At 40.4% G+C, this 72,089-nt stretch overlaps 5 protein-coding genes across 5 annotated transcripts in view; 2 read left to right on the forward strand and 3 right to left on the reverse strand.

Moving 5' to 3' along the window:
• The window catches only part of LOC111226131 (transcription regulator protein BACH2-like), a 14,464-nt gene extending 7,984 nt beyond the window's left edge, over window positions 1-6,480 (forward strand). The window contains exons 3-4 of the mRNA XM_022751230.1: window positions 4,035-4,241; window positions 5,934-6,480. Coding sequence (XP_022606951.1) covers window positions 4,035-4,241; window positions 5,934-6,371 — 645 coding nt within the window. The 3' untranslated portion in view covers window positions 6,372-6,480. The remainder of the gene's footprint in view (window positions 1-4,034; window positions 4,242-5,933) is intronic.
• Window positions 6,481-13,156: 6,676 nt separating this feature from the next.
• Window positions 13,157-26,147, reverse strand: LOC111225313 (gap junction alpha-10 protein-like). Its single transcript, XM_022750100.1, has 3 exons — window positions 26,071-26,147; window positions 16,630-18,099; window positions 13,157-13,659 (listed from the first exon to the last, which is right to left on the reverse strand). The coding sequence occupies exons 2-3, from the start codon at window positions 18,058-18,060 to the stop codon at window positions 13,621-13,623; spliced, it is 1,470 nt and encodes a 489-aa protein (XP_022605821.1). The 5' UTR covers window positions 18,061-18,099; window positions 26,071-26,147; the 3' UTR covers window positions 13,157-13,620.
• LOC111225311 (protein NLRC3-like) lies at window positions 26,095-38,214 on the reverse strand. Its single transcript, XM_022750098.1, has 12 exons — window positions 38,188-38,214; window positions 37,150-37,271; window positions 36,952-37,044; window positions 36,749-36,862; window positions 35,857-35,929; window positions 35,467-35,695; window positions 33,500-35,300; window positions 33,212-33,385; window positions 31,959-32,132; window positions 27,427-27,473; window positions 26,622-27,262; window positions 26,095-26,180 (listed from the first exon to the last, which is right to left on the reverse strand). The coding sequence occupies exons 2-11, from the start codon at window positions 37,236-37,238 to the stop codon at window positions 26,712-26,714; spliced, it is 3,345 nt and encodes a 1,114-aa protein (XP_022605819.1). The 5' UTR covers window positions 37,239-37,271; window positions 38,188-38,214; the 3' UTR covers window positions 26,095-26,180; window positions 26,622-26,711.
• Window positions 38,215-47,756: 9,542 nt separating this feature from the next.
• On the reverse strand, window positions 47,757-54,841 carry LOC111226132 (NACHT, LRR and PYD domains-containing protein 12-like). Its single transcript, XM_022751231.1, is given in 8 exon segments — window positions 47,757-48,451; window positions 48,623-48,669; window positions 49,998-50,171; window positions 50,907-51,080; window positions 51,221-52,799; window positions 52,802-53,005; window positions 54,293-54,349; window positions 54,604-54,841. Coding segments are annotated over 8 exon segments (3,018 nt in total). The 3' UTR covers window positions 47,757-47,906.
• A 15,302-nt stretch (window positions 54,842-70,143) lies between these two features.
• The window catches only part of LOC111226134 (protein NLRC3-like), a 4,918-nt gene continuing 2,972 nt past the window's right edge, over window positions 70,144-72,089 (forward strand). The window contains exons 1-2 of the mRNA XM_022751233.1: window positions 70,144-70,168; window positions 70,446-70,467. Coding sequence (XP_022606954.1) covers window positions 70,144-70,168; window positions 70,446-70,467 — 47 coding nt within the window. The remainder of the gene's footprint in view (window positions 70,169-70,445; window positions 70,468-72,089) is intronic.

The following is a 72,089-nucleotide window of genomic DNA, read 5'->3' on the forward strand; positions in this document are numbered from 1 at the left end:
TCCACCATCTGCTGTTCCTGACCCCAGATCTGACCGCTCCAATTAGGCCAGCCTGTTAAAACCCCCTCTCCACTCAACTTTGCATTTTGGAGTTTTTCCTTCTTTTCCTTCTTATTTAATTATTATTTAAGTAGTAGTGAGTATTTACAACATTAGTATTGTGGGGATGAATATTTCTTGAATATTTCCTGAAATAAGCCGATCCCTGCTGGGAGATTTGGTCATTGCAACAAGAGGAACAACTGAGTTAATTAAAAGATACACAGTTTAAACAAACCACCAAAACAAAAATCAAACAAAGAAATCAAATAGACTAATTTATATAAAATAATTTATAGACTTTAACATGCAGCTGAGATTTTGATGAAAGTGCCATAGAAAGACAAAGGCACTTATCTGTTAAAAGCCTGGGATGCTTTTTGTAATGCTAACACAACAACATGTATTATTATCATAGTCGTCTGACATGTAAAACAAAGTCGGAGTTTGTACAGATCATAGACTGTAAATACAGATGGACGTAGCCTCTTTGACATCACCCACACACCCGCGGTTTTGAAGCTCAGAGTTAGCCGCACCACAGTCGCCATCTTGGCAGTGTCTGACTCCGCCCGTAACTCCCAGCTAATCCAAAAATGGTCAAAGAGGTGGGGCGTGTGTGGAGCAGACTTTGGTGCATGCTGGTCATTCAAGAGGCCACACCCTCAATTATACATAACTTTAAATGTTAATAAAATGTAAACAGGTGAGTTATATAAACAGTTGATGTGAAGGAGGAAATTAGCTCTAGAGACCCAAATTGTTTTTGTAACAGAGTGTAAATGTGTAAAGTTGGACATTTTAACATGGGAGTCTATGGGGATTGACTCACTGTTGGAGCCAGACTCTAGTGGTCAGTAGATGAACTGCAGGTTTTGGCTCCATTTTTCAGATGCTTGATACTGATGTCACTCCGTGCTCTTTATTTTAACTGTAATGTGGGCTGGGATTCTGCAGAAAAGGGGCAATTCAGATTTTCCTCACAGCTGATTGGTTAGGAATTTGAGAGAAAGAAACTACGCTGTGACAGTTACCAAGACAACAGGACTCACTTTAAACCCGAGGCTAACTAATCCTTCTTCATTAGTCAGGCACCTGATTCCCTTGACACTGTTAATAATATTGAATTACAATTGATGTGTTGTCTATTAAGAGATAATAAAAGCACAAACTACTGCTCCTGGCTCAAGCCTTCTTCAACTGCTGCGGATTATTATGCCAGCAAGTGTTGACATGTGTCATTGTGTTAGGTTGGTAGAGATAGTAGAGTTAGCTGTGATGGGAATAGTTCAACACATTGGATGATGTCAGTGCTGAACTATTCCCACATCATCTCCTCACAGTTTAACCCCTGTGGCTGTAACACAGTTACTGTGATTATTGTCTTTGTCTGTCTCGTAGACTGATCTCAGGACTCATGCGGTTACATCACGTGGCTCTAATCCTCCTCTGCAGGTTCACACTTTCTGATAATCCTGCAGTTATTACATTTAACAACAGTCTTTATTTACATGTAGTGTATTACAGTCATTCTTTTGGCTAAATGTTGATGTTGAACATGTTAGACAAGTTCTCGTTCTAACACCATGAAGTGATGGAGCGAGCGTCTCCGAGGATACACACACTGTTAAAAATGGAAACCAGAACACCAGAGAGAGACAGAGATTGGTCGAGGGATTTATGACCATCCACGGCTCACTTTGTCATTCCAACCTTATTATGTGACTGCTGAGAGTCATGGAGCTATATATAGATGTCTATAGAGTAAAGGACAGGCAGCACCTAAACACACACACACCACACACACACACACAACACACACACACTCTCTTATCCCTTTACTCTTTGAATGATGTCATTGCTGTATACTGGCAGCTCTGTGCTGAACGCTGCTGGTATGATGAAAACAGCTTGGATCTGCTGTAGCAGACTGTTCTGATGCAATCTAACATGGAGGGAACACGGAGTAAGAACGGTCAACACACAGTGTTCACTCAGCATTGCTCTCATACAGAAAATCAACAAGAACATTTAAAAAGTAAGAATTTAGTTTCAGGGGCCACAGCTACACGGTGGATACACACCCAGTGCAAGTAAGCAGGATGACAAAGAAAGGCTCAAACAAATCAGCTAATTGGACTACATTAATGGAGTTATAGAAAATTATTTACAAATCAGCTATTTGGAGTACATTAATGGAGTTATACAAAATTATTTAAAATACCAATAAATACTTACATAAGTAAATGCATAAAATAGGAAAAAAACAGATATAAGAATAATACATAACCCATTAAAGACATCTAAATGCAGACACATTATACACACATAACAGAGAAATAACAAGTAAGAAAGAAATTGTTACATGTTTCAGGTTTTGGACTAAAATTAGCTCCAGACTGAAACAAAGAGCTCGTCCTGTTTTCTCTTTGTGTCAGAGCTGCTGGGATCAGTCAGCTGCTCAACACTGACACCTGGTGGATGGTACACCACATGTCTCTCCAGCAGGCAGCTGGGCACTGATGTTGAATAATACTCCTTACTGAATAGGAAGAGTTCAAATCCTTAATTAAAAAAACAATTAAAACAGCTCCATTACAAGTGCTTTATTAATCCTCCCTAAGTAAAAGCTTATGTATTTATATCACATCACATAATGACTTCATGATGGAACTAGATATTGCACTTTCAATATAGTTGTAGTGCTTCTTCTTGCTGTATTGATACATAATGTTATATTTACAACAAAGAGTCCTCTTATCTCTGATTAGTCTTCAGTTGCAATGTATCTTTAGGATTATAATTAACACATTGTCAGCTTTGATTCAAAGCATTGAATGAAATATTCATTTCATGAGAACCATGCCGAGGTGATGATAGCACTCTGCTCGGCCCAGGCAATATACTCAAAATGTAAGATCTCATCACAGTCCAACCCAATTATCTCAGTATATGATATAATGACAGCATCAGGGGGTGGGTTTTATTTGTCACATGCCAAGGTTCAATGTACAGCAAGCACAGCAGTGAAATGGGGGTTTGACTCAGCAGCAGGGCAGACTGCGCAAGACTGCAAGACAGCAAAACTGCAAAACTGCAAAAAAAAAAAAAAAAAAATATATATATATATATGTATATATATATTCAACAATTTCCCGTAGGGGATTAATTAAGTATATCTGATTCTGATACTGATATATATATATAGATATATAATTGACATTATGAAAAATATTTAATATGGTGGGAAATAGCACTCACTTGCCAGTGTTGTGGAGTAGTGAACTACATGTAATTAATCTAGTAGTTTAACTACATCTTGCAGTAAATTGCTGGTAGTTCAACTACATTCAAATGTGATTCAAGAAGTTAAATCGCTTTTTTGCCATTTTTCAAATGATTTGGGGTCAAAAAAGGAATAATTTTTTATTTTATCATTGCCTCTCTACTGTAACTGAACCATTGACCAGCCTGCCCCCTTTTCCTTTCGTCCTGACTCCTGTAAAGCAGCGTCCAGGCAATGCATTTATCAGGCAAGACACCACCACACACTTCACCTTTGTGTAGTTTGTGTGTCACCATGCTCAAAACCAGTTATTCTGTACAAATCCAGACCTGACATTCCAGCGCTTCCCCATGAACAGTGGGGTATTTTTATTTTTTTGGTTTATGTATGTATGTTTTTGATCATTTCGTATCACATGTACATTGTCAATGTGATCATTTTGAAGAACTACTTTTTGTAAGTAGCTTTAGTTAAATAAACTAGATTCCTCCATAGTGGAACTTCAGTGGAACATAAACTCTTGATTCTTCATGTTGCTTTTATTGTGAAAGTTCATTCTTCACCTTAAAAACAGAGGTGTGACAAAATAATCTTGATACTATCTAGCTTTCAACCAGGTCTCTTAGTCTGAATGAGTTTGTTCGGTTGTCAGGGAGATGGTTCAGCCGCCATCACGTGACATGACTGTGAATCTTTGTGGTCCTTACAGGTAAAGCTGCCCTTCCCCGTGGACCAGATCACCAACCTGCCGCGCAATGACTTCCAGATCCTCATCAAGATGCACAAGCTGAGCTCAGAGCAGCTGGAGTTCATCCACGACGTTCGCCGTCGCAGCAAGAACCGCATCGCCGCACAGCGGTGCCGCAAGAGGAAGCTGGACTGCATCCAGAACTTAGAGGGCGAGATCCGCAAACTGGTGCGATCACACACACACACACACACACACACACACACACACACACACACACACACACACACACACTTTCAGTGGGCGCTTTTAGGTGATGTAGCACCCTCTGGTAGCCATACTGGGTAACTGCAGTTCCTTATCCTCACAATAACTGATTGATATTAACCAGTTCGCCATCACTGTGTTGAAGGGAAACGTCACAAAATTATTATTATTATATAGTATTAAGGATTTCCCCACAGATTTCTCTCAGTTAAAGGGTGATTACAGTTATTTATTATTATTTCCTGGTTCTGTGATAATTTCTTTCAGTTACAATAAGATGATGAGAAAATGAAGGTGAACAGTAAGATGATTACACAAGCTGTCTGTTGTTAACATCCATCACAGTTTACAAGCCCACGTCCTGCTTCAAGTGATTTCCTGTGACATGAGGACGTATTAGATAATGTGGCTAAACAGCTGTAGTCATTGTGTTGTCATCATGTTCCCAGAGTACTGTCTTATCATACCCCCAAAAAAACTGAACAACACGATGTAAACTCTCATTCCCTTTAAAAACAATCCATAGCAGCAGTTTTGGATCTGATGGTCCATAAGAAAAAGGATTGAAACGACCATTATCTGCCATTGCTGTGGTAGGCTACATCCACACTACTATGTTTTAGTTTTAAATTTGTCTCTCTTCCTGAGTTTACTCCTGCTGTTCACAGTACTTCAGAGTTTTTGAGCCATGAAAATAGAGACTCTGGGGGTTGTGTTGTACTCTGGATGGACAGAAACTGNATACTTCAGAGTTTTTGAGCCATGAAAATAGAGACTTTCAGAAATGCTGCTGGACCCACTTTATTTTGAAAACTCTGGGGGTTGTGTTGTACTCTGGATGGACAGAAACTGAGATGATGACGTAGACACCTATATGTTCTGTATGTCAACGCTACAACTGTCTGTTACTGGTTCATAGTATTTTCTGCAACTAATTGCAACTAACTGCAGAGTAGACAATCTGCTTCCTTTTTACACTGGCTTGCACATGCCCAGTGTACTTGAATGGTCATGTGATATGTGTTTTAAGGTGTGTTAGTATGGATGGAGATTATTGCTTATATGGAACTAAAAAGCTTGTCTTTTGTTTTAAAACGCCGTTATAAAAATGTTAAGGTTTTGGAAAAAAAACAAACATTGTATTGGTTATGGTCAGGGAAAGATGAGAGTTTAGGTTCAAATCCAAACTGCAACTAATTACAAAGGTCAGGGTTCCTTTGTTGTTATTGTTAGAAGAAGAAATACTGAGTCTGAGATTAAGGAACAATTACAGTCTCCAGAAACTACGAACTACAGTATTCAGCCAGGAGTCAAAGTTCACACAGCCTCTAGAGGTTGCTTGTTAAATGTTCAGACAATATTAACGTAGTGGACTGTGTTGGTGGGGGTCTGTTGATTCAGGTACCAGTGAGACAGGAAATAAATCCAGGAAATCCAGTTTGATTATCAGATCCATGAGTTTGAAATCACTGCACAGATATTTCTAAAAGTTTGAGGAAGGATTTTATTGCGTCAACACTGTGGCTTCATGTTGGTCTGAACACATTTGGCTCTTGAACAAATGACAGATGCTGTTGTTTCTCTGGTGCTCACAGATGAGTGTCCAGTGTTTTCACCATGTTGACCCAATGAAACTTTGTCTTATGAACACAGATGTGTGAGAAGGAGAAGCTGCTGAGCGAGCGCAACCAGCTGAAGGTTTGTATGTCGGAGCTGTGGCAGAACCTCTCCTTCCTCTCCCAGCAAGTGTGCAGGGAGGTGCAGGGCAGCCAGCCGCCTCCCGTCTCCGCCAGCATCGACCTCACATCCATACCGCCGTCGCCTTCCTCCGACGACATCTCGTCCCAGCCCAGGTCGCCGGTGTCACAGCAAAGTGAGGCTGCGTGTCTGTCTGATGTGGGTCTCAGCCAGGGGAGGGGGGGCAGGCAGTGTAGGGTGGAGGTGTCGGATGTGGGGCAGCAGAACGCGGAGTGTCCACTGGTGCGTGGATCCACTGAGGAAACATGTAGCCCCACTGTAACAGTGGATTTCTGTCAGGAAATGACTAAGAAATGCACGACGGATGAACAGAAGAGACAGGACTGTCCTTAGAGTCAGTGGTGAACGGTTTGGTCTACGACACACTCGTCTTGTCTATACCTTGATATTTGAAGTATTTTTTTCTTTTTTTTTGTAAAGGATGACACAAGCGTTATCTTATCAGCAATACTGTTCAACAGATATTTTTTGGACTGGTATAAAACAGAAGCACTGGCAGCTTTCTCTCTCCCTCTCTATCATCCTGACTTCTTCCTGTCAACTTCCCCAGCTCTCTCGTGCATCACGGGAGGTTAAACTCAGGAATTCCACAGAATGTTCAGTAATGTCCCTGTTCACATGTACACGCACTTTACTTTAGAGTCCTGTCCAAGCTGGATAATTACTTTGGTACGTACGGTTTATTTGCAGTTTTAATTATCGACACCTGTCACGTCTGGTTGACCAAAGGAATAGTTCAAGATTTTATTTGCTTTCTCTCTGAGAGTGAGATGAAAAAGATTGATACCAACCTCAAATCTGTGAAGTTCAGACCTGAACTCAGAACATGGTTAGCTTAGGTTGGTATAATGACTGGAAGCAGCTAACAGCAGCTAGCCACGTGAACATGCCTGTAGATTTAAGGCAGACATATATCATATATACATTGTGTGTTGTGTTTATTTAACCCAAACATGAATAGAAATGTAATAGTTTGTGCTGGAACCTCAGTATTCCTCAACACAGATAGGTTTCTCCAGCCATGCAGCACTAAGCTACCAGACACAGTCCAGGTTTTAGTTTTGGGCTCAAACTTGCAGCCTCACCTTCACAATAATGCAGTATTCACACAGTGTTAGCAGAACTGGAAGAACGTTTGTTTTCAGATGTTTCATGATTCCAAGATGTTAGCCCAAATGTTAGCCTTACTAGCTTAAATTAGCTACTTTTGTTGTGTCCCATGTTTGTTGTGATTTGTCAACTTGTGAAACCACATCCACACTGTGCACAGCTCCTTTACGTCAGCTACATTGATTGTATTAGTGTTAATTGAATTGAATTTACAGTAGATGTAACTTGCCGCCATTTTGCTTAGGTCTTTGGTTAAACAAAGGAGACACAACATGTTCCTTTGTCAGATTTAGAGGTGTTGTTAGCTAGCTGTTTCCCCTGCTTCCATTCTTAATGCTAAGCTAGGCTAACCACATCCTGACTCCATCTCTGTATTCAACACACATCCTCTCACCAGACTGTAATACATTTCCCAAAATGTTGGACTAACCCTTTAAATTATTCAGTACATTGAACAACATCAAACAACTCACTTGTGATATGACTTCATATCTCATCTCAAATGATCCGGTAATTGTTGAGTGACACAGGACTTTAAAGTAAAATGTTACCAAAGGTATGTATTTGTAAAAAAAATTACATTAGATGAAAATGCTCAATGAATTCTCATTATGCAAAGTTTCATTTGAAAAACTTCACTTTTACTTTTTCTCGTACTCAGACGGACGTTTCTACACATTTCTCTTCTGCCTTTTTTCATATCTGTGATTAGAGAGAACATTACAGAACTGAAGCACTGCCCAGCGCCTCCAAGAGGTCACGCCTGGCACTGAACCTGAGCGAGCCTGTCCAGACACATTAAAGGACAGTACCAGTGCCAGTTTACATTTCTGCCCACCATTTTCCAAAGCATGCTGCAAGTGGTTCATCAAGTTACAGACGAGAATCTCCGAACAAGGAAGTGGAAGGTTCCTGGAGGAACTATGTCATTTGGTCATTGCGATAGTGAAAATGGAGACTTTCTTTTAATTTAATTTAATTTTGTTTTATTTTGTTTTAATTGATTTTATCAATTCTTTATCAAAGAAAACAAAAACTTTTGTCTGCCTGTGCAGTTGTAAAATTACAGATACAATTCAACAAATATAGAGAATCAATTTGATTTATGTGATTATGTTTACACTGATTTCCAGACATTTTCCATTCATTACGATTTTAATAGATCTATCAAGGAAATATCTCTGGAAATTAAAACTTCAGTCAATCTATGTTAAAAAGTAGTAATAAATAACTGGGTATTTGCTATGTGCACTGTCTTAGAACATTGTCTCTATTTCCACACTATTACCAAATTACATGTTCCTCTCCATATAATGTCCTTGGAAATTATATTTTCTTTTTTCTGTTTTATATTCTTTTTTTTATAGGAACCACAGGTTGAAACTTCAAACAGAAGGTTGACTTAAAAAGTTGACACATTGGGACATAAAAACTAAAACAGTGAATGAATTAAATGAATATCAGAAAGAACAAGTGTGAAATAAAGAAATATACCTAGTTGATTTACAGAGGCTTCAGAAAGTAGACAGACCCCATCGTCTTGCACTTTATTGTGTTTTTGAGATTTTGAGATTTTATTTCAGATCGATAAAATTACCATTCTTGCATAAGTCTACACTCACTAACCCATAATGACTCTTTGCGGAGTCCAGACAAACTGAGGAACCAGGTGAGAAGAACCTTGGTCAGGGAGGAGACCAAGAGCCCAGCAGCAGGGACAGGGGGAGTGGTCAGATCATCATCATGAAGGATGAATGAAGCCAAATACAGAGAGTTCCTTGAAGCACCAAACCACAGACTTGAGATTGACCAAAAAGTCCAGATTTAAACCCCACAGAACATCTGTGGAGGGAGATCAACTTGCCAGATCCAGGTGTTCAGAGCTTGTAGAGACTGACGCTGTACCTGCTGCTGAAGGGGGTTCTACAAAGAACTGGATCAAGGGTCTGAAGACCTATTGACTAAATGAGAGATTTCAATTCTTGATTTTTAATTAATTACCAAATATGTCTAAAAACAAAGTGTGCAAACAATCTGAATACCTTCTGAGGCCACTGTATATATTATATATTATCATATGGTGAAATGAATGGAAACCAACACCTGCCTGGAAGGTAGAAAACAGACTCAGAAATCTACTGTTGTTATGCTTTGGAAATGGATGGTGGCAATGTAAAGTAAATATGATCCATTTTAAATGGGCTGAATTTTAAACATGCTGGTTTGGTCATTTAAACAAATCATAAGTGCTCTTTGTCACCCATTTATTTATTGTCTTAAAAGTAGTAAGAATTTAGTGTTTATACTTATGGCAATCATGTATTTAGCTACACTGTCCTTGTATTATAGAGAAGACAAACATCCCTACTGAAAGTATTTGGTATAGTATGTTGGTGTGAGACACCCACCTTTTCAAATTCACAAATCATATGTAAATCTGTTCAAACACAAAGCAACATGATCAGCTCCTACGTATGAATCAGCCTCCCTGATCCTGTGCTGTATGAAGTTCAGAGCTCCAAACAAACACACTGGCACGTTATTGATTTAGGGAGATGCCAAATTCATATGCTGTTGAAAAGTCGATAGTGAGGCACGTGGCAGGGGTGAGTGCTGCCGCTGCCGCCACCCTGCCCAGCGCTCTGCTGCACCGTCAGCGCGCGTCAGGCTGGAGCACAGGGTGATCAAACTGGAATTTGAAACTGCAGTTGACAATATTTCATTGCACTTGATTTTTCAAAAAGTAAAAAAAAAAGAAAATTGGTTGATGACCCTTTAAATACAGAGCTGCTATTTCCCTGTGTGGTTTTTGTAAATGGATCAGTAGATAGTGGCAGCTTGACTGTGCTGGTCTCATGATAAACACAGGACACTGTTAGCCAATGATAATCTAATTAGAATGTACTAAATGCTCAGAGTACACTGAAGAACACTGCTCAGCTGATTTTCATACACTTTAATTTCTTAATGTGAACTTGTTAATTTATTTATTTGGGCTCTTGTTTGGGGTTGGTGTTTGGGATGGGTGGGGGGCGAGGGGGGAGGGGTTGTAGAGGAAATTGCATAGATGTAAAATGTAGGTCGCTACCCTTTCTTAGAATGAACTTGTTGATGGTTGTATTTTGTTATTGTTGACAACTTCATGAAAAAAATAAGTCTTGATTTACAAGTCACACGTACTTAAGTTGTAATATTTTAACTTAAAGGGGAGTGAGTGTGTTTACAATTTTGTGTATTACCTGTTCTTCTTGTTTTGTAAAGATATAATTAAGATCTGAGAATTAATTTGAATAGACGAGCTGATGAAGCTGTTTTTTTTTATATACATAAGTTAAAAGTGTTGATGACTTTGGGAGAAAAATAGGAATCTGACAAGTGCAGCTACAATTTCTTGCCTTAGAGGTTACAGAGGCCAAACTATCCAGTAAAGGAACAAAGGATTTTATTCAACAGGAAGTACACTGGGCATGGCCCTCTGACCCCGGCTGTTAGAGCAACAGTTTATTTCTGACTTTTTGTTTCACAAAGTACATGTCTGCTTATGGAAATCTGGAGACCCAAGGTGGTCAATATTAAATAAATAAATGAAATGTTATGAAATATATAAATAATAATATCAGTATATAATCAGGCAAAATATGTAATATAACCATGAAACTATCCGACAATTACACAGAATTTTAGAACTTTTTGAAAAAAAACAAAACAAATTACATTGTATTATTTTACTTTCATGGCTACATCATATATTTTTTATATATTTATTTATTTATTTTACTATTGGCCACTGTGGGTCTCCATATGGGGTATATCATAAAAGAGGACCAACTGTTTAAAAGATAAATTAAATGTATTTGTTGTAATTAATTAGTTGCATTTCTGTAATTAAGCTAAAAAAAAAAAGAAGCTACCCTTGAGTAAACATCAAAATATCAAAATGAGGCATCACATCATTTTGTAGCTTTTAATCCGTTCTACACAAAACATTATGGAGGACCAGGGGTGTCACAGGAAAAGTAAAGCATTTCCTTAATTTCATATTTTAACAGGCATTAAAAATGGGAATCGCTAAAAGAAGATGATAGAATTTGCAAAACTTTCAACAAGCATTTTAAAAATGCTACTTTTACTTTTCCTGTGACATCACTGTTCCTCCATAAAATAGCAACAACAACAAAAAACGTCAACTGATGAAAATGTGATATCAGAACATCCATTTGCTGTTGTTTTCTTGTGCTTTGTGCAGAACACAACACAGGAAAAAGTGCCACGAAATGATTCTGTGCCTCATTTTGACTTAAACACGTTCCCTCCCTGTTCTCTTCATGTTATGATGCAAATGAAACACATGCTCTTTTTCTAACGGAACGCTGCACGTCAGAGATGTGGAAAAAGAAAGAGAAGTCGGCCTACAAAAAGGACGCTGCACAATATTCCTCATTAATGGGACGAATGGACCAAAGATGTCAAATTTGAGGATACATTTTTTGAACAAAGTCTGACATTGATACTGAAATTATGATCTTTTTCTTCTTCCTTATACACACAACAGCAACTTTATCTGTGTCTAGCAGTATTAGTTGGCTAGTTAGCATGGAGCATGTGTAGCACCAGTGCAATTTTAAATTCAAAATGGTGTTAATAGAATTTAAAGGCTTGTTTTAGTCCGACGTCTGCAAATTCAATACACTTTTTTATCGCTGCTGATCAGTCTTTAAAGCACACTCTGGACCTCTGATGTTCAGATGGTTTCATTTCATCTCAGTACAACAATCAACCCGGACACTTGAACCTTGCTTTAGTCGGGAAACAGAGTGACGTTATTGTTGTGTGGCAGTGCAATGCAGAATGCAACTGCATCACCATGCCACAAAAACAAAACTCTGACCATGTTCACAGTAACACCAGCAGGTTTTCAGTCTCTGTGAGTTGATTAGCAGACTCATTAAGCTGTGTGGACGACATTCAAAAACCGTCAGCAGCAGTAATGTAAGTACTGAAAAAAAAAAACACTGGTATGGTCCTTTAATTGCATTTTGGAAGTGATGTGTTTGGTTAGTGTCATATTGTATTTGTAACAGGTTGTTGTGTGCACCATGTGTTCAAACCAGGTGATGCCTTCAGTTGATTGGAGGAAAATCCTGCACTCTTGAGCCACTGTAGATTATGACTGAGAACCAGGCTGTCTACACTGTATGCTGCTATCATCAGATTAGCCGTGTCAACAAACTTGGGACTGACCTGCTCGTCTAGTCGACTGATCAGAGATTCTTCAATAGGATGTTTTAGTTTCCAACTTTCTAACATCTCTGAATGCAGCGTTGATCTCGGTCCAACGGTCATGGTTTAAAGTTTGAGCAGTGGTCATCAGGGAGGGGATGTTATCACCTTGGAATCAAATGCCTTCAATTTGCATTTACACAACATGGCAGCATCTGAAAAAGGAAGCACTTATTTAATCCAATCTGTTTACAGAAATTGTCAGGGCCACTTCTCACATCTCAGATTGTGATTGAGTTTTTTTTTTTTTTCTTTTTTGAACCTCTGTTGAACAGACTCTTAACACTTATCTACCTGGATGATTCAGTATACCTCTTTTTATGGGTAAGGACTGTATGATAGACATGTAGAAAGTTTCTGTGGCGTTGTTTCTAACTTTTTACAGTGGTTACGTCATTGTATTTGTAGATTTTGGTGAGCCATTTTTCATGTGTTCTTTTTTTGAGTACCTGCAACATGACTGTTATATGCAGATTCAGCATTTTTGATTTCCTTTTTTTAACTTTGAATGTTCAAATGACCTGTTTTCTTTAGATTTTCTTTGTAAATATTGTGCAACATGTCATGTTTTGTTCATTTGATATGAAAAATTAAAGAAAAAAAACAGCATTTTGTCGAGGCAATTTTTGTTGAAATAAAACAAAAAGCATGAGAAGTCTCTGGTTTGGTGTTGGTGTGTGGATTCTGATGAAAGATCATGTTGAAAAAAAATTGTTGCTGTTTTGTTAAGAAGCATTTAATCTGAATATAATATAAAGTATCATTGAAATGACTGTATATAAATGACTATACAGAGATACACACATGTTCTAATCAAGTCTTTGACTTAGAAAATGTACTTTAAATTAACAAAGTCCATGTTACACAAGCAAACAGACGTGACGAGAACGCTCTCTAATCCAGTGTTGTCTCTGCAAAATCTTAATAATTCAGCCAACACATGGAACAACATCCACATTGTTTAAAAAGTTACAATCCCTTGGTATTTGTAGCCACATGGAGGCGCTCTAAGGTGCTTCAAATCCGCAACAAACTGGACTTTGGCTGTCTCATCATGGCCGACTATTTGTCTGGTTTTGGCCCCATGTGACTTGAGCAATGGATCAATGTTGATGGATGGATCACTGATACAGCTTCTCCCCTGCTGGTGTCCCAGCTGTGCTCTCATGGACATGATGTTAGCCCCGTCTCTTCACTTCTTCATGATGGAGGAGATATCCAGAAACATACTCTGAGAAAGACAAGAACACATTAAACACACATTGTATACCTGGAATTCATGAAGTAAGCATCTTTCACTATTTGTCCAATGTCACTGCTCCATTAGTTACCTAACACTCATCATTTCTGTGACCCTAAAGGTGTACGTTCACATGAGGGAACAACATGAAGAAGTAGAATGGCACCCAGTAGAGCGCAAACCTTTGCCAAGCCCAAACCTTTTCTTATCTGGATACAGACTATTATCCTGATCTAAACTAAATTGTACAAAGTCAGAGATCTCAACACAATAAATATGTATATACATCAAGATCAAAACATGATTTGTCGCAATGTCAAGGAAAGTAATTCCTAAAACATTCCTGGATCTGCCCTGTGATTCGGATCCACACCAAAATTTTAACGGGTTCCTTCCTGGCCCATGTCCCATTCCTCCACCAAGTTTGGTGCAAATAGGTTCTCTATTTTTATCATAATCCTGCCATAAACAAGCAAACAAAGAAGCGGACAGACACAGGTGAAATAATAACCTCCTTGGTGTTGGTAATGATGAATAAATCCTTTATTGGTGATCTTACATGAGTGGTTGAGGCTTCAATGTGTGTTGAGTGTAGCTAAATTTGGATTATTGGCAAACACTGCACAGCAACAGGTATTGCTATTTATGTAGCATCAGAATTATCACACACATATGAACACTGGCCAGAGGTCATCAAACACACTACAAGTCTCAGTCGTGGTGACTACATTACTACTAAAACGCAACACTTTTTAACATATGCTGTTGTTCGTTGTGTCAGAAGTTTCATTTGGATCTTAACCGACCGCTCCATGATCTCGTCTGTTTTCTGCATTTTATAGTTAATAGGCTGCTAACTGGAAATTTTGCACAATCCCAGGGCAGGCTAACTGTTAGCTTCACCCAAATTTAATTTCAAATGTCACGCTGATCATTTCTGACGTGAATCATAAAACATAAACTGTAAACTGTCGTAGCGACATGAGTAGTCAGAGACGCCAAAGATGTTTGAATTTACATACAATATGAGTTGATTTAATATTGAAAACAACACATATACACTACTTGTTAGAAGGCTTTGGGGTCACTCACAGACGGTTTGAGAAACACTGAATTTAAAACATAATATTTTAGCTAATTTCCCCTCTCTATGATGGGCTGTTTTAGATGTATGATGTAACTGATGACATGTGAAGCCTCTGTTTCCGTCTGTACCATGCGACTGCTTTTGATGACAGTTCAAATCATGGAGCAACATTTTACTGTGTGTATAAGACCTCAGAGAGACATTATGCATTTTCATTATTTCTACTTCTGTAACACTGACTGACAGTTTGCGTACGAGTGGCTTGGTCGTATCTGTGATGGATCCACGAAGGAAAAGAAAAGACTTTGATCTTATGTCTCCCAATAACTGGACGGCTCGAGGATCCACTGTAATAATAGGTTGGACTGGAGTTTCTGTGTATCCGAGTTGATGTTCCAAAATCATTTCCCATTATACACTGACTGCTCAGTTTTCACACTTCAGTTAAGGGGAAAGGGTGATCAGGCTTTGTGGTAGCTGCCCCAAAACTTTGGAACAGTTTACCTCTTTCAATTAAGCGTTCCACCTCCGTCAACATTTTTAAGACTAAACTTAAAACCCATGTTTTCTTTGGCTTTTGAGTGTCCCGAAGGTTTTATCTTTATCTTTTATCCCGTATGTTTTTATTTTAAGCTGTTTTCTGTCTGTCTCAGACTATGGCATAGTTGATTATGTCGTGTGTTTTTGTTGTATATTATTGTACAGCACTTTTGTTTAAATGTGCTTCATAATTGAACTTGATTTGATTTGAAAACAGATATTGAATCTAACTGATATTAATGATAGAAGATATTTGATGCCTAGAAAATATGTTGATTGTCTCCACAGTAATTACTATAAAGGTCTGCTTTGAATAAACATTTTCCCTTATGCTGTTTGTATTTGCCTGTTTCACATTGTGGCCAGTAGATGTTGCTCTTTTAACATGAAGCATCAAGAGATTAAACTTTTCTCAAACAACTGCTGGAACAATTCAGTGCTTCACGAAGCTTCGTCTCACTGTCCTTAACATCCATTCATTTCAAGTTTATGGAAGAACGCAATGTGCAGATATGTGAATTATATAATCATAATAATGATTTTTTGAAAGTATAAAACTAAACCTGAAAGCCATGTCGGCTGACATGTGTCATGAAGAAAAGTCATTTGTCAGAGCAGCTGTATTTGCAGACTAATTGATTTATTAACAGAACATAACGTTAGTGTTTAGGCAACATTTTAACATTTAAAGGTAACACAACGTTGTTTCAGATTTCCAAATCTCCACTGTCTATGATGTCCTTTACACACATGCATTAAACGTTGAACTGATACTGTATGTTCAATGCTATATTCTGTTTATTCCATTACATAACAATTTGAGAATGAATTAATAATTAATGTGCACATTTTATTAATTTGAGAACACGATTTCAGCTCTGTATCTATCTGTGTTTATGAAAGAGTAGTTATGATCTGTAAAATGTATATAATATAGAGTCTAATTGTGCATTTAATATATTTTTAATAATTCAAATTATGCTTAAATGTCCTATGACCGTCATGTTAAATGAATAATAAAAACTAGTTTCATTTTTTTGTATTTAACTTAGATCATGTCTTATAATTTACCTATTTCTTGGTTATAATATTTATTTGATTTCATGAACTTATAATAAAATTATTATCTGGGAAACTTTTTGTTTGACTTCTTCAATAACCCACCAACAGATGCTCCATGTTTTAAAGATATATGATATACAGTATATGATAAAGATTATTATGACAGATGAAACGATAGACGAGCTTCATAACTGAACAGTAAATGTCTGCCAACCCTCTAGATGAATGTGGAATGTGATTCAGATACAAAACAATCTCTTCTCTTTACTTGCCATTGACATCCTTCGGCCTCCGGCAGGCGGCATCATGGGCATGTCTCCCTGCAGGGATCCTAGCTCGTCCGACTCCTCTGAGGTATGGAAGGAAGGGCTCGTGGAGCGACTAAAGGAGGACAAGCTCTCAGAGGGTGGCCTGATCATGAAACTGGTCTTTCTGGGGTTAGGGACCAGGGCCTCGCTCCCCATTGACTCCCTTCGCTCGTCCTCATCGAGGTCTGTGATAGCACTTGGCCTGAAGGTGCTACTGGGCAGCAGGGCGTCCAAATGGCTGGGGTGAGGGTGTTCTCCTTCGTGGGTGTCCTCAAGATGGCTGGCTGAACTTTCCTCTGCGTTGGACACAGCTGAGGCCCAGGGCGGATGGTGGGCCACCGTGGCTGCGTGGCCATCTTCATGGGTTTGGGCAGCTTGCATTGCACAGTTCTGGTCAGACCTGGGTGGCATCCTAGGTTGGGGGCAGATATAGCTGGTCTGACTGTGTACCAGATGAGCCAAGCTGTTGTGTCTTGAGGCGTCCTGGTTGGCTTTGAGCCCAGTGTTGTAATGAGGAGGCTTCATGTCCGCCTCTGGAATCACTTTGAAGGTCTGAGTCAAAGGCCCGTTGTGAGGTGATAAATTGCTCATTACACAGAGATGTGGTAAGGACGCCTTCTTCCTGTTCTTGTAAATCACACTGTCGTCTTCTGTGTACCTCTCTCCGTACAGCGTCTGTTTGATTTTCCTGATGCCCAGGTGAGATATTTCCAGGACGTTGAGGAAAAGTGACACACCAGCGATGGCGATCATGAAGACCATGAAAATGGTCTTCTCTGTTGGCCTGGAGATGTAACAGTCTACACTGTTGGGGCAAGGCAGCCTCTCACACTTATAGAGTGGCTCCAGTTGGATACCATAGAGTATATACTGGCCCAGGATGAAGCAGACCTCCACCAGGGAGCGTGTCAGGATATGGATGATATAGGTTCTCAACAGAGAGCCTCTGAGAGGCGCCTTCTTCACCCTCCTCTGCTCGTCCAGCTTCCTCAGCTCCCTCTCCATGCGCTTATGTTCATCCAACGCCAACTCCACCTCGTCCAGCTCCTCCTTCAACTGGGCCCGTCTGCGGTGGCGCTCCTTCTCCAGCGATCGGATGCAGTAGAGGGCGTGGCCCATGTAGACCAGTGAGGGCGCGGACACAAAAATGACCTGCAAGACCCAGAAGCGAATGAGGGAGATGGGGAAGGCACGGTCGTAGCAAACTGCCTTGCAGCCTGGCTGGTCGGTGTTGCAAACAAACTCAGACTGCTCGTCATCCCACACGTCTTCAGCGGCCGCTCCCAGGATCAGCATGCGGAAGATGAAGAGTATGGTAAGCCAGATCTTGCCCACGATGGTGGAATGAATGTGGACCTCTTCTAGGATGCTGCCCAGCAGGTTCCAGTCACCCATGGTCAGCTTCTCACCACTTCACTGCCACATGTCCTCAAACTGTGGAGACACAGCATGCATGGAAAGATTATGAGAACACAGGCCCCTGGGCATAGACAGGTTAAAGGACTTTCACCGCTCGTATATAGGACCCCCAGGCTGAAAGAGACATGAAATGACTACAAACAACGCAAAGACACTCTCTGACTTTATGGTCATTTTGTGTCTTTTAACTGCGCTCTTTGACTTTCAGACAAGAACTAGAGACCACCTTGTGATTGGATCACAACTGCTGTGACATGTTGATGTCCATGTTGGTGGACATCCCATGAGTACTCATTAGTCAGGGTTAGGGTTAGTAGTCATTACTCATTGGCCAGATTACATCCATCTTTGAACTCAGCCTTCAATTTGATTACACACCTGTTAACTTTTGTGACTTATCTTGCAGGTTGTGTTGACAACATTTGTCCACAAACCTATCTCACTGGTAATCCCTTCTACAGTAGGTGTCTCCAGGACCACGTTTTGCCATGATGAGACATGATGAAAACAACACCAGCCCTGCTGTCACAGCTGGTCTTCGACACCATTGCAGTTAGCTTGACCTGGTTTGGATTCCTTCAGTGTCAGTGCTTCAGCAGGTTTTTACCAGCAGCTGAATTATCCACAGAGGTTTCCTCCTCTCCATAACAAACACACCAGGGGATTAAAACCAGTGAAAACACTGAGTAAAACTGTTTTCATGTTAAAAAAATCATCCCTGATTGGCTGTGAGCTGAACTGCTGTTAATGTTTACTCAGCTCTTTTGTCTGATAACTTCAGATCCAGACATCCGATGACTAAAATCCTTCATCTGGTTCAAATATATAGATAAAACCATCCAAGATCTAAAATTGTTGAACTTCTGTCAGACAAACACAACACTGACACATGATCATAGAGGATATGATGTCATTGACAAGCGACCAATGAAATACAAGAGAACTGTTGAAAACTAGCTGTTTTTAGACATTTTAATGTGGAAAAGAAAAAGATTATAACTTTATATAAATCCCCAGTTAACCTTTACAGAATAATGTATAATGAAAACAATCAAACTGACAATGTGTCTTTATACTGACTGACCTCTCTACACAGTCTGTGGCTGTCACTCTCAATCCCATTGCTTCCTATGGAAGATGTAAATCTTGCACCAAACTTGGTGGAGGGATGGGACATGGACCAGCGAACAACCCATTAAATTCTGGGGTAGATCTGGGTCATCTACTCTGAATTTGAGTTTTTTTCCTCTGAAGTCTGGTGTATGTTGTTTGACATTGAACCTGGAGGAGGTCTGTGGTCTCTGAGGACCTTTCTGGTTGGGGACTGTTTTAAGGGGGGATTAATCCACATTTGGTGCTGTAGTGAGTATCTCTGGCAGTAAGACAGGGGTATGTGGGATCGAGTCAAAACAAACTAGAGCTTGTCACATCAGGTGTGGCAGGCAACATGTAGATATCTGAACAAATATTGCCCTAAGACAGAAAATAAAGAATTTGAAATGTGATCTGAGAAAAATGAAGAGAAAATGGAACAAAGCAGTTTGATTTAAATACAGGGCTTAGGCTTTACTATACATCAGTATATCACAGCGGCTGCTGTCATAGAACATCATTACTCAGTCAATGGTGCACCTTCAGAAGTCACCTCTGGATGACATCATCACTACAGTCTAGGGCTTAAAGACACCTGTTTGAAAAGAAGATGACTCAACTCCAGTGATTTCATCATGTCACTGATGAAACTGAACCCCAGCTGGTCTTTTTCAAGGCCTTCTATCACTGGAGCTTATGTGTGGTCATCCTATTTTCAAATATGTCACTGCCATGACGGCACTGAATTTCTGGTGTGTGTTCACTGGACAAAATAAAACCAATTCATCTGGAATCATTTCAATCTTTTTACAATCACAAATAAAAGAAAATAAAACATTTACACTTACTATTGAGTCTGTCTGAGAAAACTATTCTACCAGAGTGATTCCTGGACCAGTGTGTTGCACAGCATGACATAACACCAAATGACTCCACTCAGTGAAGTAACCATTTGTCAGTATCACTTACATATCACTGGTATGGGTTCCCTCTTTGCCTCTTGATGCACTTCATCATGTTCAGATAAGCATCCTATGATTTGACAGTGTCTGTAGAGCTACCCCATGGAGGTGTCTGGAGGTCCTCTTGTGCCGGTCCCAAACTCCGGTCCACATCCCTTTGCTCCCCTCCGCCTTTGTTTCTCTGTGTATCTGTGTTGTGTGTGCTGTGGCAGCAGCAGCCTGTGTGTTGCGAGTGCTCTCCCGTGTTACATGCAGAGTTCACAGGATGTGAGCATCGATCGCCTCCCGACGGGACAATGCCCCCCCACCACCCTCCCCTCTCCCACGCCAGCGGTGCCAACTCCAACCAGTGCCATCAATATCACCCTCTCTAACAGAGCGAGGTGATGTTTGTTTATGGCTGGTTTTTCACATAGGTCCGGATCCTGGGGCCCTCAACATAAAGATGTTACTGAGCCAGCGGGGAGGCCTTCATGTTTGAGTTCAGCTCAGTTCACCAATCTAATGTGGATAATGTGGCTTCATTTAACCTGTCGTCTTGCACACAGCTGTTAAACTGATGGGTTGGGGATATTCATGCATGCATGACTGGCTGGCATCCCTGCTGTGTACATTCAATACAGCAAAGTATGAACAAGGACATGGTAAAAGTCTTCATGTGAAAAAAAACTCAGTGGTTTGGCATCATTTGTATTTTTATTATGAATAGAAATTGTGAAAAAGCAACAAATAATTTAATGAACTTTAATGAACCTTTTCTGCTTTTTAATTTCCCAGACGTTCAACATTGGTAAATACACTGAGAGACTGAGATGTGAAGATTGACATCAATCTCAGAGACTGTCCTGTAAAACACGAGCTTATAGGTCGTCTGTGCAGCAGGTTATTATGATAGCCTATAGATACGTTTTGTTGCTAGGCGACATCTAGTGGTCATAGTAATTACGACAGGAGCAAAGGGAAAAGTGCGTTGACGTCGTCTAAAGAAAGACAAAGTCCAGGTCAGGAGGAGGTTGTGGTGGATGGATGAATATGACACAGGAGAGTCGTGTTTGATTCCCATGTGAAACCAGCTATTGTTTCTATTATCCATGACTTTTCAACAAAGTTAACTATGTTGTTATTTTTGTAACCATGACAACAAAGATTGTCTAATGTTAAGGAAGTACTTATTTTAACCAAAATCCTAATCCTAAACCTAACCAAGCTATGAATGTTATTATAGCACCTATGGCGATGAAGGTAGCTACACCGCTCCCGGTAGAGTCTGTGTGTTTAATATTATAACCATGACAACCAAGGTTTGGTACACCTATTGCAGTAGGGGCGCTTAATTCAGGAGACACTCCAATGGGTCGTATCAGAGGGTTGAAAAAAACTACCTGATTGGTTGTTCTGGTTGGAGGAGCTGTTGCAATCTCATGTGTGTATGTTAGGTACCAAGATGGAGTCAGGACATTGTTAGACATTGTCAGACAGCATCTACTAACATCTCTGAAGCTCATTATTTGTCAGGCTGTCGAGCTGTGTCTTAATAAATAACAAAGGATGGGTTTAGAAATGGATAAAACTCTAGAGGCTGTATTACTGACAAAAATCAACTGAACAACAGAGAAGAAAAAAATAAAGATGAAGAGCAAGAGGAAACAAATCTTTAATTTGCCTGATTTTGAAAGTATTCTAGGAAAGATCCCCACACCTTCAGGAACTTTTTGTTTGAGTAATGAACTGAATAGTGGATCATTTAGAGGCTTAGACAGGACAGCCACTGAGCATGGGTTCAAAGTTAAAATAGAGGTTTGGAAAACATCTCATCCAGTATTTTCCCAGGCTAGGACAGTCAGGAACAATGGGAATAAGGGAGGCTTCGCCTCTTTTATATTTGTTGCAACAAGGTTTCACATCTGGATAAATATGAGAAAGTTGGGCTTTGGACACATGGGCCCTATGTACAACTTTTAACCGTGACAATGACTCAAGATTTTAAGAAGAGATTTTCAAATCTAAATTTGAATGAAACCTTTTAAAATTATGATTTTTAAATGTTATTAAAGTCCCACAACCATAATATAACACCATGGCGAACATGTTAGCAACTATAAACACAGTCCTTCTGTTTTAAATGTCTTCACACTGCTAGAGCTTGGGTCATTTTCCATACACTTTGCTGCAGTACAGACATTCAGGTTCAGTTATGTGTGTGATACTGAGTAGTTTAGATTAGAGTACACTGCTGTTTGTCAAAAACAATGACATGACACAGGCGTGTGTTTTTAGCATATTGAATGCTGACCCTATCCTGCTCAGGGAGGCCCATGTGCCCCCTCCCTCAGTCCAGAGTAAAGCAATAGCACATATTACTGGCTTGATTTGAGAGCCCTGGTGCTTGGCTGCATAAAATGACCAGCTGTGCCTAGAGGGCCTTTAATTAGGTTTCCATCGCGCTCTGACAGAGTCAATGTAGCATTGATTTGATTTTCCCTCCAGAAGCTGCTGCTGTGGTCGCTGAGGCCAAATGCCAGATGTCACACCAGGATCATTGGGTTACACAACCAACGGCTGCTTCATCAGAAGCTCCGCCCGACAAACTGACTGACAGCTGAGCAGCGAGGGCGGAACTTTGTCCGATCTGTCTGTTTGTTGTTGAACACTGGGCTTAAACTCACCCACGTGTTGGTCTTCATATCTTTGTGAGGACTCTGAATGCACTTAGTAACCCCAACTTATAAAGAACCTAATTCAAGTATTGTAGCTGCCATTTTAAGGAATTCATACTTCACTAATTCAGAGGTTAAATTACTTATTACTTATTGTTGTTACTTATCTATTTATTTAACAGCTAGTTACCACTTGGAAATTTGGATTTCACATGCAAAATGAATTATATAAAACTTCCTGACTGTACAGAATTATTGGGTTTTAAAAGTAAAGTTTTTAATTTAATTGCAATTAGCTCCATCTCAACAACTTTACCACAAAAATGCTTCTTACAAAGTAATGCATCAGTAAGCTAGTGATCCAATGACTGTAATCTACTAATAAAACTGCTTTTGGTATTTTGCCTTTATTTGACAGCAGACAATTTAGAGAGAAGCAGAAAACAGGATGAGACAGCGGGGGAGGACATGTAACAAAGATCCTCGGCCACAATCAAACAGTAGATATTTTAGTTACAGTCCAGACTGCAGGTGTTCAGGGACAGTTATGGACAGTTGCACTGTTTTTTGTTGTTCAGGCTCATTCAGCATATTTAATGTGAAATAAAATAAAATGGAGACAAGAATAAATTGCCAAATCCCAGCTTTAACATACAATACCTGAAGTTTAGGGGTTCAAGAATAAGTGAACAAATACAAATGAAGTAAAAAGCAGCTCAGTCAGACTGAGATCAGGTGACTGACCCTGACATTGTCCTGCTCAATGATGAAACATCGTCCAGTGAGTTTTGATGCATTTGACTGAATCGGAGCCACAGACTGCTCCTGTATACTTCTGTATTTATCCTCTTACTTCCATCAGCAGTGAAAGCATCAATAAATGAGAGTGTGCCAGTTCCATTGGCAGCCATCCATGCTCGAGCCATAACAGACCCACCATGTTTGATAGATGAGGTGGAGGCTTTGGGTCATGAACTGTCTGTTTTTCTCCACACTTTCCTCTTCCCATCATTTTGACAGAGGCTGATTTTTGTTTCATCACTCCACAGAACTATGCTCCAGTACTACCAGTCTCTTTCTGTATATTTTTGCAAACTGGTCTTTCTGTTTTTGAGGTTTACCACGAGTTTGTATCTTGTGGTGAGTTTATGGTCATCAAGTCTCTTGATTGATGACATGAAATGTCCACCAACATCCTAGAGAGTGTTCTTGTTTTACTGCGCAGTCATAAAGGGGTTTCTCACCATGCAAATTATTTTTCAGCCAAGACTTGTCGGTCGACCAGGTCACTTCCTGTGAACACTTGCTTTATTAAAATGTACTGTTGATTTTTGCAAACCAAACTCATCATAATCCCCTTAAATTGAATGGTCACCTCTTTGCTCCTCATACTGAAAGACAACTCCATATCATTCTAGATGGCAATTCTCAACTTTCAATCAACTCTGAGTTGCGTGTGAGCTCTTGTGTTTGCTTATGTTGAAATGAGTCACAGCTGCTCAATTAAAAAATAGTAGCCGGGTGTTCAGTTATTTTTAAACCTTTGCAACTTCTGTACAATGTATTAAAAGGACTATATCACCCTCCTGTCAAGCTGAATGTGCAGAGAACCAATGTAACTGTCCAAATGCTTCCGGTCTGGACTATATGTAGAATGCACCTTAATCATTAGGCTGTAAAGGTAACCCTATATTTTTGTTTTCAATACTAAAAGTATATTTTTCTAATAATACTTTTGGTACCAAGTAGAAAAAAGGAAAGATTTTGAATAAAAATAAACAACTATGAGGTACAAAAAAACAACTCTTACCGCACTACCGGATGGCAAACTGTAAAACAGATAGAAAGGTTCATTTTGCCAAAAAAATATGATTGTTCATATTCATTGTTATGGGACCTCTAGCAGCCATTTAATTATGACGAGAGCAAAGGAGGAAGTCAGGATTGTGATTTGACTATTAAACAATAGAGGAAAATCAATAACTAGATTTAGCTTTAGCTTTATCTACGGCTAGCCACAGCTATCTCACAAACTAGGTTTCACTTGATATATTCATCTGATCATAAGTCCGACAGTTCACAGATTTACAAAACCAGAATGCAGTAACTACAGCCAAGGTGCAGATACTACGATTTGGCTTGGCTTTTGGTAGTTACTGCAAATTTAACAAGCTATTTTAATGAAAAACACTTCATGAACCATTTCTATGGCATTATGGCTTTATATGATAAAACAGATGTGGTATCTGTGGTATCAACATTCTGTTGACAGTTGACTTATTGGTTCTTTGTCTCTTATTTCCTGTTTTATTTTGAAGTTTCTTACCTTGTGTGTCTGGATGTTTTGTTGAGTTTTGTAGACTGGATTTTCTGAGTTTTGTTTTATTGACCCTTTTACATCATCTGTCCTTTTTGTTTATGAAATTACCTTTTTTCATCACCTTTGTGTTGATGTACATTTGGGTCCTTTAATCCTTAAAATATACCAGTTCAATCATCAGTCCAACACCCACAAACTTCAGTCTGTGCATTCACATGTAGTACACTGAATACATAGTATACTCACTGGTGTAGGTTGTCCTAAATCAAACACTGCTGTTGTGCACTCACTGAAAATGAGGATTGCAACATGTGACTGCGATTGCTGCTCACCTGACAGCTGCTTTGCTCACTTGACTTGCAAATGAACGTTTTACTTTCCTGTGTGTGCCCCCTGTGTCATCCTCACTGTCAAGTTTGAAAATACGTTGGTGGTCCAACCCCTTTGGCTATGAAGCCAAGATGGCGACCGTTGAGGGTTTTAAGTGTCCATCGTGTAAGGGCTCTGGCTGAGTGGCTAAGGCACCAAACTGAGACAAAATCCAGATATGCAGTCCAGGTGTATTTATTTAGCAGTGACAACTGACATTCCCATGCAGAAATATGTACAGTGCAGGCCTGGCCAAAAATAAAAATATATATAAAAAAAGAGAAAAGAAAAAACAAGAAAAACTTGCCTCTGCACTGCATTGCCCCTTTTACTCTGGGCCCTTGCAGTTTCATTTTGCTGGCTTGTCTCTGTTTCAGGTATAATGATAATTGACTCACCAGGATATCCAGCCTCCTCCTTTATATCAGCTGGGTCCTACTAAGTGACATTAATTATTATCTATTAATCAATTTTCCCACAGGAGATTAACACCTGATCAACACATGTACTCTAAAGTTACAAAACATACTGAAACAAATTTGTAAATAAATATTCATTTCAAGGCAATTACAATAGCACTACTTACTATAAAACACATCAACACCCCTCCAGCTCTACCATACTTGGTCACTTCCCCTGGAAACCCCTGTTCATAAGCCAGTGGCAGCCTCCTGTGTGGCTTTGGCAGTTCCAGGTCTAAACAGAGAGGCATAAGTACAGCAGAGACCAAACAGGTGATTAACAATTGATTTCCCTTAATTTAACATTTTAAACAATAAATAAAAAGTGTATCTTTATCTTATTTTAAAATATATAGTGTGTGCTTTTATACTGACTACGCTTGTACTACACACTTCCTGACAGGAACTGGATCATTGGTTACCCATAACACCCTTTACTGTGTAGTTTTGCAGAGAGGATTATGTGTATTTTTGCAGAATCAGAATTTCCTCTTAAAGGTATAGTTCAGGTTATTTGATGTGGGGCTGTGTGAGGTACTCATGAATAGTGGGTACATTTCCCACAGGAGATCCTGGGCAACCCTATGTCAAATAAACATGTTTGGGTGTCATCAAGGTAATGCAATATGTGACAAAGTGCTGTCCCATTCCTATTTACACCATTTGCAGTCCTCACCTTATCACGTACCAGGTGACATCAAGGATTCATGGCTTAGGCCTTAGGTGGGACATTGGGATTTTGGGATTGAGCTCCTCTCTACTACACTCAACACAGACACACTGAGGAATCAGAAGACCAAAACCAGACTCCAAACCCAGGATACAGAGGTTCAGTGAATGTGGTGTTGTAGGTGTGGAGGTGGATCTGTGAGTCAGAGGAGACTCTGCAGAAGGACAGAGTGCCAGCAGGACAGTCCACATACACTGCTGCTCTGTCAGAGACAGAGGAGGAGGAGGAGGAGGAGGAGGAGGGTATGGCTGTTTGTACATTATTGTGCCAGACAGAATAATCATGCTCATCAGAGCAGTAAAGACTGAAGGACTGATCATTCCTTCCAAACACACAGTCTTTACGTTTTCCCCTCCTGCTGATTCCTCTGTAACTCACTGATATATAAACATCTCCTCTCCACTCGACCTCCCAGTAACAGCGACCAGTCAGACCAGTTGTACACAGTAACTGAGGCCAGTGGTCAAATCTGTCTGGATGATCAGGATACGGCTGCTTCTCTGTCATATATGTCACCTTCCTGTTGTTGTCAGACAGTTCGAGCTTTGCGTTCACTGTGTTTAAGTTGAATGTGAGTTCACAGGAATCTAATGGAGAGAAGTAGACAACTGCAGTTGTTGATCTATCTGATAAGTTATTGAAAGTTTGATGATGACACATGACATCAGTGATCTGAATGAGTGATGTGACAGTTTGAAGGTGGTTGAATGTGCTGCTTTGTTTTAATGAATCAAATCAAAAACACACTTACACTTCCTCAGGCCTGGTGTCAACCATTGGACTCCATCAGGTTCCAACCTGAAAGGAGGAGGGAGGTCAGACCAGCACATTCTCTTTCAGCATGCAGACATGGACATTACATGGCTTTTAAACACAGATTGTTTTATTATTCTGTTCAAACGTAGTCTTGTATGTATGGATTTAAGTTCACCACAAAGATGAAGGAGGGAACTGGAGTCTTTATCTTGTAATTATACGGAGCAGAGAGGCAACATGGAGAAAATATTTCATCATGTGTTCTTCATTTGATATCAGTTCTGATGTGAGACACACACTTTCAGTCTCTTGCTCTAAAGCTGCACAAACAAATGTCACAGTAAATAAAATGAAGACACAAAGTGGCTCCTGAATGAAAACTATACAGTAGCTGTAGGTTCACTAGACTTCCTCTGTTCACAGGACAATGAGTGAACCTAAACACACACACACACACACACACACACACACACACACACACACACACACACAGACTCACACACACACACACACACACACACACACTTGCAGAGACCGTGGGAGTCATTTGGCAGGAACAAGAAGTATAGCTGGGTGTCATCTACATAACAGAGAAGCCATGCGAGTAGATAATCGGATCCAAGGACGTGGTGTATTTGCAAAGAGAATGGTAGTACCAACTCTTGGGGCACCGCTGTGTGGAGGGGATGGGATAAAGATGTTTGTCCTTGTCATGAGACACTGAAAGAGCACCCAGTGAGATAGGATTCAAACCAGAAATAAAAAAAAGCGCTTTGCCCGGAGATGCGATGGTTCACTGTATCAAAGACTGCTGTAAAGGCTGCTGATAGGTCCAACAAGAACAGAACCAAGGACTGAGTTGCAGCTCAAGCTGCCCTTTGGACTTCAGTCACAGACAACAGAGCTGTCAAGGAGATTCTTCTGTAATAATAATTCTGTGTCCTGCTTAAAAACCATCCTTTCTATACACTTAGATAAGAATGGAAGTAGTGAGACTATTGAGCAGGATCAAGTGGGGGCTTTTTGAGCAGAAGAGTTACTTGAGCATGTTTGAATACAGTTGGAAATGTTCCCAAAGCCAGTGAAGCATTTATTACATTTGTGACTGCTGATACAATGGAGGGAGATGTGGTTTGTGGGAATGGGGTCCAATGAACATGTAGTAGGACGGCTACTGGACAGACGTTTTGACACATTGTTCTCAGTGAGAGAGTTGAATGAGGAGAAAGATGTGTTCTTGGCCTGAGGAGGCCGGGATGGACATGTGGTTGGACAACTACATGTTACACGTTTTGGAGCCTTAGATTCAGCTGGAGAGCTGAGTAAGGAGGGTAGTGAGGTACTGACCAGAAGAGGCCGACAAGGACATGAGAAAAATGTGGAGTGCCCTTAACGGGTGGAGACCGGTTGTCACTGAGAAGTTCAGGGAGTTGTGAGAGGTGAGCACTGAGGAAAAGTGGGTGGGAGACAAGTTGTGGCAGAATGAAACCAGAGGTGGTGGGATGGATGGAAGATCTGGGAGAAAAATAGCGAAGCAATTGAAATAGTGGTCAGAGATGTGCAGAGGTGTGACTGTTCTGCAGTTCCATTGTTAGGAGACAACATTTGAGTGAATGAGCATTTGTTGGAAGTTAGACTACATGTTAACCAGTCACTTCTGAGCCATTTCCAATTTCTGCTGCTCTGCTGCTGCTTAAATCCTGATTTTATAACAATGAAGTTGTCTGACAAATTCACTAAACACAAAAATTCAAGACAAAAGCTGTGCTGTGATTTCAGCGGTATTTACTTTTAAATTATCACTCAGAAAGAAAGTTAGAAGTAACAGAATATCTAATATCTTACACCTTATATTGCCTCACACACAGTGCACTGCCTACATGTGCACCTCATTCACATCTATATCCGCTGCAGTGTGAACTGTGTGCAGTGCTGGCGACTCTTTGGAAAGCAGCTAAGGTTTGTCCAAAAAGCTGCGAGATATGTTATGTGTTTTTTTAAAAAGGGGTGAAGGCGTCTAAAAGTCACTATATCTAGAAAGGAAGTTGCTAATGAGGCAACACTGTCTGAGACACGGCTTCTGACACAAGAAACAAGGTGGACAGAGGGGGACGGGTGGACCAGCCTTGTGAGATATGTGATTGGGCCAGCCTGGTATCTCTATAGAAAATGAACCAATGGCTGGGCCTGTTATATGGGTCTGTTGTTGCTGATTTTTTTCCCCGCTGTAGCAATCTTTGTCTGCTATGCCAGATTAATGGTCTAGCCCTGTGTGTGTGTGCACATGTGTGTGTGTGTATGTATTTGTGTCAGGGTTTCTGCAGGCTCCCCAATTTAAATCTAAGACTTTTTAAGGTTCTGTAACAAGATTTTAAACAATAATATAGCAGCAAACAACTATTTTCTATATTAAGATAAAGTGGAGTAATGGTGGCCTGAGCAGAGAACTAAGTCACAGAGTGCCTCTGTGTGTGTTGTAATCTGACTTTCTCTGGTCTTTGTTTTGGTAGCCAGGACAGTGTTGCGTGCATGTAAGTGCATGTTAAACTGTTGGTCTGACCCACGTTCATAAACACACAGGCACGGCCCACAGGTGAGATGGCACGATGAGTGCAGTAAGAGGCGTTCAAGTGAACGACCCTCTAGAATTTCCTCCACTGAAGAAACCACATTTTCATCTAAAAAGGCCTCAGACAAAAAAAAGAGATGAGACCAGAGCACAAGTGGACTGAACTGGACATGATGACTCAAATCCTGGTCAGCTGGTGGACCTTCAAAACATCCAAAAAGTTTTAAAAGTTTTTACCAGCTCCATAAGTGTCATTCATCTGGCTGGTCCGAATGGATAAGTCAAAGACTTTATTTCTTTCCCAGTCCAACCATGGAGCCAATACTAGTCTGCTGAAGGGTCCAGCTTGATTCTGAACTGCTTTTTCTTCTCCTGCATGTGTCAATATCTGGATGGTTCATAATGCTACATGCCTGTTTTCATTAGTGACGGTTACAGTAGACATGATGATAGCTAACTTGCTAATACCTATATTATGAACGTGTTGGGCAAATGTTGCTATCGCTAGCTGACTAACTGTCAGCATTGCTGTGGAGCATATCACAGCAATTCTAGTGTGGGCTAACGGTTGTGGCTGGATTGATTTTAGTTGGCTCTAGTGTTTCCAGAGTAACTTTATTCAGTTGAACGTCTTGTTGTGTGTTTAGTGGCCACTTTCATTGGGCTTCATATCACCTTGCTGACTGAGAATGTGAAGGGAAGGGGGAGTTGTGGTGAACGGAGGTCAGAGGTGTGGCCAATGAAGCATTAGGTTTGGTCTGTTTCTGGTCAGTGATAATTGTTTACAAAACCTTCAAGACCTTTTTTAAACCACTTACAATAAAATTTGAGTGTGAAAGTATGAATGTATTATGGAAAGCCAGCAGGGATGAAATGACCTAGAATTATTTATTATCATTATTATAGTATCACATTTGTTTTCAATACTTCCCAGCAATATGTGCCGATAATTCCTTATGGTAAACTCCATTCAATTAAAAAGGAATCAGGTCAAAGTCCAAAAGAAGCCAGAGAAACTGTAGAGCAAAGTGAAAGAGGCTCAACTCAACATACATGGACTCAGAGAGGAAGTCTGTCAGCCTACAGCTGCTGTATAGTTTTCATTAAGGAGAGACTCTGTGGCTTCATATGATTTGGTTTAAGATTTGTTTGGGCAGTGAGAGACCTTTAAGCGTGAGAGTCTGAAAACAGGTGTTTCATGACAAAAACATTAAATCAAAAATTATTAATTAATATTAATATTAATATATTAATTAATTATTAAATTGTTAACAACAGTGAGTTTTTTTCTGCTTGAAAAAATGTATGTCATAGCTATGATTTACTATCTCCTAAATAAAAAAGCTCTCATAACGACAAGATCAAGATCTCAGACAGGTTGATGTGATTATTGATTATCAGGGATACGATGGTGCAACCTGATTTATTTCTCTTTTATTTCCTCCTTGGTTGGAGACACTGAGAGATTAATGTTTCTGAGCAGTAGGGATGGTATTATTATTGTTGGTGTGTTATTATTAGTGTATCAACACTGAACAGGTCTCTACAGTCTCTGGGATTGTTCTGGTGAAAACACTCTGAGAGCTCAAAGTGACTCTGTTTGTTCAGGGGCAGTTAAACCAGCTGCAGCTGAAAGGTTTCCAAGCTGCTTTGTGCTGATACAACCTGAAATAAAGTCTGATAAAAACATGTATAGAGGCAATAAATATGAAATTCCAGCTCAGGTGACAGAATACACCTGACAACACCTGGTTTCATAACTGTGAGCTCTTTTCTCCTAAATATGACACAGTGAGTCATAATGAGACACTGAAGTTATCATTAGGAAAAAAATCTTCTTTTGTTGATACTGAAGTCAAAACACTTCTGTAGAGATCTGTCATGAGCTGTGACAGAGAAAAGGTTTCAGCTCTTCCTCTATCAGACAGTGTCCGTAGTTGCAGCAGACCTCTCCATACCTGAGAGTGTCCAGTCTCCAGTCTGAATCCTCCAGTCCAGCAGACAGCAGCTTCACCCCTGAGTCTCCTGGATGATTGTAGCTCAGGTCCAGCTCTCTCAGATGGGAGGGGTTGGCACTCAGAGCTGAGGCGAGAGAAGCACAGCCGTCCTCTGTGACCAGACAACCTGACAGACTGTAAAAACACAAAACAACACACACAAACCCTCTGTCAACACTTGGTGGTATGTTTTTTTTTAGTGTGTTTATTCTTTTGTTTGTGGTTGTGGTCTAGTTCGGTTCAGGTTGAACGTATTTAAATTAACAATTTTACCTTAAACATAATCGATGGAAATTGAAGAATTGAACAACTAAAGCAAAACCAAAAAAAATGATGAATAATTTTCATGTAAAGTAATTCTCTGAATCTAGACAGTATTGCCAAAGTGAGTTACACAGTTAGCGGTTTATTCACTAATGTAAATCAGATTTTAAATGATCATCAGCTAAAGAAGATGATGTACATGAGGTGTGGAGTTAAAAAAAAAAATTGATAAATAATAATGGAGGTCATGAAAATGCATGTGATTTGATGAATTTAAAGCCCTTTTAGGTATGATGAAAACGGATTCATGTTGTCATTTTTCCAGTCTTGAATTCATCATTCACAACACAAAATCCATTTGTCATTTCAGAGAAGCGACCTCAAGGGTTGAATTAAGCCCCCCCCAAATCCTTTGCTCTCTGCAAAAAAAATTATTTTGCCTCCTTATTACCTGCCACTGAAGGGCAAGCAAGGGCTGAGTAAAGCAGTGTGCTGCGCACAGCTCTACCAAGAAGCGTAACGGCACAAATCACAACATTAGACATATTTTATATTAGGCTTATATGAGGAGTGTGTGTAAATCTGTGCATACAAATCTGTGTGTACAAATTCAGGTAATAATGCATCTTTAAAATAACAGTAAAATTCTGCGCTACTGACTTCAGACCAGAGTGAAAGTGTATTTACTTCTTAATAATGTGGGTATTGGATGGGAAAATGACAAATGCATCTATCTGATGCAGCAGGGCCCTGTGTCTCTGATGCGAATAGGTGGTTGATATGGGGATAGACTGTAGAAAGGAATAAACATAAATAAAGCTTCCCCAGTTTTCTACTCTACCCAGACTCTGTTTCCTCTCTTGTTGTAGGTATTAAATATCGATACATTTTGCCAGTTTAGCTACCCAGATGTTTACAATTATATTTCCTAGTTTATTTTTTGACCTGACCTGAGAGTGTCCAGGGCACAGTGTGGACTCCTCAGTCCAGTAGACAGCAGGTTGACTCCTGAATCCTGCAGGTTGTTGTTACTCAGGTCCAGCTCTCTCAGACTAGAGGACTGGGAGCTGAGAACTGAGGACAGAGCTACACAGCTTCTCTGTGAGAGGTTACAGCCACTCAGTCTGAAGAGATGATAATAATGAATTAAAAACAAAAGGAATACATTTTTTCTCCTGTTGAAAAGATAGAAATGTCTTTATATAATGATGAAAGAATCCAACTATCTATACACTTACAGAGCTTTGTTAGAGGCTTTGATCACTGGCAGCAGCCTCAGAAGCGCCTCCTCTGAAGCAGAGTATTTCTTCAGGTCAAACACGTCCAGATCTTTTTCTGATGACAGTAAGATGAAGACCAGAGCTGACCATTGAGCAGGAGACAGTTTATCTGTGGAGAGACTTCCTGATCTCAAGGACTGTTGGATTTCCTCCACTAGAGAATGATCATTCAGCTCATTCAGACAGTGGAACAGGTTGATGGTTTTCTCTGCAGAGGGAGTGTCTTCAATCTTCCTCTTGATGTACTGGACTGTTTCCTGATTGGTCTGTGGGTGACTTCCTGTCTGTTTCAGCAGGCCTTGCAGGAGAGTCTGATTGGTCTGGAGTGAAAGACCCAGGAGGAAGCGGAGGAACAAGTCCAGGTGTCCATTTGGACTCTGTATGGCCTTGTCTACAGCACTCTGGTAGAAACGTGTGGATTTTTCTTTAAATAAATTAGGCGACAGGGTGACTGTTGACTGGGTTGACTGTTCTTCTGAGAGTAGATTGAGTCCAGAGTTGATAAAGGTCAGATGGACATGAAGAGCAGCCAGAAACTCCTGAACACTCAGGTGGACGAAGCAGAACACCTTGTCCTGATACAGCCCTCTCTCCTCTTTAAAGATCTGTGTTAACACTCCTGAGTACACTGAGGCTGCTCTGATATTGATGCCACACTCTGTCAGGTCTGATTCATAGAAGATCAGGTTTCCCTTCTGCAGCTGCTCAAAAGCCAGTTTTCCCAGAGACGCAATCATCTCCCTGGTCTCTGGACTCCAGTGTGGATCTGTCTCAGCTCCCCCATCATACTTGACCTTCTTCAATTTGGTCTGAACCACCAGGAAGTAGATGTACATCTGAGTTAGGGTCTTGGGCAGCTCTTCTCCCTCTCTGGTTTTCAACACATCCTCCAGAACTGTAGCAGTGATCCAGCAGAAGACTGGGATGTGGCACATGATGTGGAGGCTTCGTGATCTCTTGATGTGGGAGATGATCCTGCTGGCCTGCTCCTCATCTCTGAACCTCTTCCTGAAGTACTCCTCCTTCTGTGGGTCAGTGAACCCTCTGACCTCTGTCACCATGTCAACACACTCAGGAGGGATCTGATTGGCTGCTGCAGGTCGTGTGGTTATCCAGAGGCGAGCAGAGGGAAGCAGTTTCCCCCTGATGAGGTTTGTCAGCAGCACATCCACTGAGGTGGACTCTGTAACATCAGTCAGGATCTCAGTGTTGTGGAAGTCCAGAGGAAGTCGACACTCATCCAGACCGTCAAAGATGAACACGACCTGGAACTGATCAAACCTGCAGATTCCTGCTTCTTTGGTTTCAGTAAAGAAGTGATGAACAAGTTCCACCAAGCTGAACTTTCTCTCTTTCAGCACATTCAGCTCTCTGAAGGTGAATGGAAATGTGAACTGTATGTCCTGGTTGGCTTTGTCTTCAGCCCAGTCCAGAGTGAACTTCTGTGTTAAGACTGTTTTCCCAATGCCAGCCACTCCCTTTGTCATCACTGTTCTGATTGGTTCATCTCTTCCAGGTGAGGCTTTAAAGATGTCTTCTTGTCTGATGGTTGTTTCTGGTCTGACTGGTTTCCTGGATGCTGTTTCAATCTGTCTGACCTCATGTTCATCATTGACCTCTCCAGTCCCTCCCTCTGTGATGTAGAGCTCTGTGTAGATCTGGTTCAGAAGGGTTGGGTTTCCTGCTTTAGCGATCCCCTCAAACACACACTGGAACTTCTTCTTCAGAGCAGATTTCAGTTTACGTGGAGCAATATGTCCTAAATGAGCACACAAGAAATAAGATCTGTGACTGACTGATAAAGAAAATGTGACATTTTATTTCCCCTTAAGAATGCATATATGAACATATTTTCCCTCGTGTGTGTAGAGTTAGTAAATGTCTTGTTTCTCCATCGTGTTAAACCTTTAGAGAAATCCTCTTACTGCTCTGCAGACAGTCAGCCAGCTCCTCCTGCTTCATTCCCCTCAGGAAGTCCAGTGTGATCTGCAGAAATGCCTCTCTGCTGCTCCTCCTCTGCTCCTCATCCTCACTGTTCAACACCTCTTCATCCTCCATCTGACTCGCTAAGCATTCTGGGTAATTTTGAATCAGAAGATTCTGAATCTTCTTCAGCTCATTCTTCACAAAAGTGACAATGTTCTCCTCCAGCAGCTGGAACAGAAAATTATGTTAATGACACAATCAAACTAAAACCATGGAGCCAAACATCAGATCCATGTTGGACAGACTGACAATCCACTGGTATAAAAGTGCAGCATGGAGATTATTTTGAACAGAACAGATGTAAAAGTAGTTGTTGAACATTTACAGACCATAAATATGGAGTCCAGGTGTGTTTGCTGGGCAGACTGACCACGGGGAACCTCTGAGCTCTCCTGGTCCACTCTGTGGAGGAATCATGAAGAATGAGTTCACATTATGTCTGTCCACACAGAGACAGAGACGGACACAAGCTAAAGGTCCATGAAGTGATGTTTGGATGTGACCAGTGAATCAGACGACTCCCTCTAGTGGTAAAGGTTATTGGTCCTGCTGATCCCACTGAGAATCAACAGCTCAGTCTGCAGCTGTTTGTAGCTTTCAGCTCAATGTTTGGCTTCATCAGTCAGTTTGGTTTAGTCCCAACAGCTCTCATCAACCCTTCACATAGCTCTCCCTCCCTCACTGAACACTGCTGAAGTGCCCTGAAGCAAGGCACCTGGAACCTCCAGCTGCTCCAGTGGAGCTGCTCACTGCCTCTATCAGACTGGTTGTACTGGACAGCTCCCAGTATGAACAATGAACCAGTTAAGTTTCACTGAGTAAATGACAGTTCAAACATGAATCAGGAACATTTTCAGTTCACTCCATCAGAGGTGTTTGTCAGATGGTTGAATGGCATCTGAAACACCCACCTCCTTCTGTGATTGGTCAGCTGTGTGCAGCTGAGAAAGTGGGCGGGGTTCTTTTTTCATTCTTCACCCAAACTATTACTGTCTCTTTCAACTGCTGGGGTCAACTCAATGAACGTCTTCCAGGAGAGACTGTCTGAACATGGGAGACGTTATCTCCATATTTAAGCCCCCCCCCCATTACAGCCAGAGCATTACCTGCACCTTCCAGCGTGGACTTTCACAACAGATAGAAACACTTGGTCAAACAACACGTCATACAAACTAATTCTTTTCTACAATAACCTGAGTCTTACTGTCAGGTACAACTTACATCTGATCAGCTGATGGACGTTGTTCTTTAAAGAGAATGATTAACTCCTTTGAGTCGTCGCTCTTTAAAGACAGACAGCTGGGTTCAGTCTGGTCTGGTCTCTGCTGCTGGATCCTGAAACAAAAACAGAACTGATAAATGTGCATGTTGGATGAAAACTCATGAAAAACTTGTTCAACCATGTAATTATAACTGTAACTAACTTAGTGTGAAATGTCTTTCTTTCGCTGGGTACAGGTCCAGACCCACGTCCAGGTCCAGGTCCAGCAGAGTCTGATGTTTGCTGCTGCTCTGGGCTTCAACACAACACACACAGAATTTTGAGTGTTAATAATGACGGAGCAGTGATCTGAGCTTTGACATGGAGAAGAGTCATGGACAGTTAGAGATCCTCATCTTACCTCTGAGCTCTGGTCTGGCTCTCATGTTCCCCACACAGAGTGGTTTTAGAGGGAGGGGCTCCCTCCTCTCTGTCCTCACACTGATCCATGCTGCTGAGTTCACAACAGCTCACACGTTCTACCTTCATGTGGAGAGAAACACAAATCATTCATCTGCACATCAATTTACAAAATTTCTGCAACCAGACAACAGCGTGAGGCAGAGGAAGCTGCCATCAGCTGCTGTACTTCTACCATCAGTCCACTAGATGGCGACATGAAGCTGCAGTGAAGTGAAGAGCAGCCCAGCACACGCATGACGCATAGACGACCATTCATAGCTACTGACAAACTGAAGGACTGAGTGTATGCATCCCTGTAGAAAATGACTTCATGAAAAAAGCTACAGCTGATTATTTCACACACAGTTGGGACTGAATTAATTTCACCTCAAAGTCATTTCACTGACAAAATATGTAAGAAAATACTTTTTATAGCTCTTCAAACCCTAATAATTAGATTATCTACTTAGTTTTCTGTAATGAACTAGTTCTGCATTTAGTAATTGTAAAATAGAGACAGTATTCAATTGGCAATCTTCCAAATATTTAATTTAAATGAATTATTAAGCTATTGTAACCTGGAGATACAGAAAATGTGAAATTTATCGAGAGAAAATCAGGCAATTCAACACAGCAGAATAATCAAAATAATACAAATTCTATAGTAGATTTATGGATATAGATTGAAAAATGTCTAAATGTCTTTTATTTATGTATTTGCTTTTGTTCTTGGTACTGATCAAATACATGAAGTAATAATATATTATTAATGTACACCATAACAAAACTGTTTTGTTTATTTTTTATAATTGTCTTCATAAATATCACATAATATATAATAATACAGCATTAAAAAATGTATTTAATGTTGGTCCTCATCCTTCATCACGACAGTTACAGTGCTGAGTCAGTTGTAATGACACTGCAATAACACTATAATAACACTACAATGACAACAAATGTTAAAGAGTAAAATATGAAAAGCTGCTCACATTACCTGCAGATGGAGAAAATGATCTGCGCCACAAAGTTCAAAGTGAAAGTAAACTTCAGCAAGGAAACGCCCAGAGAGGCCTGTGCATATAACTGTGATATAACTGCCAAAAAAATAAGGTGTAAAATGAAGATAAGTAAACTTACTAAGCAGAACTGAATGTTTAAGAACATGATAAGTTTCACATGAGAAACATCCAAGGGCACATGTGGTTGGAATGTTTCTCATGTCTCTCTCTCTTTGTCCTCAGTCTGCAGTCTCTGACTCTCCCCAAAATGACTGTCAGAAAAATGCTCCACAACCATTATGAACAGTCAGGCCTGAAATCATTCACCTAAAACTCATGCCATTCTACACCGTACATTTGTTTCCACAGCTAGAGGTCACATCTGATGCAAACCTTTCTCATCGTGACTCCATGTTGTCCAGAGCAGTCAGTCAGGACTCCCAACGTCAGATTATCCCCTGACATTATCCTCCTTTTCTAGTATAATCAGGAACACAGAAGTTGTATATTTCATATTCACCAGAATATTATGTAATTTGGCCTCTACAATTTACTTATAACTTACTTTATTGTAAACCCACATAATGTATAATTTTATCATATTGATTTGTATCTGTCATTGTAAGAGGATGTATTTTGTGTCCCTTATAAATTATGAACACAGAATATTGAGAAATACCCTTAAACCAAATGAAGACAACAGAACACAACAACACAAATAATACAGTCACTTGTAACTCAAGCTGCGTAATTCCAAAAAGTCAAACAAAATTAAACTATAGATAGATACCTGTAACACCTTATCATAGCGTACCCTGTCACTTTATGTAGTGGAAAATGTTTAAAAACGGGTAAATGTGATCTATGATCAGTTTGATACCACATTCTGTGATATATTGATGTTATAAATACAACAACAAAGAATATTGATCAAACAGATGATGGTTAAGACCTTGCAGCCACCTTGATCCTGTGAAGTTCCTGTTGTAGATGTCAGTATGACTTCACAGTCAGTCTGAATCAAGCCAGATATTCATTTAACTATCATGCATTGTGATTGATGCTACACGCAGGAAGAGTCACGCAGGAACTATTAAGCAAACTATTACAGGAAGTATAGAAAGGAAACAATCATCCATGCATATTGTCGTCCAGAATTGGAATTACAAACTTTCTTTGGATTCTACAGTTGTTGATGACCAGAAAATAATGAGGCTACTATAATACTGGACTGTATTGGAGTAGGTGAACTACAGCTGGGGTATGGACTTGACTTTGTTGAATCCAAACACAAATAGTTTTGAAGGGTGCAAAAGAAAACATGTTTTCGTGTGAAAAAGGCTTTCCAAATTAAACTCTTACAAATGTGTTGTTGTGCATCCTTCAACACAAATTATCAGCTTTAAATCATGTTTTCTTGTCTACATCTACCCAGGGGGCATTAGGAGAGCAATATCAGCCCGAAATATCAACTGCCATCCAGGCGAATAATAACTACAACAAAAGTTATGGTAGCTGTACTCTTAAGCTTCAAGTTGGTCACTCATGCCAAGTTGAAACATGATTCTGGATGATGCTCTGAAATCATTTTACACACACTTACCTTTGTGTAACTGTAAGTAGACACTAACACTCCTCTGGAGTAAATTGACCAGATTTCTGAAATAAGAACTGGGGACATTTCCAGTTCGGCGGCCAATATATCATTAAAATACGTAACGTTTTTATCTATGACACAATAAAAGGGGGACAGTCCCAGTTTCATGTATTTTGACTATGGTAATTGTTGTGCTGTAATAAACTATGGTTAGAGACGGGTTAAATTAGGATTTCTGAGGAGGCTGTGCCATAGTCTTTTTGAAGGACCCCATCACACTTGGATAGAAGTTTGGTCATAAGTTTAAGTGTTTTACATCATCACAGACGTTATTTGCTTCATGGTTATCAGGGTTACTGTTCTGTTGTGTAGGAATGCATTTAGATGGATGGATGCCTGGTTATGTTTTCAAACGGAGGAGCAAATCTGGAAAGATACAAAATTGGTAGGGGGGTCCTGGGTCCTCCCCCAGGAAAAAAAATATTGTGATTTAAAACAGATTTCCTCCACTTTTACACCACCTAACCTCTTGGATTAAGCTAAGTAACAGCCCCCTGCACTAGTCTAGATTAGTTAGACTCAGGTGGTGAGAAAACCCAAAATGCATCAAGAACAGTTTATAACTGGATCAAGACAGGAAGTGATTATTAGAAAAATGTCAGTTTCATATTTGAAAATACCTATAAAAACATAATGTATGTAAAATGGTGGTAGGTCGCAGGCTACTAGATCATCATCAAGCTCAAACAAGATCATTTATATAAATGAAATAGGCTTACAACACATCACAGTAGGATTTAGATGGTTAAGCAATGTTAAACCTGAGGGTTGCTATTCTCAACACTCACAAGGTCACCTTCAAATTCTAACAACTGTGACAAAGTAAAATCACTCTAGATGAATGAAATGGCCTCATAACAACTATCTAATGTCAGCTGTTTATTGTACTCACAGGCTGTGGTTTCAGCTGTCATAGCATAGCTACCTCCTGCTTCTGCTCCCTGTTCAGTTCATCCTGCTTTACCCAGTTTGGATTTTGATGTTTCCTTGTGTCCCTTAATCCTGTGCTCCTTGTGTTTTTTGTTAGTAAAGTCATATCTTTTCACCTACTCGCTTGTGTTTCGTTTGGGTCCAGCCTTCCTTAATTTATGACAATATTTACGCTAAATCTATTTCCTCATGGAAGAGGCTCCGAGGCTTCCTCTTTGTTTAATTATGTTCACCAACGATGTAAAATTATATCACTATATTTCAGTATTAAGGCACAATCACATTCATGATTTTGTAAAAGCATACTAACTTAAAAATCTGTTATTGACTCATGAGTAGGGATGGGGATCGAGAACCGGTACTAGTTGAGAACCAGTTCCAACTGGTTCGATCCATCAACATCATTTGCCTCTATGCTTAACGATGCCCTTATCGATGTCTTCCACCTAGTTCCGTGTGTCTCGCAAAGAATGACGTCATGCTTTCGCGAGTGGCAGTCAGCGTGAACGAAAACGAAGGAGTCGAGGAAGTGTGGCTTAATTTCACACTAAATGATGCAAACAGTGCAACATGCAATGTCTGTGGCACTAAGATTTCAAACAATGGTGGAAACACCAGCAACATGCTGAAACATATGTCTACGCAGCAAGGCATTAAATATCAGGAGTGCCGTGTGTTTGCCACTCTTACGCCGCCTGGCAACGAGTGCTCTCAGCACAGCAGTGAAGGTACGTATTAGTGATGTGTTGGTTGTGAATGAGCTGACTCTTTAGAAAGTTTCAGAGCGACAGACAGAGAGCGTCACCCTAACCATGGTAACTCACTGACAACACCTGCCTGCATGCGCACATCATGAGAGGAGCATCATGGAAATAAATGAACTACAATAACAGATTTGCAGATATTCCTTTACGATCCCTTGATGGTCTGAATAACTCGATGAATAACCAGCCCAATTTAACCCGCGTTTAGCTTGCTGCGTTAGCTAATGCTAGCACTAATGTTAGCACACTAATGCTAACTTTTGTCAACTGACATGACACTCCAGTTTAAATTTAAACTTACCTCTGAATCTCTGGGCTTCAACCTCTGTCTCCTCTATGCAGCTTCAGTTATATATTTCTAAGAGGTCGTCAGTTGAAAGGCCTGTGAGCGTCAACAGTTGGTTTCATGACATCATGAAAGTCCAACAACCAATCACTGCTGGCTCTATATTATAGTAATATTAAGGCTATGTATGTGAGTGTATTGGCGGGAAGCTGGGATCTATGGCAGGGCTCAGTATACACTATTCCATTTTTTATCCAAAGTTGATGTCAGTTCACATGGGAAATGTTGATTTTCACCTATAAAAGTTTGGATTCATGTCAAAACTTCCATTTCATACATGGCACTATCCTTTTCACATTTAAAGTTTGCATCCACATATATAGCTTAAATGTTTTTTTCCCCCCAAATGCCACCTTACTCTGATTTACATGTGTAATCACAACACAACGTGGGATTTTTCACTTCACATACATCATTTTCCGTGTAAAATTGGCATTCACATAAAGCTAAAAACATGTTTTAAATTTTTTATTTCACATGTAAAACTTGGGTTCACATGTGAAATGTTTCATTTTGCTAGCAAAGCTGGTATTCACATGAAAAGTTAAAAACATCTTGTCTTCCAGCTGATAACTACATTCAGTGAAGCCAGATAATGAAAAGATATCCTGGGTATGTTGAACCTGCTTTGCCTCATTTCAGTGAAGGGATTCCTGCAGCTCCACCACAGTAACGTTCAGCCTCATTAATCTCATGGTGACTCATGGAGTTGTTTTTCTCACCCTCAGTGTTTGTTCCCACAGCAATTATTATTGATTATTGTATCAGTTGAGCTCTAAGGGAACTAATATGTCCATTGACTGTGAAGGACTGACTCTACATTGATGATGATGTGGCGGCATCTGGTGGTGAAACGATTAATTGCGTGGTGTCAGTTTAATGAACACGGATGACATCAAGTGTTTGGAAATGAAAAAGACTTAAATCTTGTTATTAGAGTTGTATTAATGACTGCTGTTAACCAATAGTGATACCAACACTGATGTCTTCAATGTAAACATTCATGCATCATTTTACAGTTTTTCACTATTGCAAAAAACACAGTTCCTGAAACTAGGGCCCTGTTTATCAAAGCTCCACACATACAAACCAAAACCATATACACAAAATACAAAACATGGTACATCTCCTGAAAAGCAAGCTCTACATCAAAAACTAAATAAACTCTTGTAAAAATGATACTTTAGCTTCCAAACTTTACACACAAACACCAAATATATAGATCTTTTCCAGCTGCACATGCACAATCGAAAACATTTTTCACATTTCTACTTTTCTAATGATATATGCAGTATATCAGTATAAGTATAAAAACACTATTACTGTATGTATTTGCAGCATGCTGTAAATATGAACACAAATGCAATGGGGAAACAAAATCTCCTTATTCTCAATTCTGAACTGAAGATGACATGAACATACTGTACTGTAAAATACAGTAGGCCTATACAGTATTGCAATTACTGTCTATCCTGTCTCTGATCTCATCTGTAAGAATTGTCCTATTTCCTCTGACCCTTCCTCCTTCACCTCTTCCTCTGTCTGGTTCGCTTCTTTCTCCTCTTGCCCCTTCTCCTCTTTCTCCTCTTGCCCCTTCTCCTCTTTCTCCTCTTGCTCCTTCTCCTCTTGCTCTTCCTCCTCTTATGGGAACACCTCTTCCTCTAATCCTGTCTCCAAAAAGGGTGCTCATGGCCAAAGTAATACAGTTGCCAAACAGTGAGAAGTTAAAGGACATGGCGACGTATTTTGAGCACAGATGGGGGTTGCCACAGTGTGTAGGTGCAACTGATGGATCCCACAACCCCATTCTTGGACCAGAGGAATATCACACTGAGTATTTCAACCGCAAAGGCTGGCATGGGATCATCCTGCAGGCTGTGGTGGATTGAATGGGACTATTTTAGAATGTTTTTGCTAGAGTGGCAGGGAGCCTGCATGATGCCAGAGTGCTGTGCTTGAAATGAAATAAATAACATTTGTGGACACAATGTTGGCTACTATCTCCTTGGTGATGAAGCCTCTCCTTTGAAAAGCTGGCTAATGAAACCTTTCATAGACAATGAATGACTGACACCCCAGCAATTTGTGTACAACCACAAAACAAGCAGAGCCAGGGTGGTTGTTGAGAATGCATTTGGTAGACTGAAGGGAAGATGGAGGTGCTTGCTAAAATGTAATGACAAGGTCAAATCCATGGTATTAGCATGTTGTGTTCTGCATAGCCTCTGTGAAATGAATGGGGATGAGTACAGAGAAGAATGGGGTGCCACCGCCTTAAACCAGCCTGAGGGGGCACAGTTGGCTACTGTAGAGGCAGAGGGGCTAGATGCTCGTACAGGTCTAATGACGTTCCTGAAGCATACTTTGTAAAGTGTAATTGCCAGTTTTCATTTTGTGCATCTGTTTTTTACTGTTTCAATGTTTATGATGTTGAAGGGATGGAGGTTTATGCAGTTGTTGTTTGCCGATGTTTAATTATCCATGTTTACTTGTTTACAGTCCCTAGTAGCTGGAGGGACAGCAGTACAAGATTATAACCGTTTGTTTGATATGTACCGTACAAGTCTTGAGCTGCTTTGTTAGAAAACAATGATTAAAAAGACCAAAAATAGAGATGTAAGGAGGACTCCTTCATACAAAAAGAAGAGACAAGAATATTGTCAAACAGAACAGCAGGGCCAACTTGCTTGTATTTACATTTATGTACATCTACATTATACTCCTCATTTATTCTTTATTTTATTCTTTAATTTAACCTTGATTTTCTATGGAAGATTGTGGGTCTCCATCTGAAAAGTTTAAGAAAGTTTAAGTTTTAGTATAAGTTGGTCTTAAGAATGTTGGAAATGCCAAATCATATAATCATTCTTATCGTTTGTATTTTACTCATTTATATTTTATTCATTCATTTTTTAATAATTTAATCTTCTTTAACTCAATCTTTAATCTCCACTGGCGGAGCCCCGTGACGGCGAATAGGTATCGACAGGGCATGACTTCGGGAGTCTCAGCGACATCCACACTGGCCACTGGGTAGAATCACATAAGAGGGCCCTCCTCTGCCCCTCTCCCCTTCCCGCATTCACATGCCTCAGTGCTCATGCGAAGTCAGGGACAAAGCTAGTGAGCGAGGGTGGCCGCGCAGGGGCCCACGGCAACAACCGGACAAGGACAGAGTAACTTTTTCCCTGAGGGCTACAGGCCTGCTAGCATAGTCCAGCGATCCATGAGTACTACAGGCGGCAGATTAATGAACGTGCCGTTGCCAGCGGGAAAGCCGAGGCTCTGACACTTCTGAGGGCAACCAGCTTCAAAACCCCGCCTCTTGCTTCAAAGAGGTGGAAATAAATTGTTACAGTGCACATCTGTTTTGAACAACAAAAATTGTCACAGCTGCTTATCTACAATGTTTAACTTATTAAACACATCACCTCAATTTATAGCTTATAGATAGATAGCTAATAACTAATAACTTCATTCACTCACACACAAAATACTTAAGTATTTTATGTTATTATTCTATTGAAAGAATAGCCACTATACACACACTGTTTGCTTAAAGTATTTATTCAACAAAATACAACTTATGTGCAAAAATATGTGCGAATGTGTACATGTGCACAGATGTAATGGCAATATTTTCAGTCCTGGGGGAATTGGGTTCTTCTGGCACAAAGACTGAGTAAGCTGGCGAAGAACATCCAGAAACCTGGCTTGAAAGTCTCTGTGGATGTGTCTGGTCTCTGCAGAGTCAGCCTTGAGGAATGCAAGCTCCTGTCTCCTCAGTTCCATGTCTTCCGCCTGGCCCTCAAGAAGGAGCTGCATGTAGCTGTAGCTGTTCATGTCCAGAGAACGCCAGTTGGTGTCCCAGCAAAGCATCGAGCCGGTCGAACCACCACCACTGGTCCTTCGGTCAGAACCACTCCAGTTGTTGTGGTCCTTTATTTTTTTGTATTCCTGTTTCAGTTTTATTACCTTCTCCCAAACCTATTTGGGGGCATGGAAAATGTTAAGTTTGCTCAACCTTGTAGATATTTTAGTGTACACTTTTTTGTTCCGTGTCACCGATTCCAATTCCAGCTGGATATCTTCTTCCGCGTAAATGCTTAGCAACGCCTGGACCTCGTCGTCGGTCCATCTGTTGTAGGCTTTCTTCTCCATCTTGAACCATGATGAAAAACAATAGTCTTGAATCAAAACAAAAGGGTCAGCTTGCAGCTGTGGGCTTCTAAACATGGCGGGTGAAATAAAATGCAGCATGTACTTGACCAACTATAAATGTTCAGCACTGCAGACCACACCCCCCAACGTTCCTGAACCTCTGGGAAGTACTATCTGCTAACACGGACTTTTTAATGGTTGATCAATTATGCTGGAACTAAATTTATACCCTGGTTCCCGCAGTCGAAAATGCGCATAGTTCCTCAAAAGGTTCCTTGTTCTTGGGGAAGTTCCTGCAGTGGAAACGCGGCTTTAGGCTTTCTTTTAAGGCCCTATGTTCTTTGGACTAAGAAAGCCAATCGTAGTAGTGTTTGGCTAGGCTGTCAAGCTTTCAATTCAACAGTTCAGCTTATGTTCAAGTGTGCGTCCTTGACTAGATTCATGTAGATCTTATGCACCTCTGACACAGGTTTTCTGATCCATTGATTCCAAGTCACCGTCTCTTCTGCCTGGGGTATTGCAACTTCCATCTCATTATAGCAGCTTTTTGCACAGACTCGATACATGCATGACTTGTTGTCTGGACTGCACCCAACTGAGGACAACAGCTGAGAAACTCTACCTGTTTTCACAAGACCTTTTTCAGTCAAGAGTTTGACATTCTCATGGTCCAAGCATACACAGGTGTTCCTGTCTGAAACTTTTGCCTGTGTTTCAAAAAGGACAATTCCTAACAAACTGCCTCTATGAGAGCCTATGACTGTATCCTTTTTGCAGTAAGCGCAACTGTTCTCATCTCGACAGAGAAAGCCAGAAACTTTCTGTAGGTTGAAACTGTGCTTTGGGAGATGTATCCATTGACACAGATGTGAAATTCAAGATTTCCTCCATAGCCCTTTTCCTTTCCCTGTGCTTACTCTGGTCTTGCCTCATTGTTGCCTCTCTTTAGTCTGTTCTGGACAGCTGGCTGATGGGGGGTTTAAACAATTTTCCCTTACAGATGGTTACAGATGGCTAAACTCAGACTTGACATGAAAAAATGCCACTTCTTTAAGAGGTTTTATCCAGAAGAGGCAACACCCAGGCTGTGTCTGACTTTCTGGTCCTTCAGGATGTCAAATCCTTAAAGTGTTTCCTGAGATTTGCGGGCTGGTATCACAAGATCATTACCCATTTTGCTTACCTTGCAACTCCTCTAAACCATCTCAAAAGGAAGTCTCACAACTCTGAAGTTGTGAGAGATTTAGATTTTCACTTTTAGTGAGGGACTTCAAACACCATTGAATCTACTGAGGATTAAAACGTAGAGACTGGGAAAGAAACAAAAACAAGTTATATTTTTGGAGAATTTCAGACTTTTTTGTCTGGACATTGGTTTCAATATGAAAACTCTGTATCAGGACAGAACCAACAACCTCAAAACTTCTCGAGAGTCATCGACACCCTCAACCCTCCCGGACAAAGATACTGTAAACCTAATTTCTTAGAACTCTTAATCATTTTCATTCACTGTCTTTGTCCTTTCTTAGACCTTTCAAACAAACTGTGACAGCATTTTAGTTTGAACTGAGTCAGTTAAGTAGACCTAAGATTAAAAGAAAGACAAAACAATGATATACACACTGATGCTTTTATTGTACAAAGATAAAAAAGAAATCATTGTCAGAATCTGAACAAAAGTCAACAACATTTATATCTTAGCTTCCATCTTTAAAGAACTGGGGGAGGAAAACCTTGACAAGGAATCATTTAGAAGAGTAATACATTGACTCAGTTCATGAATCTGAAAATGTGTGTGAGTGAAACAGACAGATATGTACTGACTGGCCTATCTGTTCAACAGCAGGAGACTCTCTGCTATACTGAACACAGAGACACTGAGGAACCAAACGACCATACTGCTAACCCAAACCCAGGATACAGAGGTTCAGTGAATGTGGTGTTGAAAGTGTGGAGGTGGATCAGTGAGTCAGAGGAGACTCTGTAGAAGGACAGAGTGCCAGCAGGACAGTCCACATATACTGCTACTCTATTGGAGGAGGAGGCGGAGGAGAAGGAGGAAAGGATGGATGTCCTTATGTTATTGTGCCAGACAGAGTAAAAACCATCTGAGCAGAACAGACTCCAGGACTGATTGTTCTTTCCAAACCAACAGTCTTCACTGTTTCCTCTCCTTCTTATTCCCCTGTAGCTCACTGATATGTAAACATCTCCTCTCCACTCAGCCTCCCAGTAACAGCGACCAGTCAGACCAGTTGTACACAGAAGCTGAGGCAATTCAAATTTGTCTGGATGATCAGGATACGACTGATCCTCTCTCACATGTGTCACCTTCCTGTTGTTGTCAGACAGTTTGAGGTTTCTATTCACTGTGTTTGCGTCAAGTGTGAGTTCACAGGAATCTGATGGAGAGAAGAAGACACAATACGGCTGCAGTTATTGATACATCATCTGATCATTTATTATATTGATGATGACTCATGAAATCAGTGATCTGAAGGAGTGATGTGACAGTTTGAAGATGGTTGAATGTGCTGCTTTGTTTCCATGAATCAAATTAAAAACACACTTACACTTCCTCAGACCTGGTCTCAACCATCTGACTCCACCAGGCTCCACCCTGAAAGGAGGGGGGGGGGGGTCAGACCAGCACATTCTCTTTCAGCATGCAGACATGGACATTACATGGCTCTCAAACACAGATTGTTTCGTTACCCTGTTACCCAAATGTAGGTTTGTATGTATGGATGCACATTGACTACAAAGAAAAGGGAACTGGAGTACTTATCTTGTAATTTTACAGGGAGATGACATGGAGAAAATATTTCATCATCTTTCTCCATTGTAATGGGTGAAAATTCTCCTCATCCCCAGGCCCTCTCTCGTGGTGTTGCCTAGGGGTCAATTTTCGGTTCTGTACTACTTTTTATCTGCTTCTTTGAGTCAGATAATCCGCAGGTATAATATTAATATCTGCTGTTATGCTGACGACTTTAAACTTTATGTTCTTCTGACTGGTAGTGACATAGACACATTTTCATGGCTTGTCTTTCTGATATCAAATTCTGGACGTCACAAAATTTTCTCTGGCTCAATGAGTCAAAATCTGAGGTTCTTTTTTTTGGCCCCCAAAATTGGGGCCTCAACCAATAGGCCAACTCCCGCTAACTGTTCCCACAGCTTACCACACTACAAAAAGAAACCAGCAGCCATATTACAGAAACTTCCTGTCTTAAGTCTCAAGATCAGTAGAGTATAAGATAGGAGCCTGATCTTATCTTACTTCATCCTATCTTATTTCAGGTTAGGAAATTGTAAATACTCAATCCAACATTGTGTTCTGTTTAAAACAACAAAACACATTTTTCAGTTGCACCGCAACCAGGAGAGCCTCTTGATGCTCAGCTACCTGCAGGATCATCTACTGATGAGCGTTCTGTCGTCAAACACATCGTTAGTGTCTGCTGCCATGATACTTTCAGTGAATGAGTTCTGTCTGTTGTCATTTTGTTGGTTGTGCAAAGGCAATAAAAGAGCAGTCATATGGATAAGATGAGTTAGGTAAGTGGTGGAAAGGTGAAAGTTAGGGCAGATTAATGGTTACCCTAAAGTTAGGAGAGTTTATTTAGGATTTTGGGAAGTTAAAAAGCTTGTGAAAACACTTATCCTATACTAAGTTATGGTTGGAACATTGAGCTGAAATTCATGCTCAGGTCATAGAATACAGCTGACAACACCTGGTTTCATAACTGTGAGATCTTTTCTCCTAAATATGACACAGTGATTCATAACTAGATATCATCACAAGTCATCATTAGGAGAAAATCCCCTTTTGTTGTTGAATTGAATGCAATGCAATTCTGTAGAGATCTGACATCAACTGTGACACAGAAAATGTTTCAGCTCTTCCTCCATCAGACATTGTGGCTGCAGCAGGCCTCTCCATACCTGAGAGTGTCCAGTCGCCAGTCTGGATCTTCCAGTCCAGCAGACAGAATCTTCACCCCTGAGTCTCCTGGATGATTGTAGCTCAGGTCCAGCTCTCTCAGATGGGAGGGGTTGGAGCTCAGAGCTGAAGCCAGAGAAGCACAGCCTTCCTCTGTGACCAGACAACCTGAAAGACTGTAAACACACAAAACAACACATAGGAACCCTCTGTCAACACTTGGCGGTATGTTTGATTTTTTTGTTATTTATTCTTTTGTTTGTGGTTGCGGTCTAGCTTGGATCAGATACAATGTATTTGAGGCAAATTTAGAATTATACCTTAAACATCATCAGTGGAATTGAAGAATTCAACAACTAAAGTAAATGATTATGATGAATAATGAAATTTTGTCAGGGAAAGTAATTGTCCAATACAAGTTGGCTGTTGCACTAATGTAAATCAGATTTTAAATGATCATCAGCTAAAGTAGGTGATGAACATGCCAAATGGAGGTAAAAATAACATTGATTAAAAAAATGGAGGTCATGACAATGAATGGGATTTGATGAATTTAAAGTCAATTGAATTAAAAGAGTCAAGATATGATGAAAACATATTCATGTTTCATAATTTTTCCAGTCTTGAATTCATCATTTACAAATCAAAATCCATCATTTCAGGAAAGTGACCTCAAGGGTGGAATTAACAGAAAATAATTGATAAAATGGAAGAGATGAAAATACTTAAGAGAGAGGAGTGATTAAATGAATGTGTCTTGGAAAATGAGTGCTAAATTGTCAATTGATTATATAAACTTGAGTGACATTTATTAGAAATACTATTGACACTGCAGCAAGCAGTTTTTGTTATTACCTCAATTTTTATCAGTTAATTTTTCTTAATTCCACGCCTCATAGATGAATCCTGACCTGAGAGTTTCCAGAGTACAGTTTGAACTCCTCAGTCCAGCAGACAGCAGCTTTACTCCTGAATCCTGCAGGTTGTTGTTACTCAGGTCCATGTCTCTCAGACTAGAGGACTGGGAGCTGAGAACTGAGGACAGAGCTTCACAGTTTCTCTCTGAGAGGTTACAGTCACTCAGTCTGAAGAGATGATAATAATGAATTAAACAGAGAAAATGAATAAAAAATATTTTTTTTTATTTATTATCTATTTTCTCCCTGTTGAACAGATAGAAGTGTCCTTATATAATGATGAATAAATCAACTATCTATACACTTACAGAGCTTTGTTAGAGGCTTTTACCACTGGCAGCAGTCTCAGAAGAGCCTCCTCTGAAGCAGAGTATTTCTTTAGATCAAACATATCCAGATCTTTTTCTGATGAAAGTAGGATGAAGACCAGAGCTGACCATTGAGCAGGAGATAGTTTACATGTGGAGAGACTTCCTGATCTCAGGGACTGTTGGAGCTCCTCCACTAGAGAAAAATCATTCAGTTCATTCAGACAGTGGAACAGGTTGATGCTTCTCTCTGCAGAGGAAGTATCTTTGAGTTTCTTCTTGATGTACTGTACTGTTTCCTGTGAGTCACTTCCTGTCTGTATCAGCAGACCTCGTAGGAGATTCTGATTGGTCCGCAATGAAAGACCCAGGAGGAAGCGGAGGAATAAGTCCAGGTGTCCATTTGGACTCTGTAAGGCCTTGTCTACAGCACTCTGGTAAAAATGTGTTGATTTGTCTCTTGAGAGTTTAGCCCACAATGAGGTTGCTTTCTTTCCTGTCAGCAGATTGAGTCCAGAGTTGATGAAGGTCAGATGGATATGAAGAGCAGCCAGAAACTCCTGAACACTCAGGTGGACGAAGCAGAACACCTTGTCCTGGTACAGCCCTCTCTCCTCTTTAAAGATCTGTGTGAACACTCCTGAGTACACTGAGGCTGCTCTGATATTGATGCCACACTCTGTCAGGTCTGATTCATAGAAGATCAGGTTTCCTTTCTGCAGCTGCTCAAAAGCCAGTTTTCCCAGAGACGCAATCATCTCCCTGGTCTCTGGACTCCAGTGTGGATCTGTCTCAACTCCTCCATCATACTTGACCTTCTTCAGTTTGGACTGAACCACCAGGAAGTGGATGTACAGCTCAGTCAGGGTCTTGGGCAGCTCTCCTCCCTGTCTGGTTTTCAACACATCCTCCACAACTGTAGCAGTGATCCAGCAGAAGACTGGGATGTGGCACATGATGTGGAGGCTTTGTGATCTCTTGATGTGGGAGATTATCCTGCTGGCCTGATCCACATCTCTGAACCTCTTCCTGAAGTAGTCCTCCTTCTGTGGGTCAGTGAACCCTCTGACCTCTGTCACCATGTCAATACACTCAGGAGGGATCTGATTGGCTGCTGCAGGTCCTAAGGTTATCCAGAGGCGAGCAGTGGGATGCAGTTTCCCCCTGATGAGGTTTGTCAGCAGCGCGTCCACTGAGGTGGACTCTGTAACATCAGTCAGGATCTCAGTGTTGTGGAAGTCCAGAGGAGGTGGACGCTCATCCAGACCGTCAAAGATGACCTCAACCTGGACCTGTTCAAACCTGCAGATTCCTGCTTCTTTGGTTTCAGTAAAGGAGTGATGAACAAGTTCCACCAAGCTGAACTTTTTCTCTTTCAGCACATTCAGCTCTCTGAAGGTGAATGGAAATGTGAACTGTATGTCCTGGTTGGCTTTGTCTTCAGCCCAGTCCAGAGTGAACTTCTGTGTTAAGACTGTTTTCCCAATACCAGCCACTCCCTTTGTCATCACTGTTCTGATTGGTTCATCTCTTCCAGTGGATACTTTAAAGATGTCTTCTTGTCTGATGGTTGTTTCTGGTCTGCTGGTTTCCTTGATGCTGTTTCAATCTGCCTAACCTCATGTTCATCATTGACCTTTCCAGTCCTTCCCTCTGTGATGTAGAGCTCTGTGTAGATCTGATTCAGTAGGGTTGGATTTCCTGCTTTGGCGATCCCCTCAAACACACACTGGAACTTCTTCTTCAGATTAGATTTCAGTTTAGGCTGGCATTTGTCAAGAGTCTCTGAATGAAAAAACAACAGATATTAAAATGACACAGTAAAGGCCTGATCACAACAGCAAGTGTCAGTGAAATAAATCCTCACATCCTCATGAGATATTTGGATCTATACACTTGATGCACTGACACCTCAAAGGGCTAATAATTAGCTGCTGTAATTTGAGAATTCACTTTGGTCAGAGGCAGGTCAATAATACCAACGTATTAGTCTGCTTGATTGTTGGCAGGGGGGCCATAGAGGGTGTAAATTTTTGCCATGTCCCACCAGGCAACACTTTATTTGATAACATTTTGTATTGCGCTGCTAAGACAAGTCTAGTTGCGCTGCTGTGACGCAATCGGTCGTCTGATGCAACCTCTGAAGGATGCAGTCCCTGAACTGGGACGCAGTAAAAGACTAAATAGATTTTTCTTACTGATGCATGGTCGGTGTCATGGCACTGACCTGCAGTGCAGTGATTTACCCAAGTGATCAGTGACTCCTCTGAATTTGCTGCAAAATGTCAGTAAGTTTTATACAAACTACCCGATACTTTAGAGACACCTTTGTTCACTTTTGGTGGACTTCTTTTCCTAATGTCTTTCCACTGCTCCTTATTGACAAGATGTAGTACTTAGACTTCACACCAAGGTCCCCTACTGCATTGAAGCTTTATGTCCCTCATTTGTACATTGCTTTGGATAAAACTGTCTGCAAAATAAGTAAATGTAAATCTCATTTCATGTGGATCATTCTTATCAAATTCTTCTCATTGTGTTCTAGTCAGTTTGGGCTGCTGGTGTTTTCTTCTAGAAGTTTGGTCCGTATGCAGCACTCACAGCTATATGTTGGAGGCTTCAACAGAGATGTCTCTCATTCACTTTGAGTGGGGTGACGTCACACGTTGCCAAACTGCTAAGCTGGCATTGTTTTCGGTTGAGAAAAGTTCAACTTTTCAAGCTGCAGCACAGGGGCAAGCCAATCAAATCACATTTGTGCAGGTCCAGCCTGGCCTTCAATGTCAAAATGGAACTGGACAATCCGGACAAATCAAGCCCTGAGAGAGGTGACAGAGTCAGTTGGTCAATCTAGTATATGTATGTGTGTACTTCCCTCTAGCATTGCATGGACAGTTAGCATTGCACATTATTGCACAAAATAGCATGTCTCTAGTCGGCTATGTTGTGTAGTGCGAGTGGGAAACTATCATCAGTTGTTATCACTATGACGATTGCACCATGCCCACCATCAAATGTGAACACAATATGTGTGAGTGCTCTGTTACTGAAATTTGAACTATTGAACGCTACCTGCTGCAGAAGCTGTATGGGCTGGCGAGTCTTGCGGCCCAACTTGTGACGGTTTTCCTGTTGGAGGAAAGTGAATCTTATATCATGAACTGATCTGTATAAATGATGCATTTTCAGTTTTCATGATACCTCCATGACTTAAAAATAACAGAATGTGCAGAATATCAAATAGAAGGCATTTGTCCACAGTGACTAAGCCAAGAAGTTTCACAAAAGGTAGCTTCACCTTTAAATACATTTAATGTGTTTTTAATTGTATTAGACACTGTTGTTCTGGATAATACGCCACGTTTCATGATCCTCTGACTGACCTTCATTCCTGTTCTTTAAAATCAACTTGGCCACCTGCATAACATCTTTAGTAGTGTACATGTCGACCATCAAGTCCACTGTTTTCAGTCTGCCTGCATTCTCCAGATGGCACTTTTTGATGGCAGGGAAACCATCCAGTAACTCAGCATCCTGCAGGTACCACTGGAAGAGTTTCAGTTCTTCTTCTCCCAAATCCTGCAAAGTCTCCAGCAGCTGCTGCTTCATAGGCACCTCCATCTCTGCTCCCTGATAGAGTCAGAGTGTGTGAGTGAGCTGTAAAAATCACAGAAAATGAAAGGTTCAGATTGTCACATATCATCATGTGTAGGGTTGATAAACTCTGCTTTTCAGCCTTTACCAGATTATTTACTCTAGTAAATCTATCTTCACAATTATTGTCTTTTATTTACTTATATTTTTAATGAGATTCTAAACAATAGTATAGCTGCACACTAGTATATTCTATGTAAAGATATAGTGGAGTAATGGCGTCCTGAGCAGAGAACTCACTCACACCTGCTCTGTCTGTGTTGTAAACTGAGTTTCTCTGGTCTTTGTTTGGTAGCTGGTCTGTCAGTGTGTGCTTGTTAGTGCATGTGAGTCCCTCCTGCTTAACCATTGGCCATCTGCATATTTATAAACACATAGGCTCCGCCCACAGGTGAGGTGGCACAGCACAGTATGCAGCATTCAGGTGAGAATGACCTTCCAGAATTTCCTCCACTGTTGAAACCACATTTTCATCTAAAAAGGCCTCAGACAAAGAAAGTGGTGAGACCAGAGCACAGACAGACTGGTTATAGTGACTACTAACTCAAATCCCAGTCAGCTGGTGGACCATCAAAATATCCATAAAGTTTTTAAAATTTTTACTGGCTCCATCAGTGTCATTCATTCAGCCTGTCCAAGCAGATAAAGCAAAGGCTGAATTTCTTTCCCAGTCTGACCATGGAGCAAATACTGGTTTGCTAAAGGGTCTAGCTTGACTCTGAACTGGTTTTTCTTCTCCACCATGTGTAATTAACCTGATGTTTCATAATGTTACATGAATGTTTTCATTAGTGACGGCCACAGTAGACATGATAGAATTAGCTAACTTGCTGTTAATTATGAATGTGTTATTGCTAGCTGGCTAACTGGCTGTGGAGCTAGTGGATGGATCTAGTGTGACATCTAGTGGCAGTGACAATCATTTACAGAACCTTTAAGGTTGTACAATACATTGGATTGGTATTGGGGCTGATATTGGCCTATTATGTGGATATAACAGTGGGTGGGTGACTCAGTATTTAGTGCCACAACCTCCCTGGATAATGATGTTCTATTCATAACTGAATGTTATCAGTCATGCCACCAGGAGTCCCAGTGTTTCTGCTCTGCTCTGATAATTTGCTGCACTGACCTGATGTTACATTAAACTCCTGCTGATGTTCCTGAAAGATTAAATATGTCTGAAATATCACAGACTCTTGTGTTGTACATGCATCAAAGGGATTTACTTTGATGATGACATGGTCTCTACATGACTAACATTTTAACAAAGGTTAATGCTATAATTACTTTAACAATGTAAAATCAGATGTGACCAACAACTTTTGCTAATGAAATATTGCATAATTTATCATCAGAGCATTAAAATATCTTATTTAATCTATCATCAATGAACATTAACATGGTTAATAATTACAAGACTGTATCGTTTGTAAGATTAAACTGAGCTGATTGCAGCTTTCTGTCCTTTCTCTGGCTGCAGCTACCTGCTCTCCAACTGTATCCAGGACAAATTCAGGTCAAACATCATGTGTACAACATGTGTGACTCACAGCATTGACGGCCGACAGCAGACAGACTGTATCTCAGAGTTCACTCTGTGCCTCAGACATCACAGCGTCAGCTCTGTGGATTTGACGACTGCTAAGAGATGGAGATCGTTTCACTTCACCTGTAAGCACTGTGACTGATTAAGTCATTACATCACAAACTTATTCTGGATTTTCCTGGTTAATATTGACACAAATCCCGAACCACCATCAAACAGCTGAGAGCTACGTTACGTCTGAGAGTTCAGAGTCAAAGTCCAAACTGAAGAAGCACAGAGAACAGCTAAGAGACTTCAACACAACCTGGTTTGGTGATTCACAGGTGAGTTAGGTGTTCGGGCATCTTAGGTAAACTTAGTTATAAAGTTTCATGTACACCACAGTTTAATGTTCTGGGCCTTGTTTTCCAAAAGCATTTACAGCATTTATTAAAGAATTAATTCAACCTGACATATGACAAATAAATGTGGCTTTTGTGGCTCAGTGTTTCTTGCTTACTTTACACTCGCCACCTGGTTGTAGAGACTCAAAGTAAACAGCAGGAATCTCCTACAGCTTTACAGATAAACCTGATTTGCTCATGAATTATTTCAGATGCTCGTCTCTGAGTCTGACAAAAAATAAAACCACCAGTTACCAAATGTTTGTCCCATTTACTCCAGTTCTTGTAATCTCCAGGTTGAAGAAAATTCTTGTTACTTTGATGCGGACAGAGTCATTTTATCTCATCAGCTGCATTAGTAAGTCTTTCTTTCAAAAGTTGACATTCATAATGTTTTTTCTGCCCATTCTGATCTAAAACCCAGAGCTGTTTGATGAGAGACACTTATGGTCTGTTTCTGAGTGAAGAGGAAACACAAATCATTCATCTGTACATCAACTGAAATCTTTCTTTACATCATTTATCCTGTATAAATATCAGCAACTCCTAAACTGATTGGCTCCTCTTCTCTGTTTCATATCAGTGTCAGTTGAATGCAGCCAGACAGCAGTGTGAGGCAGAGGAAGCTGCCATCAGCTGCTGTACTTCTATCTGATCAGAATCAATTGTAGAGGATCCTTTGATTGATGTACATACTGTATAATCTAATTAAACCTCTAGCAACTGGGAACAGATACGCCTAGTCTGGGAATTCAGGATAACACCAGTAAAAGTAGAGATTCTTACAAGATTCATAAGTCTGCGAAATCCACTGAGTTTATCTGACACATTCAGGTGTTCATGTTCTGTTCAGTCAGCTAGTTTTAGTTATACTCACCCCTGCTCTGTCAGCTTGCAATCACATGAGTGCTGGAGTCCTCACTGGTCAGTCATATGACATGACAAACCTACTCCTGCCTCCTACACCCACTTGGAGTCAACTGTAAACCCTCTGTTAATCAGAGTCTTGTGTCATTCTAACATCCAAGCAGCAGATTTCTGCTGTTTCTAGTGGACCAAGATGACAGCAGTCAGCACTAACAACATGAGCAAAGAGTCGTTCAAGAGGAAGAGACTGGAAAATGTAGCTTAACTTACCTCTAAATCGTGAAATGAGGCTGCGCCACAAAAGTCATAGGAACTGAAACTACAGTTTGAACAGGAAACAGGGAAGTGGACGGAAACAAGACTGTGTGTGTATGTGTGTGTGTGTGTGTGTGTGTGTGTGTGTGTGTGTGTGTGTGTGTTTGTGTGTGTGTATGTGTGTGTTAATCGCTGCATGCTGCCAACTACTGTACTGGAGGGTGTAATATTGTGACTTCATTCTGGATATTGAAGACGTTTCCATTTAATATTGATATAAAGCCATTTGAACCAGTAATTATTTACCTCCTCTCTCCAACAGACCTTTGATACCCCTCTCCCTTCCCACATCGACCAGCCTGTTCTTCAGTCTTTCTCTACACTGGATGTCCTACAACCTATCACTACATACCCAATACTTTCATTGCAGTTACAAGTCTCACATTTATCTGACTCTTGCTTTAGCATCATATTTGAGCATTGAGTCCTGTGTGTCCTAATCTTAGTGTAGAAAAAAACATGTACCTCTATGACTTTTCACAGACTTTTGTAAGAATCTCTATTTTTACTGGTGTTATCCTGAATTCCCAGCCCAGACATATCTCTTCCCAGCTGCTGGAGGTTTAATTAGATCATATGTGCATCAACCAAAACATCCTCTTCTACTGATTTTAAACTGTGAACTGCAGAATCTGAACCAATCTCTACTTTACCTGGTTTAACCTCCTCTACCCACCGAAGACTGATGAGTATAACAGTCAGTTCTGCTGTTTGAAAGCATTCTAACTATTCCTTTGAACTCCTACATGTTCATTATTTGGGTCTTTCAAACCAGATGTAAAATTATTTAGCTAAGTATAGTATCCTTTCTTCAAATGTTCTTGAAATAAGTAATCAGTGTTAAACTTTCCTCTCTGACCGCTCTCTTCTCTTTTCTAATAGTTTCTGATTAATCTTGGCTTCTGGAAATATCCATGTGGAAATGCTGCTGCTAATAACAGCTGGACTGTTGTGTATGGTATCTATGTTATACTGTTTGTCTTTCTTCTAGAGGATTTTAAACCACTAGAAAATGTGTACTCCCAACAATTTTGCACAAAAGTTTTGAATCTCATTCACTCCTCCCTACTCACTATCCAGGGAGTTCAATGTAGAGGACTATATATTGAGCTCATCGATAAAATGAAAAAACACTTTCAGACACTATTCTGGTAATTTTCTCTGTACCATTTTTCTGTCTTTCAGTGCAAGCGCAATGCATGATGGTGTATATTGCTTGGTTAGTGACCATTGGTTGTACACTACTTTTCATGATGCATTGTGGGATACTATGAGTCACTATACATTTGGACAGCACTACAAAATGACAATATCCTATATAGTGGACCATATATAGAGTTGTGAGTGATTTCGGACACAGCCACAGTCTTGTTTCCATCACTTCCCAGTTTAACTGTAAATTCAGTTCCTATGGCTTTTGTGGCTCATTTCTCCATTTAAAGGTAAGTTACGCAGGATTTTTCGGTCTTTTCCTCTTGAACGACTTTTTGCTGATGTTGTTAGCGCTGACTGCTGTGATTTTGTTCCGCTAGAACCAGCAGAAATCTGCTGCTCGGTTGTTAAAGTAACTCAGGACTCTGATTAGAGGTGACTGACCAGTGAGGACTCCAGCGCTCATGTGATTGCAAGCTGACAGAGAAGGGGTGAGTATAACTAAAACTAACTGACTGAACATAACAAACACCAGAAAATCACTGGACCAAGTGTTGAAATTATGCTCTTTTAATTATCAGTAACATGGTGATTATTCAACGTTATAAGTGCAGTCCTAGACAATCAGCTGGTCGGAGTGTGTGTGTGTACGCGTCGGTGTTGCAAGCATAGTTATATACATTAAACTATGGCAGGGCAAAATAAATTGAATATTAATATTTTATCCAAATAATAATAATTATTAGTTAATACATTAATGGAAAACAAACCAAATATTGGCTTGACATTTGCAAAGGCGTAAGCTATCGCCCATTGCTCTGATTATTGTCTTTCACCTAGGTCATGGTCCATCTCTTATAATGGACTCTATATCTTATAATAATTTATGTGGAGTGGTGGCAAATATTCATGAAAGAATTGAGAAACAGGCTTAAAACTGTAATTTTTGTCCTTGTGTTCAGCTGCCATTGTCTTCCCACGGCCTGCCGTCTTGCTGACATCTCATTTTGATGTCTCATGGTTCTGTGTGATTTGGACAACCCCCTCTCTTGCAGTCTGACAGGCCCCCTCGCTTCCTCTCCCTCACACTGCTGTCTGACTGCAGTCAACTGACACTGAAATGAAACAGAGAAGAAGAGCTTATCACTGGAGGAGTAGCTGATATTTTTACAGGAGAAATGGTGTAATAGAGGATCTGATTCGACCTAATCCTGACTGTCACTACAGTCTAAATAGAATGATAACCTTTGTTTCGCCTACTCTTGAGACCATATGTGAGCGAAGTCATGCCCATGACCAGGAAGTAGAACTTCCCGCACTATAAAAGCGGGGCTAACTTCTGGCTCATCCTTTTTGCTTTTCTCACCTCAGAGATCAGGTTCAGGTAAGAGATTGATTTACTATTGTTATCGACTATTCAATTCATCACCTATGGGTACAGGTGCTTTTTGGTCCTGTGAATTGTGGTGGTTTTCTCACATATATTGCATAGTAGTGTTAAGCTATTATTGTTATTGTTATCTTGTTAGCCAGATGCTAGTTTGCTAGCTATGGCTTTATATTACTTGTGTAAATTGCTGTTGTTTTCAGGTTAGCCAACAGTGATACTTTGTGATTTGCTTTATTACAAGTTAGTGAGCATTGTGCCCTACAACACTGTTTGCAGTTGGTGGGGTTACTGTGGGCCTGCTAGGTACATTTGCTTGCTTGTGTGGCCCATGCCTTTGTGGGCTTTATTTTTCCCCCTACTGCTGCTCATGATGGGCATCAGGAATGCCCCTCATTCCTGGGGATTGCTCATCTGAGGGAAGATATGGATAATCCATGTAGTGCAGCTTCTGACCTGTCTAGAGAAGGAACAATTTGGCAAATTGGGAGTAGGGAGAAGTAACACTCTCCAGACAGGCCTAGTCATAAGCACTCTTGCAAGCGAGGCTGCCATCATGATTCCCCTCATAAATCAAGCCAGCAGTGGGGGACAGTTCAGACTTGCTGAAGATTCTGACTGCTCTTCAGAGCTTAGCTCAGATGATGGACAAACATGAGACTCATCATTCCTCCTCATCTTCATTCCTGCCCCCGGCTAGGATGGCATTCCCCCACCTGGGCCTCAGTGCCATGCTGGGGAGGTCGTCATAGATTATGCTGACGTGCTGTCTCTTTTTGCTCCACACTCTCTGGTGGATAGTGTAAATCAGTCAGAAGGGGGAAGCCACTGGGGGGATACCCATTCAGATACAGTAGAGGCAGATGAGGAATTAGCAATTGGGGGGGGATTTCCTGTTAATAAACTAATTGCCAGAGTACTCAGTGCAGCAAATGTTGGATTGCAGCACCCCATGCCTGACTATATCCCTGGGGGAGGTGTCTAGGATGGCATAGCTCAGGCCAATCCCCCACCCAGCATTCGAGTGGCAGATAATTAGACTTCAATAATGACTCAATTTAATGCAGGCTGTAGGCAGTTAGCTAATGTCGATTACCCAGTGGAAATGTGATTGGGAGACATGCCACCGGTAGAAAAGGCAATAGCATCATGGACATAACTGCGGGTAGCCCATATTTCAATTAACTCTCGTTGCTCCAGGAAAGAGTGTGCTAAAACCAACTGCTTGATTTCAGGCTTGTTTAATGCTGCTGCTCATGTGGCTCGTATGGGCAATGCCTTGACTATCATCCTGGCAGCCATGCAGAAACAATGAGCACTGAGGATCAGGATTCCAAGGCTCTTATTGGTTCTGCTTTGTCATCTCACTCACATTTGACACGTGATATAGGGGAGGCAATGTCATCAGCGGTCTTGTGCCGTTGACAAGTATGGCTTGGCCAGACTTCTTTACCAGATGCCATATGAGCTGAACTGATGAGTTTGCCAGTAAAGCCTGGTCAGGTTTTTCATCCGGGTTCACAAGATGTGTGAGATAGGGCTAAGTGCTCTTTTGCAGTGAGGGAGACTGTCCAGCGAGCTTGCTGCAATCCAACAACGGCCTTCCAACATGAGCCAACAGTACCTCAAAGGCTGCAGCAGCCTGCTTGGTCGTTGATTGTCCCTCCCAACTTTCTTGAGCCAGTTGGGTGGGAGTTGTGATCCATGGGTTTGTCAACAATAACCCACAGGTACAGGCTCCAGTTTCAGCACATAAATGTACTCAAACGTAGGGGCCATTCATTATGCCCTCAAGGGTTTTTTGCTATTTCTGCAACACAAGCATGTGCTAGTGAGGATGGACAACACCATTGTAGTGTACCATATAAATCACCAAGGGGGAATAAAGTCACTGCGCTGTCTCCACGTAGCAAAGAAGCTACTGACATAGGCAGGGCCTCAGCTAGCTTCTCTAAGGGCAATCCATATTGCCCAAGTGTCAAAGACAAGGAAGCCAAGCAGACCTTCTTTCACAGGTCAACAGGTGGATTTGGCAACCAAACCCAACCGCCCTGTGGCTGTGGGTCTGGCCTCTGGTAAGTCTGTCTTTCAACAGTTTGACAGGGCTGTTCGCGAGACAATGAACAAGGCTGAAGGCCACTTGTCCTTCACTTTCTGCAGTCTCAGTTGGACCAAGGCAAGGCACCCAGCACAATTAAGGTTCATGCTCCCATTTTACCATTACATATGGGGATTGATGGCCTGCCACTGGGTTGGCATCCCTTAGTGTGTAAGTTTTTGAAGGGAGCTCAGCGTTTGTGTCCAGCCAGTAGAATGCAGGCACCAAGCTGGGACTTGCCTCTGGTATATAAGTCTCTTGCAAGGGCCCCATATGAGACTATGAGAATGCAAACTTGAAAGCTCTGTCTCTCAAACAGCTTTTCTTTTGGCTCTCTGCTCTGTGATACAGTTTAGAGTGCTGTTTGCACTCTCTGTTAGTGATGATTGTTTACGATGGAAGGCAGATGGCAGAGGGGCACTTTGGCCTAATCCTGCCTTCTTACCAAAAGAGCATAGTCCCCAGTCCATGAACCATGTACTGGAGGTGGCTCAGTTTCAACCCTCTTAATTCATGAAATTTCAGGATATTTCCTTATTAGGATAAACCCCTTGAGATGAACCATCTCGTTTTCGAGGGGGTCCCAAAACAATCAAACAAGGCAAAATAAATACAGTTAACAATGATCCACAAAGAGTGGAGTAATAGAGTAATTGGATCGTAATTTACAAGTACAGACAGATGGAATATATAGTGACAGTTTTATTTATAACAGGAGCAGTGTATCATAAAGTGGGAAGAGAGGGCTTGCATAAACATACCAAATTATGATATGGAGCGGATGTTCACAGGCAGATTATTCCAAACAGTTCGGGATTCAAACTTAAAAGCTCTTTTAACAAAAGTTTTATTGTGATGAGGGACAGAGAAATAGAGCTGATCAGAGTGTCTAGTTTGGTATTGTGATGTGAGGGGAACAAGATATTGTTTTATGGCTAGTTGAAATGCATACATTTGTATATGAGTTGAAGCCAGTGTATATGTCTTCTTATATATGGAGATGGCTAGTTTAATCTAGCATACATTAAACAGTGATGGATTTGACCCTGGACATCCAGGGTCAAAACTGCAGAGTATATTGTACGCTGTGTTAAGTGGATCAAGATCTGATTTGGAAGCATATCACATCACAGAAATCGGAGAATGGAAAGATGAGCTGGGAGGCAAGTTTTTTATAGACAGCGAGTGTAAAACAGTTTCTTGAGTGATGTAAATCCGGTTTTGATGTATATATGATAGTGTCATCAGCATAAAGTTGGGCACAACAGTTCTTAAGTATTGATGATAGATTATTTATGTAAATGGAGAATAGAAGTGGTACCAATGTTGAACCCTGAGGCACACCTCTTTGTTGATTAACCATATCAGATTTGCTCCCATTTAAGACAACATATTGTTTTCTATTATGTAGATATGAATTAGACCACAAAACTGAATTATCAGAAAGACCGATGGCATGAAGTTTGTCCAGCAATATATAGCGATTAACTAAATCAAAAGCTTTAGTCAAGTCAATAAATATAGCACCTGTGAGTCCCCCGTTGTCTACAGCAGAGTACACATCATTTATAAATGTAGGTAGAGCAGTAATTGTGGGGTGATCGGGCCTGAAACCAGATTGAGAGGATGATAAAATATTATTGATAATGAGATAATCAGAAAGTTGGTTATAAATCACAAAGACTTTAGCAATTGAGCAAATAATTGATATTGGCCTGTAATTGTTGGGATCAAGTAGATCACCTCCTTTATGGAGTGGAGTAATGTGTGCCCATTTCCAGACATCTGGTAACTCACATTTGGTCAAAGTAAGCTTAAATAAATCAGCAAATGGAAACATTAAAATGTGAGGCTAGTTTAATGAAGTCCAGCACATTTAATTCATTGATGGTCTTTGCACTTCAGTAGTTGATATTCTTCTAAAAGAATAAGAACTGCAACAGGGTGTGTGATTACTAAAGGAGCCAGCGTTCAGGTAAGAGTCAGGTATTAAGGTTGAGCAGACAGAAGAAAAATGTTGATTGAAAGCTTGGGCAATAGATAAGGAATCATGTATTATTGTATTGTATTTGGTTAATTTTATGTTTGTCTGATGTATTGGTAATGGTTTTGATTTTGTTCCAGAATTGTTTAGGGTTCTTAAAATCTCTGGAGAGACAATCTTTATAGTAATCAGCTTTTGCATTAAGAGTTTTTGTCTTGCTAATATTTTTCAGTTGCCTGTAGACTTCCTAGTCAGCATTATCTCTTTTCTGCTGGAAAGTTGCCCAAATTTTGTCTGAAAAGACTAATAAATTCAGGGCCAATCCAAGAGAGATGTTTACCCTTCACCTTGGCTGTTTTCCACAGAGCATGTTTATTCACAACATTATTGAATTCTGTGTAGGGAAAATCCCAGGCCTCTTGTACATTTGGTATTAATTGGTATCTATCCCAATTAATGTCTATCAAATCATTAATAAATACATCTAATTTCAGTTTCATGTATTGTCTAATTTTAATTAGTTTTGGTGGTGATTTAGGTATTTTGATTTTCCACACACAGTAAATAATTGAGTGATCACTAAAGCAATCGGAAATAACACCTGAATTTATTATTTGATTTGGGTGAGAGACACAAATGGACACATATCAGTGTAATCAAGTGTTGTAGTTACTCAGGATGAACATTGGGGGACAGTAAGTACTGATTATTCTCTCTCAGTCAGTTTACAAAAAATAGTATTCATAGCAGTTTAATAATATCTGTGTTCACATATAGAGCGTTATTATAGACTGATAAACTTTAGAGCTAATATAATGCAGTAAATGTGTAATAATGTCAGTGTGAATATCAGTATTATTGTCAGCGCTGTATGCAGAGAGTTGTAGTTACTGACAGTGACCACTGGAGGGCAGTGATCATCATAGTTTCTCTGAGAGTCTCTGTCACTTTAACAGTTCAGTTCCATCCACATTAATATGAAGCATGAGTGTTTGTATTGAAGACATCACTGTTGGTATCAGTGCGGTTAACAGCAGTCATTAGTACAACTCTAACAAGATTTAAGTCTTTCTCATTTCCACTTGATGTCATCTGTGTTCATTAAACTGACACCATGCAGTTTATCTTTTCACCACCAGAGGGCTCTACATCATCATCATAGTGAAGAGATGACACAAACGCACAAACACACTCACACACACACACACACACACACACACACACACACACAGACACACACACACACACACACACACACACACACACACAGCTGCAGAATGGCTGCAGAACTTTAGCAAATAGTTGTGTTTGTTTTGGCCAACATAGAGCAGCTTCATCGCTCCGCTTCTACTACTAACCACTTGTTTGCCTTGTTTAAAACTCGACCAGTAACTAGTAAGTGTTAAGTGAATCCACAACATGAGCACAAAAATATTTTCAAGCCAGGAGGTAACCCAGGGTCTGGCCATACGATCTACAATTATAGTGCATAATTTTTAAGTTAACATATTTAACATGCTATTTCCTTAGCAGGTGTGAGGGCTATTATGGATTGCCTCTGTAACTTGTCTTACAAACTGTAGATTGAATATGACTTTGCCTCAAAAAAAATCCAGTCAGAGGAGTTTTTCTTCTTAACCCCTGTAGGGAGAGTGAAGAGGAAGGAGAGGAGGAAGATTGGAAAGGAAGAGAGTGATGGAGACGGGGGAGGAAAGGTAAAGAAGTGATTACAGGGCCTAAACAATAAAAAGCAAAAATTAGGAAAGCAATGGGAATCTGTTAACCCAAGTATTTTATCTAATGGTGTACTATTTATTATTGAAGACTGGACAGGAAGGAGAAGAGAATGAGGAGGAAAAATTAAGGGAGTCAAACAGTGAAGCCAGGAGAGTGAAGAATTAGGTGAGAAGGTAAAGAGAAGGAAGACAAGTAAAAAGAAAAGAAGAGGAGAAAGACTGGCAGAGAATAAACAGTTGAGTCTTATCAGTCACAAGTCAATCTTTAACTGTTAAGAGTACAAAGAGTGACCAACTTTTATCAGTTTACTTTCACCATAGTTTATTACAGTAAAACATGGTCAAAGTACATGAAACCAGAACTGTACACTTTTTTATTTCATAGATGAAAACATTGGATATTTTAATTCAAACTTCAATTCAAACTTTATTTATAGAGCGCATTTCATGCACAAGGCAGACACAATGCGTTTTACAGCATACAACAAAACAATAACAAACAATACAAAGCACAGAGTAGACAAGCACACACACACACACACACACACACACACACACAATCAAACGCTGTTGAGAAGAGAAAAGTTTCTTAATTTAAAATTTTAATGATATACTGACCGCTGAACTGAAAATGTCCCCGGTTTTCATTTCAGAAATCTGGTGACCTTGTGTCAGATAGAACGATGACGTGTTTTCAGTCAAATCTTTCTTTAGCCAAACTGAGACACACCAACTGTTTAAAACAGTTGTTCAGTTCCTGCACAACATGGGTCTATATCCAAGAAAATGGACTGTGATCCAAGTAACCTATTTAATTGTTTCTCCTGCAGAGGACAGTCACGGTTCGATTTACGGGTGTTATTGGGAGGGTCTGACTTACACCCAACTCCCCCCAGAGGAGGTGAAAACAACATGTGGTTGGGGTTTGAAACATTTATAAATCCTTCTTACCTGTAATTGTAAATTTTACAATATATTTACCATATTCATGCCTGGAAGAATCTTGTACTACAATTTCAAACACCCCTAAAGTGGACCGTACCATTTCTTAACCTTGATGTTAGTTGAACATCTCCTCTGCCTGCCATCTCCATCAGTGGCTCCGTCCTCATGTCTCTGCTTCTGTATGTCGCAAAGACACTGTTGGTAAATGTAAGTAGCAGTAGCTAACTAGCTTCAGTAATATTCTTTACTTACCATCAGAGTTTCTGAATTAGATTGTGTCAAGAATCTACAGATGAATGGTAATGTTTGTCAGTTTTTATCTTTAACCTTAAGTTATGGTTTAGCGGTGGTGGAAAGTAATTAAATACATTTACTCTAAGTCCTGTACTTAAGTACAGTTTTGAGGTACTTGTACTTTGAGTATTTCCATTTTATGCTACTTTATTTACTTTACTTACACTCCTACAGTTTGAGGGAAATATTGTACTTTCTATTCCACTACATTTATTTGACAGCTTTAGTTAAGCAAGATACTCAACTGATCAATCGTCAGTAATAATAAACATTCAAACAGCAGCAGAGTGTTTCTTTTTTTTGGGCTTTTTATGCCTTTATTTGATAGTGCAGTAGAGAGACAGGAAATGGGGAGGCAGAGAGAGAGGGGGAATGACATGCAGCAAAGGCCGTCCGATGCAGGACTCGAATCGGGGCCAACTGCAGCGAGGACTGTAGTCTCTACACATGGGGCGCCTGCTTAGACCACTATGCCGCACGACGCCCCTCAGAGTGTTTCTTTTCACACTGGGAGTCATAAGGAGGTTTCATGTCTCAATAACACATCATCATGTGAACTTAAGTCTGACTAAGACTCAGTCTAACCAGATAAACACACACACACACACACACACACAAACAAGAGAAAACAGAGAAAAGGCTGCTGAACTTCATTCAGAATCCTCATGTTTTCTTCAGTAACACACTACACAGTTTACAGCGCCTTGTTCTCCTGATGGGTTTAGTTTTGTTTTCAAGTCATCACATTGGTTCTTAAACAGACCTTCTATAAGGTTGTGTTAGTATGTTTCTATCTGTCAGATCAGCAGAAACATTTTCAGACTCCATTATCAGCACTATACTAATGACTGTTATTAACCACACTGATATCAACAGACATGTCTTCAATACAAACATTGATTCATGTGGATGTAAGACCCTGAGATCATGTCTGTTTTATTTAGAGGTGTAAGGACGGGTTGTGAATAAGGTTTTGCTGGGTTCCTTGCTGTGGTGGAGGAAAGTGAAAGAGCAGAGTCTAATAAAATGTCAATTCAATTATTTAATTGCTTCTCCATCCAAGGACAGTGACACGCCCAGTTCTGTCAAAATTGTAAACAACCATAGAGTAGAAGAAAATGTGTTGCTCTTCCTACCTGGCCTGCTTTCATTACAGGTTACAGGAGCCCTAACTCATTCCAGGAAACAGCTCAATGTGTCACAGTCCGTTCTCTACAGGCATCAAGTGGAGAGTCGTCTTCTTCAGCTCTTTGGACTGTTTGAATCAAGTGTAAGTTTGTTCTGTTTGATACATTCGCTTTGTTTTTAGTGACTTCAGTCTGTTTCCCTCAGACCACGGGCTTTCAAAGTCCCATTTTTGAAAACAGTTTTTTGTCTTTATGTGGACAGGTCGTGATCATGGGGGAAGTATATGTACAGGAATGTCCAAAGGAGAATGTCTTTGTTCCAGGAATATAAGAAACATACATCCTTGGTAATAATCACTTTGGATGTAAAATAATCAGATTTCAAAATGTAACTTACCAAAAATAGGAATCTCTTGACTCAACCCCCCCCCCCCATGGGAGCTAAGTTGAGTCCTTGGAGAAGATAAGTTGAGCTACATGCAGGTAAACTGTATCATTGATTATGCTGAAGTAAAATTGCTTCATCAGAGCAAGATAAATTTAATACCGAATAAATAAAGTTTACAACTTCAAAGGGCAATTTTCTTCAAAAGGGCCTATTTACAATTTTCAGAACAAAATCAAGTTCAAAATGAAAAACATTAACTGCAATTCTGCTGACAGAAGTGGATGCTACTATTCAACATCCAACTTGTCAATGCTGCAGGGGAATATGAACTTCTGTTGCCTTCTGACTTACTGCTGTGAGCTTTTGAGCACATCATCTTGAAATTTTCAAAAACGTGTGTCATCCAACAGTTCAAAGCCAGTGGCAGGCTAACAGTAGTCTCATATTGATGACTATCAGACAAGGACATTAGGAAGTTCAAGTCACACTGAGTCATATCAACATATGTTTTATGTCTGAAGACTGAGCAGGATGACAGTTTTCTGTATCTAAGGGCTTTAAAGTCTAGATATCTTAAGCTCCTCCATGATCTGTTTCAGAACCACTGCTGCAGGGTAAGTATTATGTATATACATGTTGTTTCATGGTGGGGTAGAGAAACTGAATCAGTGGGTGTAAATGGTCATGCATGCATCATGTGTGTGCTGGGCTTCTCTTTATTTCACTGCAGCTTCATGTCGCCATCTAGTGGACTGATGGTAGAAGTACAGCAACTGATGGCAGCTTCCTCTGCCTCACACTGCTGTCTGACTGCATTCAGCTCATACTGATATGAAACAGAGAAGAAGAATCAGTGGAGGAGTAGCTGATATTTTTACAGGAGAAATGGTGTAAATTTCAGCTGCTGTGCAGATGAATGATTTGTGTTTATCTCCATGTGAAGGTAGAAAGTGTGTGTGAGCTGTTGTGAACTCAGCAGCATGGATCAGTGTGAGGACAGAGAGGAGGGAGCCCCTCCCTCTAAAACTCCTCTGTGTGGGGAACATGAGAGCCAGTCCAGAGCTCAGAGGTAAGATGAGGTTCTCTAACTGTCCATGACTCTTCTCCATATCGGAGCTCAGCACTCAGATCACTCGTCACTTATCACTCAATCATTGACTTCAAAGGGCAATGTCCATCAGCTGATGAGATATAAGCTCTAATTGACATTAAGACTAAGACTAAGAAAAGTTTGTACGACATGTTGTTTGACCACGTCTGAAATCATAGGGCCCTATCTTACACCTGGGACAAAGCACAACGCAAGTGTCTGCTAGTTTAACCCTCCTGTTATGTTCGTTTCTCAGGAACAGCAATTCCTGTTCCTGGGTCAATTTGACCCGGGGCATGTTTAATTATCCAGAAGTGTCAGAAACCAAAAAATCCCAATAAACATTGTTTATATCTCATTATTAACTCCATTACTAACAATTTCAATCAATATTTAGTGTAATGGTTTTCTTTACCTCTCACGGATCATGATTCAATGAGGATAATTCACTCGTTTTTCATTAAAAAATGCATGTTAACTTTTTTTAATGTACTTTGGAAAGACCTACATATAAAATACAAGACTTTTACATGACATTAATTTTTTTCAAATTTTATTTTACATTTTGAAATTTTTTTATGGAGTGATGTTGATAAATTAACACGAGACACCTCTTCTGTTCATCCAGTGTGACATTAGGGCCTGGGTTATAGAATAGTGAAAGTTGCTCTACCCACTTGTCCTACACTGTCCTGATAGCTGCCAGCTTGTCTCTTGTCTCTCTCCCATCTGACAGCCCTTGTCTCTCGATTATCCAATCGGATTACTCTGGAGAAAATATGAAAAGTCTCCAGAGACATTGTGGCACGAAATATAACCCTGCCTGTCTCTGCATCCCACAGACGGGCTGTTAATTCATCCTTTGACTTATAGACCCCAGCCAGGATGAGGACCCCCAGATATGCATGTAAATGCATTTTATCCTGCTCCTTCCACTTCTCCCCTAAAACACCGCTTCCTTCTAGATTAGCCATTTCGAGAATGATTTTCTGTATTGAGTTGGGCATGACGAGCTCAAAAGCTGACTTGATGTCTGTCCCATGAGTCACTGCCATCCTAGTGGGCCCTGGCACTGTCTTTATTGTGTTTTCTGCAGACAGTTTTGCCTGAAGTATATTTGGGGATGAAGACCACTGTATTTCACCATTTTTTGATGTGAATGTCTTGCTTGGAGGAATATGAATAGCAGTTTCCTCATTTGGTTCATAATCAGAATGATCAGACTCAGAATTGACCTCAAGATGGTCTTCATCTTCAGACACATCCTCCTCTATTTCACTGTCATGATCAAAGATGAGTTCCAGAGCCTCCAGGGTTGTCACCTGTTTACTTCTGCTGCTCATTTTGTAAAGCTCTGACAGAGAGTATATCATATGTAGCTGCAGAGTGTAATGTTGGTAGGACTCCCTTGCAGAGAATCTTTATATGTTTTGCCCCTCCCCTGCTGAGTTTCCACTCAATGTGGGTGGAGTTTGCCCACGGGAACAGAAAAGGTTCCCGTCAAAAGTCAAAACTACACCTGCATTCTCGCACTTTACAGATGAGGTCAAGAAAATAGGAAGAGGGTGTGTGTATTCAGTCAGCTAGTTTTAGCTATACTCCCCCCTGCTCTGTCAGCTTGCAATCACATGAGTGCTGGAGTCCTCACTGGTCAGTCATATGACATGACAAACCTACTCCTGACACTTGGAGTCAACTGTAAACCCTCTGTTAATCAGAGTCTTGTGTCATTCTAACATCCAAGCAGCAGATTTCTGCTGTTTCTAGTGGACCATGACAGCAGTCAGCACTAACAACATGAGCAAAGAGTCGTTCAAGAGGAAGAGACTGGAAAATGTAGCTTAACTTACCTCTAAATCGTGAAATGAGGCTGCGCCACAAAAGTCATAGGAACTGAAAC

This window comes from Seriola dumerili, unplaced genomic scaffold (assembly GCF_002260705.1).
Source record: "Seriola dumerili isolate Sdu_G_001 unplaced genomic scaffold, Sdu_1.0 BDQW01000149.1, whole genome shotgun sequence".
Lineage (NCBI taxonomy): Eukaryota > Metazoa > Chordata > Actinopteri > Carangiformes > Carangidae > Seriola > Seriola dumerili.

What these genes read in the sequence shown, in the direction of transcription:
- LOC111225313 (XM_022750100.1), bottom strand. Translation starts at nt 18,060, where the DNA reads ATGGGTGACTGGAACCTGCTGGGCAGCATCCTAGAAGAGGTCCACATT. An exon ending in GAGGCCGAAGGATGTCAATG is followed by an intron (nt 13,660 to 16,629) that starts GCAAGTAAAGAG and finishes TGTCTTTCTCAG; the next exon opens with AGTATGTTTCTGGATATCTC.
- LOC111225311 (XM_022750098.1), bottom strand. Translation starts at nt 37,238, where the DNA reads ATGGATCAGTGTGAGGACAGAGAGGAGGGAGCCCCTCCCTCTAAAACC. An exon ending in AGCCAGACCAGAGCTCAGAG is followed by an intron (nt 37,045 to 37,149) that starts GTAAGATGAGGA and finishes GTTGTGTTGAAG; the next exon opens with CCCAGAGCAGCAGCAAACAT. An exon ending in TGTGCCCTGGACACTCTCAG is followed by an intron (nt 32,133 to 33,211) that starts GTCAGGTCAAAA and finishes GTGTTTTTACAG; the next exon opens with TCTGTCAGGTTGTCTGGTCA.